The sequence below is a fragment of the Elephas maximus genome, chromosome 3 (genome assembly GCF_024166365.1).
Source record: "Elephas maximus indicus isolate mEleMax1 chromosome 3, mEleMax1 primary haplotype, whole genome shotgun sequence".
Lineage (NCBI taxonomy): Eukaryota > Metazoa > Chordata > Mammalia > Proboscidea > Elephantidae > Elephas > Elephas maximus.
The window spans coordinates 23549740-23621828 of record NC_064821.1 but is presented as its reverse complement, the minus strand read 5'-3'; the positions used below and the strand labels follow the sequence as shown (position 1 = coordinate 23621828).

General features: G+C 39.5%; 4 protein-coding genes and 1 pseudogene across 4 annotated transcripts in view; 1 reads left to right on the top strand and 4 right to left on the bottom strand.

Annotated features, from left to right (window-relative positions):
* Positions 1-921, top strand: part of LOC126074081 (olfactory receptor 18-like) — a 3395-nt gene extending 2474 nt beyond the window's left edge. Inside the window, exon 2 of the mRNA XM_049881414.1 lies at positions 910-921. Within this exon, the coding sequence (XP_049737371.1) occupies positions 910-921 (12 nt within the window). The remainder of the gene's footprint in view (positions 1-909) is intronic.
* Positions 922-16040: 15119 nt separating this feature from the next.
* LOC126071101 (olfactory receptor 18-like) lies at positions 16041-16823 on the bottom strand (the record flags this gene model as incomplete). Its single annotated transcript, XM_049875384.1, has 1 exon — positions 16041-16823. A coding segment is annotated over one exon (783 nt), but the record flags the coding sequence as incomplete, so codon positions are not given.
* Positions 16824-27190: 10367 nt separating this feature from the next.
* Positions 27191-28120, bottom strand: LOC126074073 (olfactory receptor 18-like). Its single transcript, XM_049881405.1, has one exon. The coding sequence runs from the start codon at positions 28118-28120 to the stop codon at positions 27191-27193; it is 930 nt and encodes a 309-aa protein (XP_049737362.1).
* An 8994-nt stretch (positions 28121-37114) lies between these two features.
* LOC126071100 (olfactory receptor 7E24-like) lies at positions 37115-38020 on the bottom strand (annotated as a pseudogene).
* A 26752-nt stretch (positions 38021-64772) lies between these two features.
* Positions 64773-65603, bottom strand: LOC126071099 (olfactory receptor 18-like). Its single transcript, XM_049875383.1, has one exon. It carries the CDS (start codon positions 65601-65603, stop codon positions 64773-64775), a length of 831 nt encoding a protein of 276 aa, XP_049731340.1.
* Between the last annotated feature and the right edge of the window lie 6486 nt (positions 65604-72089).

The window sequence follows — 72089 nt, the reverse complement described above, 5'->3', positions numbered from 1 at the left end:
AAAGTATGCTTAGGGAAAAAAGGTGGTTGCAAATGACATGTCCTGGTCAAGGCTGTACAGATGAGGATAGAGGTGATGGTATCATATTCCAATTACTGTGGCTCTATTGGTGCACTATGATCATTAATTCACCAAGTCATTATGAATAAATTAAATTTTATCTTATTTTTCATTAGTCTAGATTAGCAGAGGTTCATGTCTTCAGGAGAGGGGAGCCCTTGCCTTTCACTTGTAAGAGACTGATGAAGAATTTCCTGTGCTACCACGTATCCTTGTCTTTGAGCTCTTTCTGTGTTCTATTATATGGGTGTGCAATGTCCTTCAGACATTCCAAGGGAGCAATTTGGAATGCTCTGAAAACCTGCCCAATCAATAGCTGAATTTACCCTGTCTTTTATCACTGAGTTAGATCACCTACAAAATTTCCTCATGAGAAACTTTGATACTAGAGAATGGAATGCACTTGATGGAAGGTGAGGCCATACCAGTTCGTGGAAAGAGATAGCTCTTATTAAAAATTGGGAAAGTAGTTTTCTGACTCTCTGGATATGGTTAACTACAATGAGAAGTTATGAGTCCCATCTACCCTAAGAACTAGGTTGCGTATCCATTTCTGCAAACCTAGGGACGGCCAAAAGAAATCTATGTGTCCAAGGTATTATTTCTGTTTGATATCTCATTGTAATCTCTCCTCACAGGTAACATTTTCTTCTTCATCTTTAATCTTCATAACTTAGAATGAGTGATACTAGTTGATCAATGGTATGAATGGGGTAAGACTGGAAAGAAATATGGCAGAGGTTCCTAATGGCAGTTGGAAATGGATGTACATATTTTTGACATGGAAGAGGAGCCACAGATAATAGAAAGGGTGTGGGATTTGATGGCACACCTCCAACCAGACCTTGGCTTACAAACTGAACACATTTGACAATTCAGAACGTCAGAGTCCTCATCATCAAATTACAAGTAATGGTGCTATTCCTCCAAGGCCATTGTAGTGACTAAATATAGTGTTGACAAGATTGGATCAAATGATAGATTCCCATCAAATTGTAGTCCTTAGTATCACTTTAGAAAAGTTTATTTTTAGGGTACATTCCAGGAATTCAAAAAGAACTTGATATTACAAATTGTGATTTTAGCTATAATATAAAACGTCTTTCTGTTTAACTTCATCTCTATAGTTATGGTAACAAAAGCACTCATCTGAGAGAGTGGTTAAGAGGAGGTAACCAAAAGTACTGATTAGAACAGTGTTTAGTGCACAGTGGTGGATCAATAAGTGGACACTAATGTAGTCACCATATGAACAGACCAAGAGAGTAATTCAACTAATGGATTTTACAGGGAAACTGATTTTCCACATTAGCTCCTCTAACTCTTTAGGTGTGTGGACATGGAATTGTTATTTAACTCTCAAGGCCTTTGATTCTTCATTTTCTGTATTGTTTATCTTACAGCACTGTAAGGATTAAGCAGATAATGCATGTCATGCATGGTAAGAATTCAGTAAATATAGATTTCATTGTTGTCATCTACTGTAACACAGATGCCATTCAAATAAACTCGAAATCCATGTGTGCTTTACCCTGGATGCTGATGACCATTATAATTTATCTTTATTCAACAAGAACTTGAGGAGTTCAAGGGCAGAGATTGGATATCAATTATATATATAATAAAAATCTACTACATTAAGACCAGAGATTAGTCCCATCTCTAATTTTTATAATGTTGAATAAGTTATTCATTATCTTATTTTTTTTTTAAAAAGGTGAAGACAATTTGGCATCCATACACTCAGTATTTTTCTTCCTCCCTAAAATATTGTACCTTCCAGAGACTTTTAAGAACTTCTGAAGGAAGAAATCTATGGTTTGTTTTTGTTATTATGGACATTTGATGGGACCTGTTATTCATAATTTAATTGTGTATGCAAGAATAAGAGTCATAGGAATAAAGGGTAGGATTTGATAAGTTCTATAAACAACAGAGGGATAAAAACTGAGGGTAGATGGTCCTCAATCAGACCTCTAAAAAGGGAATCCAGGAATGTGGTTTGTGGTTTTTTTTTTTTTTCCTTTAAGGATACTCACCCAGAAAGAGAAGTGGGGAAAACATACACACACACACACACACACACACACACACACACACACAGATCTCACTGTTTGCCATAAGAACACAACTTTCTCTTGTTTTCATACACCTGTCCTCTATACTCAGCTTTGGCAATGACTCTAGAATCTGATCCTCTCTTTCTGATATGGTTACTATTAAAATTTTGTCACTGTCCAGGGAAGCTAAAATATCTCAGCGCTTATCCTCTACCTCTCCAATCCACCTCTACACATCTGCCATTTGGTGTCCCCAAAATTACCCCAGCCATTTACCCACACATAGGTAAATAGCATTCTTTGGCCCATATTCAATTTCATTGGGTATATGTTCATATTTTCTTCATATCAGATAATGACAAGTCAATCTCAAGTTCTTCAGAACAGAACATCTATACCCGTAAAAGGTGCAACACACCATCAATCCACTTTATCTACTAGGGAAAGGAACTAGATAAGACCAAAGCACATTGGGGTTGTGAACACAAAGAAACCTAAGGAAAATTACATTCTGGAGTGAAGTGAGCCCTCTGTAGTTAAGCAGATATCACATGCTGTGACTGGCCTAATGGAAGGACTCTGCTGGTGTTAACCAGAGGAGCTTCTGACTGCAAGGACAGAAGTAGCAATGTGGTGTTTGCAGAAATTCTACTATGTGCCTGTATTTCTTCAGGGAATGTTATCTGAGTGCAAACATTCCCCAACAACCCCCACCTCCTGTATTCACACTCTTGTGGATAACCATCTTCTTGAGTGTGTGCTAGACTAAGTTAATTGCTTCCATCAAGTATAATTTGGAAAACTATTGGCATACCACTTCCAACAACGGGGTGTGAAAAAATTCTGGCTTTCATCTTGCCAGCTCTATGCTGCTGTCTTAGCAGTTCACTGTGATAAAAGCCAGATTCCATGTTGCCAGCTGCATGATGGAGAGGCCCACGTGGTCAGAAGCTAAGGGAGGCCTCTGATCAACATCCTGTGAGGACCCAATCCTGCCAGCTGACACCTGAGTGACATGGGAATCAGATCCTCATCCAGTCAAGCCTTGAGATGACTGCAGCGCAGGCCAACATTTTGAATGCAGCCTCCTTGAGGTCCATAAAGGTATTTCGGTGAAGCATCAAGTTACAAAATATTGCTGTTGTTGTTGTTGTTGTTAGGTGCCATCGAGTCAGTCCTGACTCAGCAACACTATGTAAAAGAGAATGAAACATCACCCAGTCCTGCACCATCCTCACAATCCTTGTTATGTTTAAGCCCATTGTGGCAGCCACTCTGTCAATCCATCTCATTGAGGGTCTTCCTCTTGTTCACTGACCTTCTACTTTACCAAGCATGACATCCTTCTCTAGGGACTGATCCCTCCTGACAAGATGTCCAAAGTATGTGAGATGTAGTCTTACCATCCTGGCTTCTAAGGAGCATTCTGGTTGTACTTTTTCCAAGACAGATTTGTTTGTTCTTTTGGCAGCCCATGGTATATTCAATATTCTTCATCCACATAATTTAAAGACATCAATTCTTCTTCGGTCTTCCTTATTCATCGTCCAGCTTTCACATGCATAGGAGGCAATTAAAACACCATGTCTTGGAACAGGCGCACCTTAGTCTTCAAGGTGACGTCTTTGTTTTTCAACACTTTATAGAGGTCTTTTGCAACTGATTTGCCCAAGGCAATGTGTCATCAATCTTCCCCTGGTCTAGGAGCTTCTCAGGCACAGGAACCCTGAGTCCAAAGGATGCGCTTTGCTCTTGGTGCTACTTTTTTGGTGGTTAGCAGTCCTCATGTCTCTCCGCTTGCTACTCTCTTTTATATCTCAAAAGAGATTGCCTTAAGACACAACCAAATCTTGTAGATTGAGTCCTGCTTCATTAAAATAACTACCATTAATCCCATCTCATTAACATCATAGAGGTAAGATTTATAACACATAAGAAAATCACATCAGATGACAAAACGGGAGACAATAACACTACACTGAGAATCATGGACTACCCAAGTTGACACACATTTTTGGAGGAAAATCTTCCATCCTTAACACCCATATATCAGAAGATACAAAAAGTTCAAAGGCAAAGAAACATTGTAACACAACAAGTCTTCATCAGGCTGTTAAAAGGGACAGGCAGGAAAACTCCTTTGGTGAAGATATAAAGCTTTGCTAATCTGGACTAATGAAAAATAAGATAAAATTCAATTTATTCATAATGACTTGGTGAATTAATGACCCTAGAGCACCAACAGAGCCACAGAAGTTGGAAATATATCACCACCGTAATCCTCACTTGTACAAACTTTGACCAAGATATGTCATTTACAACCACTTCTTTTCTTGAGCATGCTTTTTAATGTGCCAATTATAGACACTTCACAAATACTTTTATTCCCCTAATAGAATTTATCTGTCAGTGTTCAAAAAAGAAAAGTGAAAACATCATGAAGAGCATTTAATACAGGAAATGGTTAAAATAGATACGTTGTTGTTCTTCTTAGGTGCTGCTGAGTTAGTTGCAACCCACAGAGATCCTATGCACAACAGAAGGAAACATTGCCCAGTCCTGCACCATCCTCAGAATCATTGCTATGCTCAAATCCATCGTTGAAGCCACTGTGCCAATCCATCTTCTTGTGGGTCTTCCTCTTTTTTCCTGACCCTCTTCTTTACCAAGCATGATGTCCTTCTTCAGTGACTGATCCCTCCTAATAACACCTGCAAAGTATGTGAGCCGTGGTATTGTCATCCTTGCTTCTAAGGAGCATTCTGGTTGTACTTCTTCCAAGACAGGTTTGTTCCTTCTTTTGGCAGCCCATGGTATATTCAATATTCTGCACCATAACCACAATTCAAAGGCGTCAAGTCATTTTCAGTCTTCCTTATTCATCCTCCATGTTTCACATGCATATGAGACCTTTGAAAACACCATGGCTCGGGTCAGGTGCACCTTTGTCTTCAAGGTGACATCTTTGTTTTTCAACACTCCAAAGAGGTTCTTGCAGCAGATTTGCCCAATGCAATGCATCCTTTGATTTCTTGACTGGTGCTTCCATGGGTGTTGATCATGGATCCAAGTAAAATGGAATCCTTGACAACTTCAATCTTTTCTCCATTTATCTTGAGATTGCTTATTGGTTCACTTGTGAGGATTTCTGTTTTCTTTACGTGGAGGCATAATCCATATTGAAGGCTGTGGTCTTTGATCTTCATCAGTATGTTCTTCAAGTCCTCTTCACTTTCAGCAAGGTTGTATCATCTACATAACACAGGTTGTTAATGATTCTTCCTCCAATCCTGGAGTCCTGTTCTTCTTCATATAATTCAGTTTCTTGGGTTATTTTCTCAGCATGCAGATTGAATAAGTATGGCGAAGGGATACAGCCCTGAGGCACACCTTTCCTGACATTAAATCTCACAGTGTTCCCTTGTTCTGTTCAAATGACTACCCTCTACATTCAGCTTTGGCAATGACTAGAATCTGATCCCTTCTTTCCACTAAGCTTAAAATTAAATTTTTCCACTGTCCAAAGGTGTTAAAAACTCTCAACACTTATCCTCTCCCTCTCCAATCCACCCCTACACGGCTGCCATTTGTTTTCTCCAAAATTACACTTAGCCATTTATCCACACATAGGTACATAGCACCCTTTTGTCCATATTCAATTTCACTGAGTATATATCCAAGTATTCTTTAGATCATGTAATGACAAGCCAATCTCTGCATTCTTCAAAACTCAGAAGCCTTACTCAGGTGGCCATATAGATAACAAGTAAATGGTGCAACACACCATCATTCCATTTTTTCTACTAGGGGAAGAAAAAAAATGCTAGGTAAGCCAAAAGCACATTTTATTAAAGGTTTCAAGAGTTCTGAGCACAAAGAAATGTAAGGAATATTACATTCTGGAGTGAAGTGAGCCCTTTCTAGTTAAGCAGAAATCAGAAGCTGCTGGAAATATTTATTGATTTTGGGCACAGAATGGCTGCTGCATGACTTGATGCCAGTGGAGGACCTCTGCTGACATAAGATAAAACAAGGAGGCTTATCACGGTTGCATGGCCGGGAGCAGCATGGTGTTGTGTGCAGAACTGGCCAATGTAGAGGTAGATCTGCCCATATTCCAGTTCTTTCACAGGGAATTTTTTTTTTTTTTTTTTTTAGAAGATGGGTTTTAACAGGTTGGATACTTTGCTGGGTTTAGAGTCCAACCACCTGATAGAAGGCAAGGTCTATGTGGTGGATAGCATTTAAGACTCTCCTAATGACACACAGCTCCTAGTTTTCATGCCCTGGTGCAGTTCTTCCTAGTTTTCATGCCCTGGTGCAGTTTTCATGCTCTGTGTGGGCAGGACTTAGTGACTCACTTCAAAGAATAAAATATGGCAAAAGTAAAGAGATGTCACTGTAGTCTGTGCTGTAGACAAGATATACATAGAAGTAGACAGAAAGCTCCTTGGTTACACCCTGTAACACTCTTACAAACACCAGATTTACTTGGTTGATTACCATCAGGAATAAGTACATCAGCTAGATCACTACTACAAGAGATAGTAATATTCTTAGTCTGCATCCTGATAGTATTAGGCATAATAAAATTTATCTTCTATTGTCTTACTCACCTAAAAGGCAAAAGAAGGCTTTGGGCTGAAATGCTGAAGTATATTGAGTCTGCCCATTTTGGCAATGTGATTGATGAGCACATTGCTCTTACTTAAGATCCTGGTGAAGAACTAGATGGTATACAAAGGAAAATCAGCATGATGAGTTTAAAGAGCTTGCCATGGCTGCCATCTAGAAGTTCAACTAAGTCCAGGTATTCATCTCCGATGTGTTACCTCCAATCTCCAATCAAAAGGAGGAAATGATTGAGGAAATAATATTGGAGCCATTATTCCAGTCGTAAAATGTGACCCAGCTAGAGGTGAACTCACAAGGACTCATAAGGACACATCAACTGGGACATGAGGTATAAAGACAGGGGCCAACCACAGATTAGACCATCAATTACTCGTATGCAAGTTCAAGTTGAAACTGAAGCAAATTGGAACAAGTCCACAAGAACCAAAGTACAGCCTTGAATATATCTCAGCTGAATTTAGAGAGCCTCTCAAGAATAGATTTGACACATGGAAAACTAATGTTTGAAGACCAAATGAGTTATGGAATGACATCAAGGACATTACACATGAAGAATAGCAAGAGATCATTAAAAAGAGAGAGAGAGAAAAAAAGACCTAAATGGATGTCAGAAGAGACTCTGAAACTTGCTTTTGAACTTCGAGTAGCTAAAGCAAAAGGAAAATATGATGAAGTAAAAGAGATGAACAGATTTCAAAGGGTGGCTCAAGAAGACAAAGTAAAGTATTATGCTGACATGTGCAAAGACCTGGAGATAGAAAACCAAAAGGGAAGAACACACTCAGCATTTCTCAAGCTAAAAGAATTGAAGAAAAAATTCAGGCCTCAAGTTGCAATACTGAAGGGTTCTACGGGGAAAATATTAAACGATGCAGGAAGCATCAAAAGAGATGAAAGGAATACACAGAGTCACTATACCAAAAAGAATTAGTTGATGTTCAACCATTTCAGGAGGTGACATATGATCAGGAACTGATGGTACTGAAGGAAGAAGTCCAAGCTGCACTGAAGGCATTGGCAAAAAACAATACTCTGGCAATTGACGGAATAGCAACTGAAATGATTCAACAAATGGATGCAGTGCTGGAAGTGATAACTCATCTACGCCAAGAGATTTGGAAGACAGCTAGCTACACGACCAACCCACTGGAAGGGATCCATATTTATGACTATTCCCAAGAAAGGTGATCCAACCAAATGTGGAAATCATGGAGCCATATCATTAATATCACATTCAAGCAAAATTTTGCTGAAGATCATTCAAAAGCAGCAGCAGCAGTACATTGACAGGGAACTGTCAGAAACTCAAGCGAGATTTAGAAGAGGACTTGGAACCAGGGATATCATTGCTGATGTCAGATGGACCCTGGATCAAAGCGGAGAATACCAGAAAAACGTTTACCTGTTTTATGGACTAGGCTAAGGCATTCAACTCTGTGGATCATAACAAACTATGGATAACATTGTGAATAATGGGAATTCCAGAACACTTAACTGTGCCCATGAGGAACCTGTACCTAGAGCAAGAGGAAGTAGTTCAAACAGAACAAGCGGATATCGCATGGCTTAAAATCAGGAAAGTTGTGCACCAGGGTTGTATCCTCTCACCATACCTATTAAATCTGTATGCTAAGCAAATAATTTGAGAAACTGGAATATATGAAGAGGAACAGGACATCAGGATTGGAGAAAGACTTCATTAACAACCTGCATTATGCACCTGACACAACTTGCTGACAGTGAAGAGGACTTGAAGCACTTACTGATGACTATCACAGACCACAGCCTTATTATGGATTATGACTCAATGTAAAGAAAACGAAAATCCTTGCAACTGGAACAATAAGCAACATCACAATAAACAGAGAAAAGATTGAGGTTGTTAAGGATTTCATTTCACTTGGATCCACAATCAACTCTCATGAAAGTAGCAAGCAGAAAATTGTAAGACCCATTGCACTGGACAAATCAGCTACAAAAGACCTCTTTAAAGTGTTGAAAAGCAAACACGTTACCTTGAGGACTAAGGTGCTCCTGACCCAAGCCATGGTGTTTTCAATCTCCTCATATGCATGCAAAAGCTGGACAATCAATAAGGAAGACCAGAGAAGAATTGATGCCTTTGCATTTTGGTGTCGGTGAAGAATATTGGATATGTAATGGAGTGCCAAAAGAATGAACAAATCCATCTTGGAAGAAGTAAAACCAGAATGGTCCTTAAAGCAAGAATAGCGAGACTAAATCTCACATACTTTGGATGTTATCAGAACGGATCAGTCCCTGGAGAAGGACATCATGCTTTGTAAAGCAGAGGGCCAGCGAAAAAGAGGAAGACCCTCAATGAGGTGGATTGACACAGTGGCTGCAACAATGAGCTCAAAATGACAACAATTTTGAGTATGGTGCAGGAATGGGCAGTGTTTCCTTCTGTTATACATGGGGTCACTATGAGTTGGAACCAACTCCATGGCACCTAATAACAACAAAAGCAACCACCATCCTTGGCTTTGGTGGACATCAAGTTTTGATAAATGTGTGCTTTCTAAATGCACAAAACCATAGCATCATTGAGCCCAAACATGGCATTAATGTAAAATAAGTCAATGAGTAAACAATAATCTTTAAGAAATGCTGCTTTTCTATTATGCATTTTATAAAATTTATTTGTATCAATGTTAAACCATCTCGGAGAAATAAGGCACTGAGTCCACTTTATTTTGTTTCCATTCTGTATTGCCTTCAGAAAGTGTGTTAAATATATTTATCATTCTAAATATTTGTAAAGCCTTGTTTTCTTATCAAATCAACCTTTTTACTTACAGTTGAGGCATTTAGGATCAGGGAGGCACCAAAGCCATATGTGAAACTCAGCTATCTTGTGCCTACTTAAGAGTTTTTCAAGCCAATTCTTCCTGGTAGGGAGATTGCAATTCTCCTCATTTCAGATCCCTGGTGGCAATTCAGGTCTTCGTTTTTCTTGGAACATAGCAATATGATTTACTTTGTGAAAAAAGAGAATCATATGGAAAACACATGGGTAGTTTGCACATTTATAAAAATGTGAATCTTAATTGACCTTAACTTTTCAGGTAGTTGTAAGAAATTAAATAAAATAATATATAAAGTGCTTAGACCCATGGTTCTCAATGCTAGTTGATCATTTTAATTACCTATGGATCTTTCAAAATATGCTAATGAACTGGCCACAGCCAAGAACCAATTAAATCATATTCTCTGCATGTGAATTCCCTGGTCATCCCAAAGGGCAGCCAGGATTGACAAACATTATTTTAGAATATTGCCAGGTACTTAGTAAGCACTCCAATAATGTTACCTGTTATTTTTATCATTAATACCCACTCCTTATATTGTATTAAATTCTATATTAAAAATAGAAACATTGAATAATGTTTGCTTTAGAGTCCAAATTTTGTTGGCACTTGAAATATTACCCATAAAAACCTGAATATCCTAGGTACCCCTGCATAATTCCATTTTAGCATAGTTGTTTGGCAAAGGCAAGTACTGTCACACATTTGGTGGGTACATTTCCACTCAAATTTTCCATAATATTACCATTGACTTAAGTATCCATAAACATTTTTTTTGAAAATGTGCCTAAATACTGTCATACCACACACATTGTCTCCCAAGAGTCCCCAAATACTGCACCATTGAGTTTTAAGTGTTCCTGTGAAGTACACACATCTTTTTCAAACACTTTAAATGATGCATGGTATTATCTGAGAGAGGGACATCATTCTACTTGCCCATCTCTTACTGTGAGAATCCTATGAAAATTCTTGTGCCATTCTTCACATCACACATGTGAGAATTTCTATTTAATGTGTGCTTGGAGCATAGTTATTTGAAGTATAAAAATCAATGCATATCTAAATTTACTATCAATTTTCAAAATTTAGTTATGTAAAAGAAAAATAAGACAATCAACTACAGATTCTTTTTGTCAAGGCATAGAATCACAAATATTCATGAAGTTAGTCTACAAATGTCATTTCATGATAGTTCCAAATGAAAATATCATCCTGTATACCCATTGCCATAGAGTTGATTCCGACTCATAGCAACCCTATAGGACAGGGTAGAACTGCCCCATAGAGTTTACAAGGAGCACTTGGTGGATTTGTGCTCCCAAACTTTTGGTTAGCAGCTATAGCACTTAACCACTGTGCCACCAGGGTTTCCATCATCCTGTATAGAGAATAATATTCCCACATCTCAGAATTCAGTATGCAGTAAAATGCATTACTATTTTCAGAAAACCATACAATCTACAAAATTTGAACTATAAACTGTAAACAATTTAGCCCATTCCCTTAATGTATAAACCAAAGTAACCAAGTTGTAAGAACAATCATTCATTCAGCCTCCTTTCGTTCATCTGGAACCAAAGCAGGTTTGAAAAGAAATACAATCATTCTGCTCTGGTTAAGGGAATAGAAGACTGCAATGCAGATTAGAAGACCACGATCTGAGTCCAAATATTCCAGACATTACATTTGGAGTGCACGTATATCTCTCAACCTCTCTGAGCTGGATGTGGGGAGAATAACACCCATCCCTAGGATAGGTGTGGCCACTAACAAAGGTTTGGAAGTTAATACATATTTGGTCATTGTTTATTTAATCAGAATTTGAGTCATTATAAAAGTCGCATGTTTATTGATGAAATGCAATGCCACAGAATATTTAATGTCCTTTGATTATACAATAATGGTAGATGCCTGTCATCTTCCAGGAAAATTGACCATAGAATGCTTTGAAATCTTAAAAAATGTTCAAGGTCCACACTATAACTTATTTCCCCCTTCTCTTTCTTCTTCTCCCCCCCCCCCATTTTTATGAAAATCTCCACAATTTTTTAAAAATAATTAAATATGTACATCTATTAAATGAACAATAATAGGCCCCATAGAAAGTCCATGATGTAGATGCATTCATGTCCTATTTTATCTTGTCTCTAGTCTTATGGGACAACCTGGGAGGGATGAAAGTTCAGTGTGTGAACTCCATACAGCCTACCTTCTGTTCAGCTTTGTTGTTGACATTATTGTAGCCTACTCTGTGCCAAGAATGGGATAGGCTTTGGAGATCCTAAATGAATGAAACTCAGTTGTTTCCTTCCATGTGTTCAATATTTCTATAAAAATGAAAATAAACTGCTATATTAGGTATTCAGGAAACCCTGACGACATAGTGGTTAAGTGCTACAGGTGCCAACAAAAAGGGCAGCAGTTCAAATCCACCAGGTGCTCCTTGAGAACTCTATGGGGCAGTTCTACTCTGTGCTATAGGGTCTCTATGAGTTGGAATCGACTTGATGGCAACGCGTTTGGTTTTTTTTATTAGGGATTCAGGGAAAACCAAACCTTCAGATACAAGATATTTCAGTCGAATAGTATGAATCTGAGCCTAATAATAAAAATAATAAAAATGTTTAAAGATTCCCTGCCTCCTGAAAGTGAAAAGAATAGGCAAGCTCCCCCTGAGAAAGGGAATTCATTTTCTCTTCTTCCTCATCCATTAACAGGTCCTCGGAGAGTGTGATAACAAGGACTCTTTTGGCTAATTATGAGCTCTGGGCATTGAGTTCTCAAGGCCATAGGCTCAAGTCTGTAATCTAAACTTTATTTTAGTATTACTACGTGAATCCATCATATATCAAATCATAAAGGTAGTATTCATTATCTATTTAATAATTATTCACTGAAGTTGTACCAAGTAGATATCAACTCAGATGACAATGTAGGGGCCCAGGGATACTAAGAACCTGCTCCATGGTACACATTTCATAATTAGAACAGACAGAATTCAAAACTAAGTTGTCAGTATCTGAGGTACATGCACTAAGTTTCACTCTGTTGCCCTACACTCCAGGAAGTTTTAAGCAAAATTCCAGAGATTTTAATCAAAGACATACCTAAGGTATACCTTTTAGCTGATTCCAGTTTCCTAACTACAAATACAATCTAAGACTCTGAGATATGCCTCCCTTTGAGACTGAGAGGGGTTAAATGCAAAAAATGGAATTGGATAGCTAAGACAAAATCCAGGAGCAAGGGCAAGAAAGAGGCCTTCCCAGAATTATCATCTGCCAACTCTTTCTGTGATCCCCTCCTATGATCTCAGATATCCTTCCTATAGTCGATACAGCAAGGGGCACCCTCTGGAAGAGCACAAAGAATAGTTTACAGTGACCAGAGAAATGGCAGACAGGTCAACTGGGGAGAATATGGTCAGGTGCCCTGTGTCTGGAGTCAGACTGTGCAGGTTCAGGCCTGGCTACACCCCTTCCTAGCCCAAGACCTGGTACAAGTTCCATAAAAAGGCTGTGCTCCTGCCCTCATTTGTAAAATATCAATAAAGTATGCTGCCCTTTGTGGAAGCTGGTGGCACAGGTGCAAGAAATAAGTTATGTGGAACTTTTAGGTCAAAGCCTGACACAATGAAGCCCTCAGTAAAGGCTCCTGATAATGTAGTAGCATGACCATCCTCACCATTATTATCACCGCCCTTACTATCATTTTGGAGTCCTTGGATGGGACAAATGGTTGACACTTTCAGTCGCTAACTTAAAGGTTGGACGTTCAATGTCGTGCCGAGGTACCTTGGAAGAAAGGCCTGGTGGTGTACTTTCAAAATATCAGCAATTGAAAACCCCATGGAGCACAGTTCTGCTCTGAGACACATGGGTCACCATGAGTCAGAATCAACCCGATGGCAACTGGGGGTGGTGGTGCTGTTATTTGTAGAACTTATCAAAATCCACCCATTATTTTATGGTTTTTAATCTTGCATATATTTTTAAATTGAAAAACATTGATGAGGTTAAATATTTGTAATAATAAAAACCAATTAACCATACATTTATTCTCACAGGAGTTAATAGAAATCTATATAGAAGGGCTAGTAGACCAGCCAATACTGGATGTATTGATATCAAAATGTCTTCACTTTTTCTTGCAAATCAGTGAATAACTTATTCAAAATTGAATAAAGTGTAGAGATAACGAATCTATGCCCTAACTAAGGTAGCTTTTGAGTATAGAGACCAATGATCTTCAGCCCTGCCCTAAAACTGCTCAAGGTCTCGCTGTGCAGAGGTGAAATTATAAGGTCGTCTGTCAGGCATCCAGCTTAAAGCACACTTTGAGTATCAAAGTTCCTCATCAGTGAAGGTGACTGGAGATTCAGCTTAGTGGTAAAAGGGAGAATAATTGAAACTAGTTACTGTGCAGGTTTTCAGAGCCCACATTGCTGCATCAGGAGCTCTGTGTGGCATCTGTAAAAGAAAGGTGAATATCCGTGTAGTGATAATCAGAAGGAGCCCAGAGATGCATTCACCAAGACAGAAGACAATGAAGCATGGTTACAAAGTGAAATTCCAGGGAGGCTACAACTAGAGAGATAAAAGAGCTCCCTTTGCTGAGGACACGAACTTTTGCTATCTTAAACTAAAAAAAAAAAAAACCAAACCCGTGCCGTCGAGTCGATTGCAACTCATACCGACCCTATAGGACAAAGTGGAACTACCCCACAGAGTTTCCAAAGAGGGCCTGGCAGATTCGAACTGCCGGCCCTTTGGTTAGCAGCCATAGCACTTAACCACTACACCACCAGGGTTTGCTATCTTAGAGTAATGAAAAACAGAAAGTTTAATTTTGTCATAAGGACTTGGGTGACTTAATGATTCTCAGGTACCATGAGAGTCACAAAACAACTGGAAATATGATGTCCACCTCCAACTTCAATTGTACGCCCTTTTCCAAGTCATATCATTTACAACCAACCTTTTTCCTGCAAACATTTGTAAGCTCCCAGTTGCAGACACATGACAATATATCTTTATTCTCCACATGATGATTTATCACTCAGGGTTCAATCAAGAAGAAAGAAACACTAGTTCTTTGTAATGAAGATGATTTAATATAGGTAATTACCTAAGTAGGTATTGAAAGACCGACAGGCATAAAAGAAGAAAAGTGGTAACAGAGAGAAAATACATGCAGGAAGCAGCAACCACACCAAAGGACAAGGAGAACAGTGAAAAGGTTGGGCTTATAGTGGGGGAGGAGGTGGTGATCTTTATTGGCAACTACTGGAGGAACCTGACAGGAAAGCCAGATGGAAAATCAGAGCCATGATGTGAGGGTTTCCACACTGGCATCACAAAGTATAGTATAGAAAGGCGAGTTTGGAGCAGAGACAAAAGAGCTAAATAACCAGCACATATGATCATCTCTACGGTATAGGGTCACTATGAGTTGAAACTGACTCAACAGCACCTAACAACAACAGCATGAAGAAATGTTAAGAGGAATACTGAGAAAAGCCATATTGCCTTTTGCTACTGTAGGTTCTCTCATATCTTCTCCCTTGTGAATGCTGATGACTTTAAGATCTTCAACATCTTCGCATATTAGTCATTTTGAAATAATGGTTTCACTGAGATCAATGGTCTTCAACCTTGGCTGCCTACTAGTACCTACCGGTGTGCTCCAAAAAAACATCCAACTTACCCCACACTCTAAATAAATCAGATTCTCTGGTGTTGGAACTCTGGTATGAGTGTTGTTTTTGTTCTCCAAACATTTTATTGTGTTTTAGGTGAAAGTGTACACAGTAAATTTGGTTTCTATTTAAAAATTTTTATACAACTTGTCCATGACATTGGTTGCTTTTTTCGCACGTCAACATTCTCATTATTTCCATTATTTTTGTTCTGTTTCCATTGATCTATCTTCCCTTCATTGTTTTCAGTTAAATAGTGACAAATTTGACCTCATATAGTTAATTATTTAAGGGATCAGGCATGAGCATTTTTAATTGTTCACAAGATGATTCCAATATGAGCCATGATTGAGGGCCAATAACAAGCATCATCGCACCTGAATTGTATAAATAAATAAGATAGATATAAAAGTGTAGACATAGTTATGAACCATGGAAAGGATGGAGGATTGTATTTATTTGAAGAGACTTGTGCCTTTCCCAGGCATAGATGGTAAATATGGAAAGCTCTACAGATGTTATAGGAGTCAGTTGGGCAGGTATTATGATGTATGACACATTGCAAAACATTGCTCAGTTCCCCAAAAATGTGCCAAATAAACGATATAATATTCTGTTATGAAACATCAAGAGGAATGAAATCCATGGGAGCTACACAACTTATGTGACCAAAAGAGCATGTATTGCAGCACTATGTCTTTGGTTTTCCCCCCAAAACTAACATACACACCAATAAAAAAAAGCCACAGGTCTTTAAAATATTCTCCTGAGGAGTCTCTGCAGGGCTCTCTTAATGTCTGTATTCCTCAGGCTGTAGATGAAGGGGTTCAGCATGGGGGTGACAACAGTGAACATCACTGAGGCCACTGCAACCTTCCTGAGAGAAGGTGAGACAGCTGAGCTCAGGTATACTCCAATACCTGTTCCATAAAATAAACAAACGACCGACAGGTGAGAGCCACAAGTGACAAAAGCTTTTGCTTTACCACTCGATGATGGGATTCTCAGAATGGAGGAAAAAATTCGAATGTAAGAGAAAAGGATCCCTGAGATTGGAACACGACCAAAGATGGCACCAACCAAATACGTTAATATGGTATTGGTGGAGGTGTTAGAACATGCAAGGTTGAAAAGTTGAGGAGGGTCACAGAAGAAACTAGGGATTTCCACATCTATGCAGAAGGTAAGTTGAGACACCATAATGCAGTGTAGCTGGGAGAGAAAAAAGCTGATGAAAATTGACACCAGGACCAGCAAGCCACATAGATGGGAGTTGATGATGACTGGGTAGTACAGGGGATGACAGATGGCCACAAACCGGTCATAGGCTATCACCATCAGGAGTAGACTGTCCAGACATGCAAAAAGATATAAAAAAGACAACTGAATCAGGCAGCCTAGATAAGAGATGTCTCTTTGATGTGTATAAGTATTCACAAACACCTTTGGGACTGTGGTGGAGGTAAAGCCAATGTCAGCTAAGGACAGATTGGAGAGGAAGAAGTACATGGGGGTGTGGAGGTGGGCGGTCGGAGATCACCGCGACCATAATAAGTAGGTTCCCAGCCATTGTGACCAGGTACATGGACAGGAACATTCCAAAGAGGATAGGCTGCAGTTCCGGATCCTCTGAGAGGCCCAGCAGGAGAAATTCAGAGACACCTGTAAGATTCTGTGGTCCCATGTAGCAGAGACACCTTTTGGGAAAGGAAAAGGATTGGTAAAAGGAAACAGGTAAAAGGGTACCTGGCTCTGTGTTTCTGTTTTTAATTCAGGTAATTCACAAGTAAAGGGCTGACACTTAAGGACCATACACCATATTCAGTTAACATTTCTCAGTTGTGGCAAACCCATTCTTCCTAGAACTCTTTCTCATTTGTTTCCCTGCTATTCATCCTTTTGTATCCATACCCACTTTAGAGATATTCAACTGACAAATGCTAGAGAAGCAGGAACATCTAGAGACACCAAATCCATACAGGCAGGGAAATATCATCCCATCCTAATGAAGGAAGCATATGGAATAAGAAATATCTTTTTCCATTTAAGAATAAAATCAGTCTAATTAAAGGATGGAAATACTGGTGGTGTAGTGGTTAAGAGCTACCACTGCTAACCAAAAATGTCGGCAGTTCAAATCCACCAGGGGCTCCTTGGAAACTTATGGGGCAGTTCTACTTTGTCCTATAGGGTCACTGTGAGTCGGACTCTATAGCAACTTATTTGGGTTTTTTTGTTTTGTTTTGTTTTTTAATTAACGGACACTAAAATGTATTTCATCAAAATTCAACACAATAAATTCCTTTGGCCTTCTTTAAGCTTTCAAAATGCACTGTGTTTAAATATTTTTTATTGACATGGAAAATGTATTAAGCATTTCCCCTCCACCCCACCCCCCAACAAATCCTTTGATTGAATTATTTATAAACACCGTATAAGAGCTACACAATGAAAAGTCTGCCTTCATTTGTTTGGATGTTCAACTACTGACAGCTCTTAAGCCTAACCCTCCCTGCCTTCTGCCCAAATCTGAGCAAGCTGATAAGACAGTCCAGGTGCTGTCTCTCTTGGCACTGAAAATAGGTTCAAATGGGGCAAGCCCCTGCCGAAGTGCTAGAACCCTCAGACCAGATCCACCTCCTAATCACACACGCGCAAAAACAATTTCTTGCCAGGAACTTTCTTTGCTCTCTTAAGCCACAACTGAAACCATTTTCGGAGCCTCCCACGGTGTCCCTAGACGGTCTTTTTTAGTAGTAAGCCTTTTCATCCACTCTTAGTGTGCGTGAGCTCATCAGCCTCAACATTTGGGCCAAATTCTGGGTGGGTGAGAGTCCATCCTGACTCCCTAGAGTGCTGAGTCTCATTCATCTCTGCTGAGCCTCATTCATCTCTCTAGTCCTACTGGACACCTCTGGAAGGAAGGAAAGCAGAGGCAGGAAAGCACCCACTATGTGGGCAAGAAATTGACAACACTTTGCTCCTGTGAACTAAAAAAAGATAATATTTAACAAAAATTTCTTGTTTCGTTACCTACACTTTGCCAGGTGTGTGTACGCCTTGATGTTAGATGCCGTTGAGTCGGTCCCAACTCATAGTGACCTTACATACAAATGAACAAAGCACTGCCCAGTCCTGTGACATCCTCATTAATTATTGCTATGGTTGTGCCCAGTGTTGCAGCCACTGTGTCAATCCATCCTATTGGGGGTTTTTGTAGGCTCTAGGGAAGCAGAAATGAATGAGACTCTGTCATTTCCCTGCAATCACCACACCTAAATGACCCACGTAGAGAAATAGCAGGTTGTGTTAACAGGTTAGAATATTGACTAGGTGCCCTGTGAATGGAGTCTCACTGCCCAGATTCAAACCTGGATTCACTCCATTCTACACCAAACTTGACTAAAATATGTAAAATAACTGTGCTCCATTTCTCACCTACAAAATAATAATAATCTATGCACTTGTATCTTGGGGGTAAATTTTGCAGATGAAATTTAAAAAGCTATAAAACACATAACTCAGAGCCTGGCACCAGGGAACCCTCAATACTGTTTGGCAATGTTATAGTTACTGTCCTCCTCCTCATCATCCTCAATTTCATGATAATTTAGAAGTGCTTAGAGGACAGTTTAAAACAAAACAAAACATTGCAGATGTGTTGATTCCAACTCATAGCAACCCTATAGAACAGAGTAAACTGTCCCATAGAGTTTCCAAGGAGCCACTGGTGGATTCAAACCGCCAGCCTTGCAGTTAGCAGCTGAGCTCTTAACCACTGACTGTTTAGAGGGATTAATTTCCTGTTCTGGTGGGAACAAAGTTCTATAGAAGCTAGAAATAGTGGTGCAGGACAGCAGAACTCTGAAGGGGAGTCCTCAGATCCCCAACACTACAAAAGACATAAACTTCATAAAATTTTAGTTGAAATTTTCCATTTTGGTTCCACTTCTTGCTGTCCCAACTGTGTTGTTGGTCCTGATGATGAGGAAAAAATGCTCTTGACAGTCCCTCCTGCGTTCTTGTCTCCCTCAGCACTCACTGGGTTGCATGGTGTCTCTGATGGGTCATGGTGAAAGAGTGTGGATCCACTGCCCCCCTCCTGCCTGGTTAGAGATGAAGCCTGCGGCTCCTTCATCAGGAATGACAGGAAGACAGACTCAGGCATGGGCTTCCTGAGGTGAACAATGACAATGGGAGGAAGAGACACACGTATGTAGTCTGCTGGACTGGGACAGAGACTCTGAAGGGCTAGAGACACAGGCTAATAATTTGTGATAGCATGGCTTTGAGCGTGCAACTCACAAAGCTCAAAATTAGCCTAATTGATCTATGTTATCCTAATCTCTAAGGCTTGTTAAATTAGCAGATGAGGGAGGAGAAAAATGAAAGTCCTAGAGCAGTCTGGGCATTCCTAATCTCAGGAGGAAAAACACAGGTATTCTCACTTCGGACTTAAAAATTGCAGGGGTCATAATATGAAATTCAGGCACTTTTTTCTAGTTGAAAGAATCAATGAGTCACTTTGATATCAGCAAATGCAATTAATTGATCAGGAAATTTAGGGAGAATTACAATTTCTATACCAAGAATCTGATACTATTTCCATATCTCTTTTAAAAACAAAATTTTTTTTTTTTGTTTTAAATTTGTGTCTCTAAGGAGAATTTTTCTAAGGAGAATATTCTACTTTCCTTTTTACAGCCTTTTCTTATGGTTTGGGATTTTGTGCATTGAAGTTTTTTTTTTTTTTGTAAATTTGAATGACAGTACTAGTTCTCATTTTTCTCTTTAGTTGATATATGTTGTTATATTAGAAAACAAGTTTTTTGCATACCTGTTTGGTTACTTCATGCTTTGAAATCTTCAGGATTTTACTAGTTTACAATCAAGGTGTTCCCCAGGGGACTTCAGTCATCTCAAGGCTCGACTGGGAGAGGATCTACTTCCGAGGTAATTCACATGGCTATGGCAGGATTCAGTTCATCACAAGCTATTGACGAGAAGTCTTCCTAAATTCCTGGCCACATAGACCTCTTCAGGGGGCAGTTCTCAACATGGCAATTGGCTTTCAACCAAGCATATCAGCAAGCAATCAATAGAATTCTAGGAAGATGAAAGCCAGAGTCCTTTTGCACTATTCTTTTAAGTGTGCCACAGGTCTGCACCATACTGTGCGGAGGATGTTATTCCATGGATTAAACAATAGGAAGCATGGATCATTGTGGCAATTGTAGGTACTTCCCACCACACCATATTTATGTCTATTCCCAAGAAAGGTGATCCAACTGAATGTGGAATTATAGAACAATATCATTAATATCACACGCAAGCAAAATTTTGCTGAAGATCATTCAAAAACTGCTGCGGCAGTATATCGGCAGGGAACTGTCAGAAATTTAGGCCCGTTTCAGAAGAGGACATGGAACCAGGGATATCATTGCTGATGTCAGATGGATCTGGCTGAAAGCAGAGACTACCAGAAGGATCTTTACCTGTGTTTTATTGACTATGCAAAGGCATTCAACTGTGTGGATCATAACAAATTTTGAATAACATTGAGAAGAATGGGAATTCCAGAACACTTAATTGTGCTCATGAGAAACCTTTACATAGATCAGGAGGCAGTTGTTCGGACAGAACAAGGGGATACTGATTGGTTTAAAGTCAGGAAATGTGTGTGTCAGGATTGTATTCTTTCACCATACCTATTCAATCTGTACGCTGAACAAATAATCCAAGAAGCTGGACTATATGAAGAAGAATGGGGCATTAGGATTGGAGGAAGACTCCTTAACAACCTGAGGTATGCAGATGACACAACCCTGCTTGCTGAAAGCGAAGAGGACTTGAAGCACTTACTGATGAACACCAGAGAGCACAGCCTTCAGTATGGATTATACCTCAACATAAAGAAAACAAAAATCCTCACAACTGGACCAATGAGCAACATCATGATAAACAGAGAAAGATTGAAGTTATCAAGGATTTCATTTCACTTGCATCCACAATCAACAGCCATGGAAGCAGCAGTCAAGAAATCAAAAGACACATTGCGTTGGGTAAATGTGCCGCAAAGAACCTCTTTAAAGTGTTGAAAAGCAAATATGTCACCTTGAAGACCAAGGTGCGCCTGACCCAAGCCATGGTATTTTCAGTCACATCATATGCATGTGAAAGCTGGACAGTGAATAAGGAAGACTGAAGAAGAATTGACATCTTTAAATTGTGGTTTTGGCAAAGAATATTGAATACACATGGACTGCCAAAAGAACGAACAAGTCTGTCTTGGAAGAAGCACAACTAGAATGCTCCTTAGAGGCAAGGATGGCGATATTGCATCTTATATACTTTGGACATGTTATCAGGAGGGATCAGTCGCTGGAGAAGGACATCATGCTTGGCAGAGTACAAGGTCAGCGGAAAAGAGGAAGACCCTCAACAAGGTAGATTGACACAGTGGCTGCAACAATGAGCTCAAGCATAACAACAATTGTGGGGGTGGCTCAGGCCTGGACAGTGTTTCATTCTGCTGTGCATAGGGTCACTATGAGTCGGAATCGACCTTAGGGCACCTAACAAAGCCCACCACACAGGTCTTGCCCTTTATAAGGATGTTAGGCTCTATGTCTAGCATAGTCACACACCATCTTTTTATCCCATCATATGTCATCTTCTCGACAAAACTCGGCTAGGGAAAAACTGGAAGACGGGCACATCTATCTCTGCCTTGGATACTTCTGCAGATTCTACCATGCTGTTCCTTGACATGCAGCAGAAGAAGGCTCCTGGTTTCCATCGCACCAGCAGAAAACTTCCATAAGCATCATGCCAAATTGGACCCATTTTGTGCCCCAATTCAAAAAAATATTCCCAGTGGCTTCTGATATCTATTTATCTGGAAAGGGCTCCCACCACGCATTTGTCAGTTTATCATACTGTGGTGGCTTGCATGTTTCTATGATGCTGGGAGATATCCCATCAATATTTGAAATATTAGTAGGGTAACACATGGTGCACAGGTTTCAGCAAAGCTTCCTGATTAAGACAGACAAGGAGGAGCCCTCATTCTGAGTGGTTTAGAGCTTGGCTGATTACTAAAAAGGCTGGCAGTTTAAATCCACCAGCTGCTCCTGGGAAACCCTATGGGGCAGTTTTACTCTAGTTGGAATCGATAGCAAAGGGTTTTTTTTTTTTTTGGTTTTAGGAAGTTTGAGACAACAGCCAAAATAAAGGACTCAAACATACCAATGATGATGAAGATGGTGCAGGACCAGGCAATGTTTCAATCTTTTATACATAAGTACACTACGATTGGAGCTGACTAGATGGCAACAAAAAACAGCAACAAAAAAGGTTCACTTCACTTCAGAATAAAATTTTCTTTAGATTCTTTGTGTTCAGAACTCTTGAAGTCTTTAATAAAAAATCCTTTTGCTTTATTTAGTGTTTTTTGTGTTTGTTTTTGTTGTTATTGTTTTTCCTATTAGATAAAGTGGAGTTTATAAGACTAATGATCCATTGCACATTTTACATCCTACCATTGTGACCTTCCTGGCTCAGAGATCTCTTTGCTGGGGAAATAGAGATTGGTATGTTAGTAACTGATATGAGGAAAACTTGGACATATATTATCAAGTGGATATGTAGAAATGGATGTTACTTACCTGTGTGTAGATACACAGCAGAGAGTTATTTTTGGATACCAAATGACCAATGGCAGGTGTATAGGAGAAAGAGAGGCTGGGTATTTAGATCTTTTAAATGCTTGGACAGTAGCAAAAATTTAATATTAAACTAAAGTCATTTCATAGTGGGTAGAGGGTATTAGAGAAAGTGAGAGAAAACGTCCATGAGATGGACTGGTATGGTGGCTGCAACATTGGGCTCCAAACATACCAAACACACCGAATATTGTAAGGACAGTGCACGACCAGGCAATATTTTGTCCTGTTGTACCTAAAGTTGCTACAAATTGGAGCCAACTCAAAGGCAGCTAACAAAAATGAAGAAGGTATCATATTCTGAAGCCACTTCCAAAGATGAGTGTAGAGCACAGGAGTATGAAAACCAAGAGAGTTGTGTTCTTAGGGTAAAAAGTGAGATTTGCTTTGTGCTTTTCCCAATTTCCTCTCACATGGTAGAACTGCCCTGTAGAGTTTCCAAAGAGTGCCTGGTGGATTCTAAATGCTGACCTTTTTGGTTAGCAACCATAGCTCTTAAGCACTATGCAACCAGGGTTTCCTCTCACATGGTGACTATCCTTGAAAGACACAGAAAGACTATCATCTTCCTGCATCCTGTTTAAATGTACTATTGAGGAAAGTCTATCCTCAATTTTTTACCCCTCTTTTATTTATAAAATGTATCAAAACCTACCCTTTTATTCAATGATTCTTACACTTCCTCATACAATTAAATGAAATAATAGAGCCCATCAAACACCCATGATAATAAAAACAAAGGAACTACACATTTCTTCCTTCAGGGGTTCTTAAAGATCTCTATGGAAGGTACAGTGCTCCAAGGAGGAATGAAAATACTGGATGTATTTTCAAAATGTCTTCACATTTTCTTATAAGATAGTGAATATTTTATTAAATGCAACACAAAGTAGAGATGGGACTAATCTCTGGCCTCATTGTGCTATACTTTGAGTATGTAGATAAATGATATCCAGTCTCTGCCCTTGAACTGTTCCAGGTTTTATTGTGTAAAGAAAAATTATAATGCCCCGTCAGGTACCCAGAATAATCCATACTTAGAGTTGAAACAATTTATTTGAATGACAGTACAGTAGATGAGAGCTGAATGATATCTATATTTACTAGCAATGCATATGCATTATCTGATTAATCCTTACAGAGCTTTAAGCTAAGTATCACTAAAAATGAAGACTACAACACCATGAGACTTTAATAACAATAACAAGTCCCAGTCCACAAAGCTAATAGAGTTAGAGGAGCTAATGTTAAAAATCAAATATTTTCCCTGCAAAATCCATTAGTTGAAAAATTATACTGGCCTATTTATATGGTGACTATATTAGTGTTCACTTATTGATCTATTATATGTACTAAACACTGTTCTAATCTGTGTTACATTTAATTATGTCCTCTTAATCACTATCTCAAATGAGTGCTTTTGTTGGCACAACTATAGAGAGGAAGAAGTTACACAGAAAGATGTTCTCCATCATGCCTGAAGTCACTGTTTGTAATATGAAGGTCTTTTTGAATTCTTGGAATGCACACTGAAAACGAACTTCTTTAAAGTGATATTAAGGGCTACCACATAATGGGAAATTGCCACTTGATTCAACCTTGACAACATTCTATTTAGTCATTACAATGACCTTGAAAGATTAGCACTATTAATCCCAATTTGATGATGAGGACGCTGAGGCTCAATGAGGTGCACTGAGTTCCCAAAGGTGTCCAGTTTATAAGCCAAGAACTGGTTGGAAGTGTGTCATCAAATCCCACACCCTTTCTGTTACCTGTGGTTCCTCTTCCATATCAAAGATAAGTATACCACTTTATGATAGCCATTAGGAAACTCTGATATATTTCTTCCAGTCTTTCCCCCATTCATACCATTACTCAACTAGTAGCACTCATTTTAGGCCTTGAAGTTTAAAGAGGAAAAAGAAAATGTTACCTTTCAGGAGAGTCTATCATGAGACATCACAAGGAAAAAATACCTTGAATGTATCAATTTTTTTGCCATGCCTAGGTTTACAGAACTGGATGTGCAACCTGGTTTTGGATACATGGGACCCGTAAAGTCTCATTGCAGTTAACCATAACCAGAGAATCAGAACACTACTTTCATGATTTTTAATGAGAGCTGTATCTTTCCACAAGCTGGTCTGGCCTCATCCTCTGTCCAGTGAAGTCCATTTTCCTTTATCAAAGTTTCTAGTCAGGAAAATTGGTAGGGGATTTAACTCAGTGGTAAAAGGCATAGTAAATTAAGTTATTTATTGGGTAGATATTTAGAGAGCCCGGAATTGCTTCCTCAGAGATTATGTCAATATCTCTAAAGGAGAAAAGCATACTCATGTAGTGTAACAAAAAAGGAACCCAAAGGCAATGAAACATGATAACACGGCAAAGTCTTAACGAAGCTGTTACAAGTGAAAGGCAAGAGCTCCTCTTTAGTGGAGACATGACCCTTTGTAATCCTAGGCAATGGAAAATAAAATAAAATTTGATTTTTTCATAATGATTTGGTGAAGTAATGATCATGGAGCTCCAATAGATCCACGGCATTTGGATTTGTGATACCACCACCTTAATCCTTGTTTGTACTACCTTGACCAAGACATATCATTTACAACCACCTTTTTTTCCTGAGCATGCTTTGTGATGTTCCAATTTTAGACACTTCATAAATAGTTTATTCCTCAAATATAATTTATCAGTTGGGATTCAATAAAGAAAAGTGAAAGCACCATGAAAACCATTTCATACAGGAAACTGGTAAAATACAAGGACTGAAATGCAAAAAAAAGAGCAATGTGGCAATGCACAGATCATAACTGCAGAAAGAAGACTACTATACCAAGGTCTAAGGAAACAGGTACAAGGAAGATGTCTAGCTTATTAGGGTATGGTGACATTTACCGATCATTATGGGAAGACCTAACAATAAAGCCAGATGGGAAATCTGAACAGTGGTTTAAAAATTCTCTCCTCTCCTGCCCGAGCATCACAAAGTATAGGAGAGTGAATCTGGATAAGGGAAGCAATAGCTTATCAACAAGCACACATGACCAACTTCATGGTGTGCAAGGCAGAGGCAATGGTGCTTCATTGGTAGAATTCTCCCCTTCCATGTGGAAGACCAGGTTTCATTCCCAACCAATGTACCTCATGTCCAACCACCACCTGTCAGTAGAGACTCATGTGCTGCTAAAATGTTGAACAGTTTTCAGCAGAGATTCCAGACTAAGATAGACTAGTAAGAAACACCTGGAAATCTTCTTACAAAAATCTGTTAATGAAAACCCCATGGTTCACTATGTTCTCATCCACAATTGAACATGGGGATGGTGCAAGACTGGGCACCATTTTCTTCCATTGTGCATGGGGTCACTATGTGTCAGTGAGGCAACTCAAGAGCTGCTAACAACAACATGATGCAGACGGAGAAGATATGAGAAGAAATATCATCAAGAATGCTGAGAAAAAATCACTTTCCTGTTGCTAGGGTAAGTACTTTCATATCTTGCCCCTTGCAAGCTCTGATCACTGTCAGATCTCCAGCATCTGCTCAGGAGGAGTAAAAGACCCACAACAAAATAGTCTTTGAAGGAAAAGTCAAAAAAATGAGTAGTTCTCACCTTGCTGCACATTAAAACCACCTGTGGTGCTTTGAAAATCTTATGCTTAAGCCACATACTGGTCCAATTAAATCAGAATCTGTAGTGGTGGGACCAAGGCATCGATATTTTTTAAGCTTCCAGAGGATTTCATTATGAACTCAAGGTTTCGCACCAGTGACACGCATTCTCACACACAACCTGCATATACAGTTCTGTTAGATCCAAAAGTAGTCTGGTCAATACTTATGAATTATGGTAAAGAATGAAGATTTTAAGCACATAAAAATAGATTTGTGCATTTTACCAGGAAGCCTGGGTGACATATTAGAAGCTACAGAAGGTTCTATGGCTATAATGGGATTTGGTTATGCAGACTGACATACCCCAGAATACTACCACTATCCGATTAAACACATGAAAAAGGAAGCAATCTTCCGATACAAATTCTTAAGATTAAAACCAATGAGAGCTACAAAAATTATGTAACCAAAGAGGCAAGATTTCTGGTTGTAGATGTTTGGTTTTGCTGTCTTTTCCAACTCACTCACTCAAAAAGATGGCACAAGGATTAACATTAGGTAGTTCTGCTGAGGATCCTCTGCAGGGCTCTCTTGATGTCCCTGTTCCTCAGGCTGTAGATGAAGGGGTTTAGCATGGGCGTGACCACAGTGTACATCACTGAGGCCACAGCACCCTTCTTGTCAGAAGATGAGACAGCTGTACTGAGGTACACTCCAAGGCTTGTTCCATAAAATAAACAAACGACTGACAGGTGAGAGCCACAGGTGGAAAAGGCTTTATACTTCCCACCTGAAGATGAGACTCTTAGAATAGAGGAAACAATTCTAGTGTAAGAGAAAAGGATCCCTGTGATTGGAACACCACCAAAGATGGCACCAATACAATAAAGTAGTATGATATTTGTGGAGGTGTCTGAACAGGCAAGGTTAATGAGTCGAGGAGGGTCACAGAAGAAATGAGGGATTTCCACATCTGTGCAGAAGTTAAGTTGTGACACCATTGAAACTTGTAGTTGGGACTGCAAAAGGCTGATGAAAAAAGACACCAAAACTAGCAAGCCACAGAGACGGGGGTTCATGATGATTGTGTAGTGCAGGGGATGACAGATAGCCATGAACCGGTCATAAGCCATTGTGGTGAGGAGCACATTGTCCAAACATCCAAAGAGATAAAAAAAGGACACCTGTGTCAGGCAGCCCTCATACATGATGGATTTGCTCTGAGTCTTGATGTTCACTAACATCTTTGGGACTGTGGTGGAAATGAAACCGATGTCAGCTAAGGACAGGTTAGAGAGGAAGAAGTACATGGGGGTGTGGAGATGGGAGTCAGAGGTGACTGCCAGGAAAATGAGCAGGTTCCCAGTCACAGTGATCAGGTACATGGACAGGAACAGCCCAAAGAGGAGGGGCTGCCATTCCGGATCCTCAGAGAGGCCCAGGAGGAGGAATTCTGAGACACCTGTTAGATTCTGTGGCTTCATGCACCTGAGACAGCTTTTGGAAAAAGAAAAGAGAACTGTTAAAAGGAAACAAATAAGAAGCACCCAGCACTGTGTTTGTATTTTGAATTCAAGAAACTCACAGGTAATGTCGACAAATTCATAACTGTTCACAGTTAAGGACCTAATACCCCAGTACCTTCAGCTATATTGCTCGGTTGTAACAAACCCAAGCCCTGTACTACTCAGAACTCTTTCCTCACTGTTTTCTGTGCTATTCACCAGTTTCTGTACACAATCACTTAAGCTACTGTGGGGTACAGAATGTTTGAATGGCAAGGATATTTTAAGACAATAAATTTATAACCACAGATAAGTGGTAACTATGATGAATGGTAAGACAGTACACGGAAACCCTGGTGGCGTAGTGGTCAAGAGCTATGGCTGCTAACCAAAAGGTCACGAGTTTGAATCCACCAGGTGCTCCTTGGAAACTCTATGGGGCAGTTCTACTCCGTATTATAGGGTCACTATGAGTCAAAATCGACTCGACTGCAATGGGTTTCAAGATAGTACACAAGACGGGGAAAGCCAGCACAATTTGACCAAATCAAGATCATGGAAGCTCCACAGACACATCCAAACTCCCTGAGGGATGAAATTACTGGGCTGAGGGATGTGGACCATGGTCTTAGGGAACATCTAGATTAATTGGCATAACATAGTTTATAAACAAAATGTTCTACATCTCCTTTGGTGAGTAGCATCTGGGATTTTAAAAGGTTGCAAGTGGCCATCTAAGAAACTCTACTGGTCTCACCCTATCTGGCACAAGAGAGAATGAATAAAACTGAAGACACAAGGGAAAGATTAGTCCAAAAGACAAATGGACCACAAGTATCACAGCTTCCACCAGACTGAATCCAGCAAAACCAGATGGTGCCAGGCTACAACCACTGACTGCCCTGACATGGATCGCAGTAGAGGGGCCCAGACAGAGCTGGAGAAAACGTAGAACAAAATTCTTACTCAAAAAAAAAAAAAAAAAAAAAACACCAGACTTACTGGTTTGACAGAGACTGGAAAAAACCCCAAGAGTATGGTCCCTAGACTCCCTTTTAACTCAGTACTGAAGTCACTCCTGATGTTAACCCTTCAGCCAAAGATTAGACAGGTCTGTAAAACAAAATGACACTGAATGGGGAACACAAGATCAAGAAGAGGAGAGTGTTAACATGTCGTTGGGGTGGCAACCAATGTCACAAAACAATATGTGTATTAATTGTTTGATGAGAAACTAATTTGCTCTGTAGAAACCCTGGTGGTGTAGTGGTTAAGTGCTACAGCTGCTAACCAAGATGTCAGCACTTTGAATCCACCAGGTGCTACTTGGAAACTCTATGAGGCAGTTCCACTCTGTCCTATAAGAGTCGCTATGAGTTGGAATCGACTTGACGGCAGTGCGTTTGAATTTGCTCTGTAAACCCTCATCTAAAATACAATTAAAAAAAAAAATCAAAGGATGCGAAAAAAAAAAAAAAGACAAGTTCTTAGACAGAGCAAAATACCAAAATACCAGCTCCCTCTATGAGGAAAACACATGGAATAAGAATTATCCTTCTTTAAAGAAAAAAATCATTTCAATTAAAGGACACTCTGAAACATACTCTTGAACACTGAGCTGCTAAAGCAAAAGGAAGAAATGATGAAGTAAAAGAACTGAACGGATGATTTCAAACAGTAGTTAGAGAAGACACAGTTAAATATTATAATGACATGTGCAAAGAGCTGGAGATAGAAAACCAAAAGGGAAGAACATACTCAGTGTCTCTCAACCTGAAAGAACTGAAGAAAAAAAATTCAAACTTTGAATTACAATAGTCAAGCATTCAATGGGGAAAATATTAAATGACTTAGGAACCATCAAAAGAAGATGGAAGGAATACACAGAGTCATTAAAATTGATGAATGTCCAAATTTACTGTTAATTGCCAACACTGTAAACATTTAGTTTACCAATACAAAGTCAGACATAACTACATGCATTTATTTCAAGGTATGGAATCGAATATCCATGAAAGTTGTCTGGTAATGGTCACTCCATAATAGATCTACATCAAAGTCACCATCTGCGTACAGAATTATAGTCCCAACGCTCAGATTTCCTAACTATGCAGTAAGTAAAAGGCCTAATCCCATATATTTCATACACTAAATTAGGAAAAAAACTAGGAGTGCATGTAAATCTCTCAACCTCTCTTACCTGGAAATAGGATGCCTATGGCAGCTAACCAAGGTGAGGCACTTAGCAATTACTTGTACATGGCTTTTTAATCAGAATTTGAATCAATGTGAGAATAGTGGGTTTATTGTGGAAATACAATCCCAGTTTTATCTGATTATATCGGAACAATAGAAGCCTAATATATCCCAGGAAATTCAAGCATAGAATGTACTGAAATCTTAACATGTGCCTAAGTTCACACAGTAAGATTTACTTTCCCTTTCTCTTTCTCCATTTTTCCCTTTTAGTTTTCAGTTTTATGAAAATTTCCACAATTTTTGAAAACAATTGAGTGTTGTACACTCTATTAAATAGATCCCATAGAAAGTCCATGATATAGATGTATTCATGCCCTATTTTATCTTGTCTCTAGTCCTATGTGACATCCTCAGAGGGATGAAAGCACAGGCAGGAAAGCACTCAGTGTGGAAGCTTTACAGCCTGCACTTTGACCCTGTGAACCAGAAAAAGGAACAAAAGTGTCTATTCCATATTTAACACAGATTTGTTGTTGGCCTTGTGGTTGTAGCCTACTCTGTGCCAAGCACAGGATATTCTCTGAGGAATCTGAAATTTTTCTTCCAAGCATTCTTATATATTCTTGTATTAATCCATCACCATTAAGTTGATTTTGAAGCATAGCAACCATATAGGACAGAGCAGAATATCCCCACAGGATTTCCAAAGAATGGCTGGGAGATTCCAACTACCGACCTCTTGGTTAGCAGCCTAGCTTTCAACTACTGAGCCACTTGTGTAAGAATGAAAACAAATGGTCTTACAGGGATCCAGGCAAAGCAAAACCTTCAGATCACAGGATACTTTAATTGAATGGTATGAAGCTTCATCTAATTTATAATAATAATTATAACAGGTAAAATTAATGTGTCCTGACTATATGCATCCATCATAGCTAATCTCTAAGGCAATATCCATGATCTGTTCAATTCTTGCTGCAGTGAAGATTGTATCTCTCCATCATCTGTGGATCAACTCACGTGACAACGTGAAAACTGAGAGATACTAAGAACTTGCCCTGTAGCACACAGATCATAAGGAAAGCAGATAGTATTCATAATTAAATTGTAAGTCACTCTGTTTCCTCATATTTCAAAATATTTAAAGCAGAAGTGCAGGGGACTTAACCAAACATCTAAGTTACACCTTTAAACTCATTTCAATGTCCTGACTAGGAATGGAACCCAAGATCCTGTCTTTATGTCTCTGAGATTGAGATGGGCTAAATTACAAGAATGGAAGGGGAAGTGGACAGCTGAGATAAAACCCAGAAGCGGCAAGAGAGAGATCTGTCCTGAATTATCAGCTTCAAACTCCTGATGTGACACCATCCTGTATTCTCAACTATCTTTCTTATTATTGAGGCACAAAGAGGTACTCAGTGCTGTCCACTTTGGACTAGCAGAAACCCCCCACGAAAAAAGCAAAGTGATCGGGGGGTCTCTCCCTGGAGGACAAGGGAGGCAAAGTGGCAGGATGGGTGGGTAGGGGAGAATATGGCCAGGTACCCAGTGTCTGCTGTCACACTGCCGGGATTCAAACCTGGCTTCAACCTTTTCTGGCCCATGACTTGGCACAAGATACAAAAAATGTCTGTGCTTCTTTTCTTTTCTGTGAAATGACAATAACATGTGTAGCTCTTTTCTGGGTGTGGTTGTACAGAAAAAGGAAATTTAGGTCATATCTTGGCACTGGGCAGCCTTGAATTAATGGTCAGGATACTGTGATTACTGTCACCATCCTCATCATTATTGTTATCATCATCATCTAGAAGATCATTTTGTAAGAGGGACCCATTTCCTATCCTGGTAGGGAGGTGCCTACAGGAGCTAGAACCAATACAGAAGAAATTAAAACTCTGAGCTTTCTTGGACCTCTCTCAGAACCAGCAACAAAAATCAAAAGACTCTGAGCTGAAACTTAGCATTTCAGAGCCTCCCCATCTGACCATCCCAAGTGTGCTGAGTGTCCTAATGAGGAGGAAACAAAGCTCCCCTGCCCCTCTGTGTCCACTGTCCCCCACAACACTCACTGGATTGTGCTGGGTCTCTGTTGTGACATGACCAAGATGTTTGGGTCCACTACCCATCCCCAGCAGTAGGCCTGAGGGCTGAGACACCTTCTTCAGGACTGTCAGGAAGAGAGTCAGGCATGGACCTCCTGAGGCAGACAACCACTCTAGAGGAGAAACCCAGTTATGGAGCTCACTAGGCTGGACTGGGCAAACTGAAGGCCTGCAGGGCACAGGAGGATTACTCACAGCTCTATGGCCTTGAGAGCTCAATGCCCAGAGCACACAATTAGCCGTATTGGTTTATGCTATTCAAATCCCTGAAGGCTTGTTAATATTAATGAAACAGGAAGAGGAGAAAGTGAATGTCTGGGCCCTGACATTCTAAGGAGGTAAAAAAAAAAAAGTAGCTCACCTTTATTCTTCACCTCTAACTTTCAAGTTGTATGGATCTTAACGTAAAAATCAGACATTCTTTTTTTCAATTTTTTTAAAAATTGAAAAAGTGGTTAAAGCACTCAGCTGCTAAGTGATAGGTTGACAATTGGAACCCACTTAACCCCTCCACAGAAGAAAGACCAGGCCATGTCCTCCCATAAAGATTATAGCCTAGAAAACCCCATGGGGCAGTTCTACTGTCATATGGCTTTGCTGTGAGTTGAAATTGTCTTGACAGTACCTAACAACAATAGATCTTCTATACCAAGAATCTGATACTACTTCCATCTTCTGAATTAATATTTACGTCATGAAGGAGAACTTCCTATTTTCCCTTCTGTAGCCCTTGCATGTGGCTTGAAATTTTATGGATTCACAATATATATTTTTGCTGATTTGAATGACAGCACCAGTTCTAATATTTCTGTGTAGTTAATGTATGTTGGTACTTCAGGAAACTATTTTATTTATACTATAAAGAGTATTTTGGCATACTCTTTGGCAACTTAATCCTTCCCCTAAATATGTCTGTGGGCCTCACAGAAGGCTGCATTCAAAATATTGGCCTGGGCTACAGTCCTCTTCAGGTTTGACTGGAAAAGGGTCTAATTCTAAAGTCACTGATGTGTCAGTTGGCAAGACTTGTTCCTCCCAGATTATTGGCTAGAGGCCTCCCTTAACTTCTGACCCCAGGGGCAACTCCATCATGCAGCTGGCAACATGGAAGCTGGCTTTCATCACAGTGAGATGGCCAGAGAGCAGGAGAGGGCTGACAACGAAAGCCAGATTCTTTTCACATCCCCATGTTTGAAGTGATATTCAAATAGTTTTCCAAATTCTATGTGATAGAAGCAATTACTTGAGTCCAGCACACAATCAAGGGGATGGTTATCTACAAGAGCATGAGTACAGGAGTTGGCGATCACTGGGAGAATCTTAGCAACTACACACTACACAGCCCTTGCTCTCTATAAGGACGGTTAGCTCTAAGCACAACAAGACTCTAGAGAGGTCCCTCTGCTTTCCAACATAGTGCCAATCCACCGCACCACTGGCCTCTCAGCAAACACTTCCTGGACAGAACAGGTACATGGTAAAATTCCTACAAACCCCATCATGCTGCTGCTGGCCTTGCAGTCAGAAGCTTTTCTGGTTTTTCTAACACCAGCAGAGCCCTTCCATTGATACTAGGCCTGTTGTAGCCATTCCATGCACAACTTCAACAAAAATCCCCAGGAGCTTCTTATTTCTGTTTTACTAGGGAGGGTTCACTTCACTCTAAAAAATGTATTTTATTTAGATCTTTGTCTCTGGAACTCTTGAAGTCTTAATAAAATGTGCCTTTGGCTTCTCTGTTTTCTCTAGTGAATAAAGTGAGAGTGATGGTTAAGATTGTGTGTCAACTTTACTGGACCATGATTCTCAGTATTTTGACAGCTGTGTGATGTGGTCACTTCCCTGTGAGATTTGATTTGTGATCACCCCCATGATGGGAGCTGCTATGAGTAACCAGTCTGTTGAATGGGGGTTTCCTTGGGTGTGTGACCTGCATTGGGTGTGGGCAGACCATTCTGGCAGGGCTCAGGGGGGTTTGCTAATTCTGGATCCTGCAGCTGCCTCCTGTTTCTGTGACCTTCAGTTCTTGGGACTTGAGCTTGCAGCTTACCTGTGGTCTTGCCTGCCAACCTCGGGATTCATCAATCTTCTCAGCCTATAAGAACCCTGCTACCTGACACCAGCCCCTGTGGCTACAGGAATCAGGAAAATCCTCGATCTTGACCCATGGACTTGGGACGTTACAGGCTCTACAACCTTGTGAGCCATTTCCTTGATATAAATCTCTCTCTCTCTCCTCTCTCTCTCTCTATATATTATAAGCTTTACTGGTTTTGCTTCTCTAGAGAAGCCTTCCCCTGGAGCTAACACCCTGAATTTGGACTTGTAGTCTACTAGACTGTGAGAGAATAAATTTCTGTTTGTTAAAGCCATCCACTTGTGGTGTTTCTGTTATAGCAGCACTAGATGACCAGACAGTGGGGAAACATATATCCCCTTGAATGTGCATAATAAAAAAAGCAAACCATACATTTCTTCTGTCATAAGCTTATGGAGATCTCTGTAGAAAGCCTGGTGGTTCAGGGAGGAATGAAAATGCTGGATGCATGGGTAACAAAATGCCTTTACATTTTCTGGTAAGAAAGTAAATAATTTATTCAACATTATACAAAATGGACATGTGCCACATATCTGCCCACACTGTGCTAGATTTGAGTAGAGATTAATGATATTCAGTCCCTCTCCTTAAACTGTTCAAGGCCTCATTGTGCAAACCTTAATTCCAAGGTCATCCATCATGTGTCCAAATTAAAGCACACTTTGAGGATCAAAGCCCCTGTCAGTGAAGATGGTGGGCATTTAGCCTAGGGGTAAAAGCAATGAAACCAAAGCAGTTATTGGACCTGATTTTAGAGAGCCCAGAGAACAAAAGGTGGCATCTTAAAAGGAACATTGATATCCACATAATGAAGGACAAGAGGAGCCCCAAGGCAGACCCATCATGACAGAAAAGAGGGGAGCATGTTCACAAAGTGAAATCCCAAGAAGGCTGTAACTAGTGTAAGGTAAGAGTTCCCTTTGCTGAGGATATGGCCCTTTACTATTCTAGAGTAATGAAAAGAAGATGAAGTTAAATTTATTTCTAATAACTTGGGTGACTTAAAAATCTCCAGGCACCATTAAAGCCACTCAGAAACTAGAAATAAAAAAACCCACTACCTTAAGCTTAATTGTACACCCTTGACCAAGACATATCTATAAATACTTTTTCCTGAACACATTTTGCCTTCTTCCAATTACAGAGACCTCACAACATGCCTTTATTTATGGCATTATCATTTTTCAGCTGGGGTTCGATCAAGAAGAGAGCAACAACAGTAGTGATTTTGATGAAGGTAATTTAATATAGAAAATTGGTTAAACACTATTGTAGGATAGAAAGACATAACAGGAAAAATGTGGTAGCACAGAAATAGTACCTCATTAGCAACCATTCCAAGGCCTAACGAGGAAAAAAGATTGGATTTATTAGGGCATGGTGTGCTTTGTTTTCCACTATTGTAAGAACCTCACAGAAAAGCCAGATGGAAATTAGAGCAGTGATGCCACAATTTTTCTCTTTTACCCCTTCCCTACCCCCTGGCATTATACGGAAAAGTATAAAAGGGTGAGTTTAGTATAGAGAGATAAGAATTTCATGTCCAGCACGTATGACCAGCCCTATAATGTGTAGGGAGAAGACATATGAAGAAATATTACTAAAACTAATGAAAAAAAAATCACATTGCCTGTTGCTAGGGTAAGTTCTTTCATATCTTCCCCCTTGTGAACTCTTATCACTTCAAGATCTTCAGCATTTCAAGTGAGGAATAAAAGCCCCAAGTCACACCAGGCATCTTTGAGGGAAAGGTTTGACAAAGATCAATAATTCTTAAACTTGGCTGCACTTCAGAAGCACCTGGGGTGCTTTTGAAGAGGTCATGGTGGCACAGTGCTTAAAGAGATCGACTGCTAACAAAAAGATTAGCTGCTGGAAACCACCAGTGGCTCCATGGGAGAAAGATGTGGCAGTCTGCTTCGGTAGAGATTTACAGCCTTGAAAGCCCTATGGGGTCACTAGGAGTCAGAATCGATTTGACAGCAGTGGCTTTGGTTGGTTTGGGGTACTTTTAACACTCTTCATGCTCATGCCACACACCAGCCCAATTAAATCAGAATCTCTGGTGGTGGGACCCAAGTGTTGGGAGTTTTAAGCTCACCAGGTGATTCCAGTATGAAGCTAACATTGAAGACGAGTGAGTGACACACATCCTCTCACATACCCTGCATAAATAAATCAGATCTAAGCAAGAGTTTTGTGGACCGTAAACCTGGACTATGGAAAGGGTTGAGAAATGAATGTGTAAAAAAAGAGATTTGTGCATTTCTCTAGGCTGTTTGGGTCATAGATAACAAACACAGAAGTTTCCACAGGTTTTAGAGAATTCAATCAAGCAATAGTTATGGCATAATTGGGATCCCAGAACACTACAACAGTCCTGCACAAGGGGGACCAAAATAAGCAATATGGAGATATGGCATATCAAGAGGAATGTAAACATGAAAGCTACAAGAATTGTGTGACCAAAATGTAGGATTTCCTGTTTGAGATGTTTGCTAACTTGTGTTTTCAATACACACACCAAAAAGAATGGAGCAGATCTTGAAATCAAGTTTTTCTGCTGAGACTTCACAGAGCCCTATTGATGTCCCTGTTCCTTAGGCTGTAAATGAAGGGATTCAACATGGGGACAACCACTGTGTACATCACTGAGGCCACTGCAGTGTTTCTGGGAGAAGATGAGATAGCTGAACTGAGGTATGCTCCAAGATCAGTTCCAAAAAATAGGCAAACAACTGACAGGTGAGAACCACAGGTGAAAAAGCCTTTATACCTCCCATCTGATGATGGGACTCTCAGAATCAAGAATATAATTCGAGATTAAGAGAAAAGAGTCCCTAAGACTGGAATACCACCAAAGACGGCACCAATAAAATATACTAGTATGTTTTCGGTGGAGGTGGCAGAACAGAGAAGGTTGAGAACTTGAGGAGGGTCACAAAAGAAATAAGGCATTTCACTTCCATGTAGAATGTGAGTTGTGACACCATCAAGCAGTGTAGCTGGGAGTCCAAAAGGCTGAGGAAAAAAGACACCAAAACCAGGAAACCACAGAGGTGAGGGACCATGATGACAAGGTAGCGAGGTGGGTGACAGATGGCCACAAACCAGTAATAGACCAACACAGTCAGGAAGAGAATCTCCAAACAGGCAAAAAGAAAAAAAAAAAAAAAAAAAAGGGCACTGTGTCAGGCAGCCCCAACGGGTGATGGATTTGCTCTGTGTCTGGATGTTCACTAGCATAGTGGGGACTGTGGTAGAAATAAAACCGATGTCGGCCAAGGCCAGGTTTGAGAGGAAGAAGTACATGGGGTTGTGAGGGCGGGGGTCAGAGTTGACAGCCAGGATAATGAGCAGGTTCTTGAGTACAGTGACCAAATACATGGTCAGAAACAGCTCAAAGAGGAGGGGCTGCAGTTCTAGACCCTCAGAGTGGCCCAGGAGGAGGAATTCTATTAGATTCTGTTGCTCCATGTAGATGAGACAGCTTTGGGGGAAGAAAAAAGCATTGTAAAAAGAAAATAAGTAAACAGACACTCAGCATTGTGTGCATATTTTTAATTCAAGAAATTCACAAGTGTTTACACTTGAGGACCTAATACCCCAGGACCTTAGGCCATATTCCTCAGAAGTAGCAAAACCAACTTCTTTGCTTCTCAGGTCTCTTTTGTCCTGTGCTTCTGTGCTATTCAACTGTTTCTATACAAACCCATGTTAGAGATACTGGGTTGAAGAATGTTAGGATAGTGAGGACATCTTAATATCACAAATTCTTATGGGGGTAAAGTATCAGCCCATCTCTATGAGGAAAACATATGCAATAAGAAATATCCTGTCTTTAAGAAAAAGAGAATAGTATGACAAGCATCTTGGTAGTTTGTACACCTGTTAGAATATAATTCTTAATTGAAGCTCACTTTTAGAGTTGTTACAAGAATTTAAATAATACATATGAAGTGCTTAGAGCAGTGGTTCTCAATGCTAATTGGTCGTTATAATTATCTATGGATCTTTTAAAATGTACTGACGAGCTTACCACAGCCTTAAGGAAAAAAAAAAAAAAAACTAATTGCTGTTGAGTTGATTCCAACTCATAGCAACCCTATAGGACAGAGTAGAACCTCCCCACAGGGTTTCCAAAGAGTGGCTGGTTGATTCGAACTGCCAACCTTCTGGTTAGCAGCTGAGCTCTTAACCACGGGAACTCTAGGGCTCCTTCTCACAACCATGAACCAATTAAATCAGACTCTGTATGTGAGTCCCTTGGTCAACCTGAAGTATAGCCAGGGTTGAGAACCATTGCTTTAGATCATTGCCAGGCTCTTAGTATATATGCCAGTATTGTTACTATTGTTATCATTAATACTCCCCATATTAAAAACATACACATTTAATAATACTTGCTGTACAAATCACACTTTAGAGGTTTAAAATATTACCAATCAAACTTGAATTTTCCTGCTCTCCCTGTGTGACCTCATTCCTCTGCACAGCTGTTCCCAAAAAGCCACCCCTGTCATGAATTTGGTGGGGGCACTTTTGTTATGTGTGCTTTCTTTATGCTCTCAAATCACAACTGCTTCTATAACATTCTTTATGGACACATAGGTGTAAGTCACTAAAAAATTCCCATAATTTTTAATTAATTAACTTGGCCTTGACATATTTAGTAAACATGAATATAAATATGTCAGACAAGAATTCCCTAATAGGTAATAAAACCTAATATAAATTAACAAAACATAAGTATGTCATACAATTCTTTAACTGGCAATAAAACATACCAATTATAGTTGAACACGACAGCACACAGAGTATATTAATCTGTGGATTTCTGTTCATTTTTGGAAAAGATGACAGAAGTAAAAGATCTCTCTGACTCTGTCTCAAGACAGAGAAGTCTGCTGAGACACTGCTCGCCACAACAGACCTAGCATCCTAGTTACAGGGACCTCTTCTGGGTTTGACGGGTAGTCAAGTCTCCACCCCAGGACCATTCTTTAAAGGTAAATCCAGAAGTCTAAAGATTTGGACTGAATATTTAAACTAAGGTTGTAATTCTTATTCCTGATACTCTAATGCTCAATGAATGAGGGCTTCAAGACGGAGGTTCCTTCCTCAGGACTGTCAGGCAGACAGACACAGGTATGAGCCTCCTGAGGCAGATAACCACTCTAGAGGAGAGACATGGATACGGAGCTAGCTGGACTGGAACAGACAAACTGAGGGCCTGGAAGGCAAAAGGGTGTTATACACAGTTGCATGGTCTTGAGAGTTCAATGTCCAGAGCACATAATCATCCAAATTGGTCCATGTTATTCCAATCTCTGTAGGCACATTATTACTAATGAAACAAGAGGAGAAGAAAGTGAATGTCCCTGGTATCTAGGCCCTCCTATTTTAAGGAGGAAGCCTTCCTATAATCCTCACTTCTAACTTCCAAACTGTACAGATCTTAACATAAAAATCAGACTTTTTTTTTCAAATTTTCAATGAAGAAAATCAGTGTCTGATTTGATATCCCCAAATCCATTGAATTATTCATGTAAATTGGGGAGGACTTGGTCTTCTATACCACAAATCTGATACGATTTCCATTTTCTGAATTAAGATTTCTATCACTAAGGAGGACTTTTTATTTCCCACTCTATAGTTTTGTTGTGGTTTGGGATTTTATATGTAGATGATTTATATTTTTGATTATTTGCCTGACAACACCAGTTCTACTTTTTGTGGTAGGTAATGAATGTTGATACTTTAGAAAACTATTTATTTTGTCATACATACCTGGTAACATAATCTTTCACTTAAAGCTTCAGCAGGCATATGAAATACCTAGGTTAGACAATTGGGTAGAGAGCAAAGTTTGTTAGTGATTACCAGGAGTAGGTGGAATGAGGGTAAAGTGGGGACTTGCTGCTCAGGAGACACTGAGCTTCTGTTAAAGGTGATGGGAGAATTTGGAAATGGATAATAGTAATTATTGGACAACCTAATAAACATAACTCATGTCACTGATTATACACATGAACAATGGTGAAATGATAAACCATTGGTAACATATGTATTTTCCAAAATAAAAAAAAAAAAAGATAATAAGTAAGACAATAATAAGTGAAAATAAACAATCAAAAAAAAAAAAAAAAAAAGCAATACTTCCATGGTCCTCAAAAAAGGCTGCATTCAAAATGTTGGCCATGACTGCAGTCATGTAAAGGCTTGATTGGAAGAAGATCTCAGTCCTAGACCACTCACATGTCAGTTGGGAGGATTTGGTTCTTGGAGGACTGTTGACCAGAGGCCTGCCTTGGCTTCTGGCCACAAGTGCCTCTCTATCAGGCACCTGGCAACGTGGACACTGGATTTCATCAGAGTGAGCTGGGGAGACAGCAAGAGAAAACTGGAAAAATGAAAAGCAGTTTCTTTTAAACCCTTGGGTTGGAAGTGATATCCCAATAGTTTTCCAAATTCTATTTGCTGGAAGCCAGTAACTAAATCCAGCACACACTCAAGGAGATGGTTATCCACAAGAGCATGAATACAGAAGGAGGGGGGTGTTGGGAGAATCTTAGAAGCAACACACTATACAGGCTTTACTCTCAATCAGAACAGTTAACTTTAAGCACAACTAGACTCTAGAGAGGGCCCTCTGCTTTCCAGCCTAGTCACAACCCACCCCACCACCATGCTTTCAGCAAACATTCCCTTTCAGCAAACATGGTAGAATTTTCTCTGCCTTGGGTACTTTTGCAAGCCCATCATGTCACTTCTGGTTTCAGTTCAGGGTTACCAGAGCATCAGGGTGCCATAGTTTTGGGGATTTCTCCAGTCTCTGTCAAACCACAAAGTATGGCCTTTTTATGTGAATTTGTATTCTGTTCTATATTTTTCTCCTCCTCTGTCTGGAACTCTCTGTTGTGGTCCCTGACAGGGCGGTCATTAATGGTAGCCAGGCACCATCTAGTTCTTCTGGTCTGGTGGAGTCTCTGGTTCATGTAGTCCTTTAGACCTTTGGGCTAATATTTTCCTTGTGTCTTTGGTTTTCTTCATTCTCCTTTGCTCCAGGTGGGATGGGTTCAAAAGGTGAATCTTAGATGGCTGCTTGCAGGCTTTTAAGATCCCAGACGTTACTCACCAAAGTGGAATGTAGAACATTTTCCTCATAAACTAGGTTATGCCAATTGACCTAGATGTCCCCCAAGACAATGGTCCCCAGGCCCCAGCCTCAGCTACTTGGTCCCTCAAAGTGTTTGTATGTATCTAGGAAACTTCAGTGCTTTTGCTTTGGTCCATTTGTGCTGACTTCTCCTATGTTGTGTTTTGTCCTTCCTTTCACTGAAGTTGACACTTGTCTACTGTCTAGTTAGTGATTTCCTCTTCCCTTTCCTCCACTCCCCATAATCACCAAAGAATGCTTTTTTTCTGTGTGCAAACTTTTTCTTGAGTTCTTATAATAGTGGTCTCTGAGATGTTTCACAGGTTCATCATTATTCTTTATCATCGAGTAGTATTCAATTGTATTTATGTACCACAATTTGTTTATCCATTCATCTGTTGATGGACATTTAGGTTGTTTCCATCTTTTTGGTATTGTGAATAGGGCTGCAATGAACACGGTGTGCATATGTCTATTCATGTGAAGGCTCTTATTTCTTTAGGGTATTATTCTTAGGAGTGAGATTGCTGGATTGTATGGTATTTCTATTTCTAGCTTTTTAAGGAAGCACCGTATCATTTCCCAAAGTGGTTGCAACATTTTCCATTCCAAACTAGCAATGTAAAGAGTTCCAATCTCCCCACAACTTCTCCAACACTTGTTATTTTGTGTTTTTTTGGATTAGTGCCAGTATTGTCAGGGTGAGATGGTATTTCAATGTAGTTTTGATTTGCATTTTTCTAATAGCTAGTGATTGAGAGCATTTCCTTATGTGTTAGCTGCCTAAATGTCTTCTTTAGTAGGTATCGGTTCATATCCTTCATCAGTTTTTTAACTGAATTGTCTGTCTTTCTGTTGTTGAGGTGTTGCAGTATCTTGTAGATTTTAGAGATTAGACCCTTATCAGGTATGTCGTAGCCAAAAATATTTTCCCAGTCTGTAGGTTGTCTTTTTACTGCTTTGGTGAAGTCTTTTGATGAGCATAATCTTTGATTTTTAGGAGCTCCCAGTTATCTACCTTCTTCTTTAGATAACTGGGAGCTCCTAAAAATCAAACACGTATGCTCATCAAAAGACTTCACCAAAAAAGTAAAAAGATAACCTACAGACTGGGAAAAGATTTTTCTTTTCTCAAAGAATCCACAAGAAATCTACTGGAACTAATAGAAGATTTCACCAAAGTAGGAGTACACAACATAAACATACAAAAAATCAGTAGGATTCCTCTAAACCAACAAAAAGAACATCAAAAAGGAAATCACCAAATCAATACCATTTACAATAGCCCCCAAGACGATAAAGTACGTAGGAATAAATCCAACCAGGGATGAAAAAGACCTATACAAAGAAAACTACAAAACACTACTGCAAGAAACCAAAAGAAACCTACATAAGTGAAAAACATACCTTGCCCATGAATAGGAAGACTCAATATTGTGAAAATGTCAGTTCTACTCAAAGCAATTTACAGATACAATGCAATCCCAATCCAGGTCCCAACAGCATTTTTTAAGGAGATGCAGAAACAAATCAGAAACCCTGGTGTCGTAGTGGATAAGTGCTGTTGCTGCTAACCAAAATGTAGGCAGTTTGAATCCACCAAGGATTCCTTGGAACCTCTGTTAGGCAGTTATACTCTGCCCTATAGGGTGGCTATGAGTTGGAATTGACTCGACAGCCACAGTTTGTTTTTTTTGGTTTTTAGAAACAAATCACCAAATACATATGGAAAGAGAAGAGGCCCCAGATAAGTAAGGCATTACTGAAGAAGAACAAAGTGGGAAGCCTCCCACTACCTGATTTCAGAACCTATTTTACAAATAGAATTTAGAGCTCACACATAAATGTATCCATGTATGAGCAGCTGACATTTTACAAAACCCAAAATCCATTAAATGGAGAAAAGACAGCCTCTTTAACAAATGGTGTTGGCATAACTAAATATCCATCTGTAAAAACATAAAACAGGACCCATACTTCACACTATACACAAAAACTAACTAAAAATGGGTCAAAGACATAAATATAAAATCTAAAACAATAAAGATCATGAAAGGAAAAATTCTAGGAGTCTTAATATATGGTATAAATAGTACACAAAGCATAACTAAAAATGCACAAACACCAGAAGAGAAACTAGATGACCGTTGTTGTCAGGTGCCGTCGAGTTGCTCTGACTTATTGCAGCCCTGTGTACCGCAGAGCGGAACACTGCCCGCGCTCAAGATTGTTCTTCTGCTTGAGCCCATTGTTGCAGCCACTGCGTCGATCCATTTCCTTGAGGGTCTTCCGCTTTTTCGCTGACCGTCTAACAAGGATGATGTTCTTCTCCAGGGCCTGATTCCTCCTGACAACATGTCCAAAGTATGTAAGATGCAGTCTCACCGTCCTTCCTTCTAAGGAGCATTCCGGTTGTATTTCTTCCAGGACAGATTTGTTTATTCTTTTGGCACTCCATGTTAAATCCAATATTCTTTGCCAACACCACAATTCAAAGGTGTCAGTTCTTTGGTCTTCCTTATTCATTGTCCAGCTTTCATGTACATATGAGGTGACTGAAAATACCACGGCTTGGGTCAGGAACACCTTAGTCTTCAAGGTGACATTTTTGCTTTTCAGCACATTAAAGAGGTCCTTTGCAGCAAAAAAAAAAAATTTTTTTTTTTTTTTTTTGCAGATTTGCCCAATGCAATGCGTCTTTTGATTTCTTCACTGCTGCTTCCATAGGTGTTGATTGTGGATCCAAGTAAAATGAAATCCTTGACAACTTCAATCTTTTCTCGGTTTACTGTGATGTTGCTTATTGTTCCAGTTGTGAGGATTTTGGTTTTCTTTATGTTGAGATTTAACCCATACCGAAGGCTGTGCTCTTTGATCTTCATCACTAAGTGCTTCAAGTCCTCTTCACTTTCAGCAAGGTTGTGTCATCCGCATAACACAGGTTGTTAATGAGTCTTCCTCCAATCCTGATGCCCCATTCTTCTTCATGTAGTTCAGCTTCTCAGATTATTTGCTCAGCATACAGATTGAATAGGTATGGTGAAAGATACAACCCTGACACACACCTTTCCTGACTTTAAACCATGCATTATTCCCTTGTTCTGTTTCAAAAACTGCCTCTTGATCTATGTACAGGTTCCTCATGAGAACAATTTTCTGGAATTTCCATTCTTTGCAATGTTATCCATAATTTGTTATGATCCACACAGTCGAATGTCTTTGCATAGTCAATAAAACACAGGTAAATATCCTGGTATTCTCTGCTTTGAGCCAGGATTCATCTGACATCAGCAATGATATCCCTGGTTCCACATCCTCTTCTGAATGCAGCCTAAATTTCTAGCAGTTCCCTGTCAATATACTGCTGCAGCCGCTTTTGAATGATCTTCAGCAAAATTTTACTTGCATGTGATATTAATGATATTGTTAGATAATTTCCACATTTGGTGGGATCACTTTTCTTGGGAATAGGCATAAAGATGGACCTCTTTCAGTCCATTGGCCCGGTAGCTGTCTTTCAAATTTCTTGGCATACCTGAGTGAGTACTTCCAGCACTGCCTATCTTTGCTGAAATATCTCAGTTGGTATTCCCTCAATTCCTGGAGTACCACTGACTTCTGCTCAAATGGTTCCTCCTGAAATTGTTGAACGTTGACCAATTCTTTTTGGTAGAGTGATTCTGTGCATTGCTTCCTTCTTCTTTCGATGCTTCCTGAGTCATTTAATATTTTCCCCATAGAATCCCTCAATATTGCAACTCAAGGCTTGAGCGTTTTCTTCAGTTCTTTCAGCTTGAGCAACGCAGAGTATGTTCTTCCCTTTTGGTTTTCCATCTCCAGGTCTTTGTACACATCATTACGATACTTTGTCTTCTCAAGCTGCCCTTTGAAATCATCTGTTCAGCTCTTCTACTTCATCATTTCTTCCTTTTGCTTTAGCTACTCAAACTTTAAGAGCAAATTTCAGAGTCTCTTCTGACATACATTTAGGTCTTTTCTTCCTTTCCTGTCTTTTTAATGACCTCTTGCTTTCTTCATGTATGATGTTCTTGATGTCATTTCACCACTCGTCTGATCTTTGGTCATTAGTGTTCAACAGGTCAAATCTTTTCTTGAGATGGTCTCTAAATTCAGGTGGGATATACTCAATGTTGTACTTTGGTTCTTGTGGACTTGTTCTAATTTTCTTCAGTTTCAACTTGAACTTGCATATGAGCAACTGGTGGTCTGTTTGGCAGTTGGCCCCTGGCCTTGTTCTGACTGATAATATTGAGCTTTTCCATCATTTCTTCCCACAGATGTAGTTGATTTGATTCCTGTGTATTCCATCTGGTGAGGTCCATGTGTATAGTCACTGTTTATGTTGGTGAAAACAGGCATTTGAAATGAAAAAGTCATTGGTCTTGCAAAATTCTATCATGAGATCTCCAGCATTGTTTCCAAAATCAAGGCCATATGTTCCAACTACCAATCCTTCTTCGTTTCCAACTTTCAAATTCCAATCTGCACTAATTATCAATGCATCCTGATTGCATGTTCAATCAATTTCAGACTACAGAAGTTGGTAAAAATCTTCATTTTCTTCATCTTTGGCCTTAGTGGTTGGTGTGTAAATTTGAATAATTGTCATATTAACTGGTCTTCCTTGTAGACATATGGATATTATCGTATCACTGACATCATTGTACTTCAGGATAGCTCTTGAAATGTTATTTTTGATGATAAATGCAATACCATTCCACTTCAAGTTGTCATTTCCAGCGTAGTAGACTGTATGATTGTCTGATTCAAAATGGCCATACCAGTCCATTTCAGCTCACTAATACCTAGGATATCAATGTTTACATGTTTCATTTCATTTTTGACGATTTCCAATTTTCCTAGACTCATACTTATGTACATTCCACGTTTTGATTGTTAAAGGTTGTTTGCAGCTGTTTCTTCTCATTTTGAGTTGTGCCGCATCAGCAAATGAAGGTCTCAAAAGCTTGACTTCATCAAGGTCTTTAAGGTCAACTCTACTTTGAGGAGGCAGCTCTTCCCCAGTCATATTTTGAGGGCCTTCCTAATTGAAGGGCTCGCCTTCCAGCATTACATCAATGTTCCACTGCTATTCACAAAGTTTTCACTGGCTATATCCTTTCAGAAGTAGACAGCTGGGTCCTCCTTCCTAGTCTTTCTTAGTCTGGAAGCTCAGCTGGGACCTGTCTACCATGGGTGACCCTGCTGCTATTTGAATACTGGTGGCGTAGCTTCCAGCATCACAGCAACACACAAGCCCCCACAGTATGACAAACTGACAGACACATGGGGAATATAAGATCATATTACCTGCAATTAGGGATAGTTTTACCTCTTCCTTACCAATTTGGATGCATTTATTTCTTTTTCTTGCCTTATCACTCTACCTATGACCTTCAGCACAATGTCCAATAAAAGTGGTTATAAAGGGTTTCCTTGTCTAATTCCTGTTCTCAGGGGGAATGCTTTCAGTCTCTGTTCATTTAGAATGATGTTGGCTGTTAGTTTCATATAAATATCCTTCATTATGTCAGGGAATTTTCCTTCTATTCCTTTTTTGCTGAGAATTTTTATCAGGAATGTTTGTAGGACTTTGTCAAATGCCTTTTCTTCATTGATTGATAAGATCATGTGGTTCTTTTGTTTTATGTGGTGGATTACATTGATTGATTTTCTAATGTTGAGCCATCCCTGCTATCTTGGTATGATTCCCACTTGGTCATGATGTATTATTATTATTTTTTTTATGCAGTTGAATTTTACTGAGGATTTTTGCATCACTGTTCATGAAGGGTATTGGTCTGTAGTTTCCTCTTTTTGTCGTGTCTTTTTCTGGTTTTGGTATCAGGGTTATACTACCTTCATAGAATGAATTTGGGAGTATTCCTTCCTTTTCTATGCTCTGAAATAGCTTGAGTAGCATTGGTGTTACCTCTTCTCTGGAAGTTTGGTGGAATTCTCCAATGTAGTCGTCCAAGCCAGGGCTTTTATTGTTGGGAGTTTTTTTATTATTATTATTACCCCTTAAATCTCTTGTTATGGGTTTGTTTAGTTTTTCTACCTCAGTTTGTGTTAGTTTAGATAGGTAGTGTGTTTCTAGGTATTGTCCATTTCCTCTTGTCAAATTTGTTGGAGTACAACTTTTCATAGTATACTGTTATGATCCTTTTTATTTCAGTTGGGTCTGTTGTGATATCACCTACAGGTTATTTGCTTCCTCTGCTGTTTTTGCCAGTTTTGCCTATGGTTTGTCGATTTTGTTGATCTTTTCAAATAACCAACTTTTGGTCTTGTTGATTCTTTCTCTTGTTTTTCTATTCTCTATTTCATTTATTTCTGCTTTAATCTTTATTATTTCCTTTCTTCTGGTGCCTAAAGGCCTCCTTTTGTTGCTCCCTTTCTATTTGTTCACATTGTAGAGTTAATTTTTCTTTTTTTTTTTTTTTTTGGCCTTTTCTTCTTTTTGATGTGTGCATTTATTGCTATAAATTGATCACTGAGTGCTGCTTTTGCTGTATCCCAAAGGTTTTGGTAAGATGTGTTTTCATCCTCTTTGATTCTATGAAATTCTTGATTCCATCCTTGATTTTGTCTATAACCCAGTTGTTTTTAAGCAAAGTGTTGTACAGTTTTCATGTATTTGATTTTTTTTTTCCTTGCTGTTTCTATAACTGATTTCTACTTTTATGGCATTACGATCAGAGTAGATGCTTTGTATTATTTCAGTGTTTTAGATTAGGTTAAGGCTGGCTTTGTGTCCTAAAATGTGGTTTATTCTGGAGACTATTCTACGTGAGATTGAAAAGGGTGTATGCTTTGCCACTGTTGGGTGGAGTGTTCTGTATATGTCTATGAGGTCATGTTTGTGGATTGTGACATTCAGATCTTCCAAATCTTTATTTAGTTGCTTTCCAAATGTTCTATCCTTCACCAAAAGTAGTGTGTTGAAGTCTCCTACTATTATTGTGGAGCTATTTCTTTTTTCAATGCTATTAGAGTTTGTTTTATGTATTTTGGACCTCTGCCATTGGGTGTGTTTATATTTATTATGATTATATTCTCCTGCTGTATTGACCCTTTAATCATTATATAGTTTCCTTCTCTATCCTTTATGGTGGATTTTGCTTAAAAATTCTGCTCTTTTTTTGTTGTTTTTTGCTTGACATTTTTTTTTCTTCCCCATCCTTTGAGTTTGTTTATGTCTTTGTATCTAAGGCATGTCTCTTGTAGACAGCATATAGACAGATCATTTTTTTTTTTTAATTCATTCTGCCAGTCTCTGTCTTTTTACTGATGCATTGTGGAATCTTTATGTTTTTCTTCTGTTTTATTTTGATCAGTAAGTTTGTTAGCTTCCTTGGTCGTTACCTTGAAATTTACCTTTATTTTCTAAGTTTAAACCAGTCTTTTATTTCTTGATACTGCCTTAACTTCCTCTCCATATGGAAGTTCTGTGACTACACTGTTTATTACCTCTTTTTTGTTTTGACATTGTCATTATTTACATATTGATGTCTGTCATGTGTCAACTTGGTTAGGCCATGATTCCCAGTGTTTTGTGGTTGTCCTCCATTTTGTGGTTGTAATTTTACATTAAAGAGGACTAGGGTGGGATTGTAACAGCCTTACCCAAGTCACACCCCTGATCCAATGTAAAGGGAGTTTCCCTTGGGTGTGGCTTGCACCACCTTTTATCTCTCAAGAGATAAAAAGGAAAGGAAAATGAGCAGAGAGGGATGACCTCATACTACCAAGAAAGCAGTTCTGAGAGCAGAGCTTGTCCTTTGGATCAGGGTTCCTGCATGGAGAATCTCCTAGTCCAGAGGAAGTTGATGACAAGGACCTTCCTCCAGAGCCAACAGAGAGAGACAACGCCTTCCCCTGGAGCTGACACCCTGAATTTGGATTCCCAGCCTACTAAAATACTGTGAGAAAATAAATTTTTCTTTGTTAAAGCCATCCACTTGTGGTATTTCTGTTATAGCAGCATTAGATGACTAAGACAACATTTCTGGTTCCCTCTTATCAGTCACTTAGTTTTGATTTGTTTTTGTGAATTCCCTATCTGGGTTGATAGCTAGTTGACCCGTTTTATGTCCTAGTGTTGGATTGTTGTCTGATGTTGTTGGTTCTCTAAGTGGAGGAATCTCTTTAACATTTCTTGTAATTTTGGTCTGGTTTTTACAAATTCCCGTAATTTCTGTTTATCTGGAAATGACCTCATTTTGTCACTGTATTTGAGAGACAAGTTTGCTGGATATATAATCTTCAGCTGATTTTTTTTTTTTCCCCTTCAAGAGTTTATACATGTTAGCCCATTGCTTTCTTGCCTGAATGGTTTCTGCTGAGTAGTCAGAACTTAGTCTTATTGGTCCTTCTCTGTAGGTGACTTTTCATTTATCCCTAGCCACTCTCAAGATTCTTTTTTTTGTCTTTGATTTTGGCAAGTTTGATTATGATATGTCTTGGCGATTTTCTTTTGGAGTCTACCCTGTATGGGCTTCATTGAGCTTCTTGGATAGATATCTTTTCGTCTTTCAAGTTCTTAAGGAAGTTTTCTACCAGCAAATCTTCAACAATTCTCTCTGTGTTTTCTGTTACCTCCCCCTGTTCTGGTACTCCAGACACTCGTGGTTTTTTTTCTTTTGATAGTATCCCACATATTTCGGGGCTTTCTTCTTCCTTTTTTTTTTTTTTTGGTTTTCATTCTTTTTTCTGATTTTTCTTCAAATTAGTGTCAAGGGATTTATCTTCAGCCTCACTAATTCTGACTTATATTGTCTCATTTCTGCTCCTATGACCTATCGAGTTGTCTAATTCTGAAATTTTGTTGTTAATCTTTTGGATTTCTAGTTGCTGTCTCTGTATGGTTTGTAGCAGTCTGCACTTCTGTCATTTTGTTCTTGTATTGTTTTCCTGAATTCTTCTATCACTTTGTGTGTTCCTTGGCTTGGTCTGAGTTTTGCCTGAACTCCTTGCTTATGTTTTGGAGAGCTTTGTATATTAGTCTTAGAATTCTTTCTCAGGTAGCTCCATTACGTTATCTTCCTCTGGAAGGTTTTCTGGTTCTTTAATTTGGTCACTTCCTAGAGCCATCTGACCTGCTTCTTTATGTGATTTGATAGTAACTGTTGTCTCTGAGGCATTGATAAATTGTGTTCATTTATTGTATTTTTGTTTACTGTGTCCTGTACTTTTGTTTTGCTTATTTTGACACACACAAGTAGGCTGAGCATGGGAGCTACTTTGGTTGTTGGAGTCTTTGAAACTCTCACATCCTTTCTCCAGGTGGTCAGAGCAGCTAGCTACTAGGTGTGTAAGCCTAGGAGTCTATTTACTTTTTTTGTGGGGGTGTGGTTATTCAGAGCACACATGTCCAGGTCATTGGTCACCAAGAGTGCGGTGCAGTCTCTCACCTACAGGCCTACACACGCAGAGCTGCGTGGGGGTGTTCATAGCAAGCACAGGTCTCTGGATGCAGTGGGGGCTGTGTGTGGAGCAAGGTTAGGGACTTATGGCTGCCCTCAGGTGCTGGAGTGGAGGGCATCTCCCTGTCCCCTAGATAGCATAGTAACGGGGTGCTGCGGCTGGTCTTTGCGTGTGTAGGCCTGTAGGTGAGAGACTGCACCGCACCCTTGGTGACCAGTGACCTGGACACGTGTGCTCTGAATAACCACACCCCCACAAAAATAGTAAATAGACTCCTAAGCTTACACACCTAGTAGCTGCTCTGACCACCTGGAGAAAGGATGTGAGAGTTTCAAAGACTCCAACAGCCAAAGTAGCTCCCATGCTCAGCCTACTTGTATATGTCAAAATAAGCAAAACAAAAGTACAGGACACAGTAAACAAAAATACAATAAATGAATACAATTTACCATTGGCTGGAGGGATTGGGAGGCATCACTAATTCTCAGACCCCTGTCATGTACGGCTTAATGAAGTGGGTGGTACCACCAGTCCTCAGACCCCTGGTGTGGGTGGGCAAGAGACTTTCTAAGGGAGTGGAGTGGTGTCGAATGTCACAAATTTGCAGCTCCCCCCTGCCTGCCGCAGGTGAAAATGGGCTTCAGGTGTATGCCCGCTGTTTTAGGCTAATGAGGGTGTGTGGTGTTGAATCAGCCCCTAAGGGACTGGGCAAGGGTGAAGGGTACTGGAAATCCATGGACCCCATATGCCTGAGTTCCCAGCTTAGTGGGCATGGCATTGTTGAATGCCGTGGGACTGGTGTTGGAGCAAGATCATGAATGGGTTAGGGGAAGGTAATGCTTCTCCACTGTGAAGCTCTTGGGGGTGGGGGGTTGCCAGTGCATAGTAGGTTGGGAGCTTACACTTAACTTTTGCAGGTCTGGTGTCAGTTCTGTTTGGTTCTGGTGGCACATGCAGTTTCGCTGCTGCTTGGCTGCACCAGATGCATTGGGCCTTGGCTTGGGATATTGCTACATGCCTCATCCCATGTGCACTGATCAGTCTTAGCTAGCAGGGTGCCTGTTTTCCCACAATCTGTAGTTGAATTGTCTCTCCTTCCACATGGCGGCCAGTTGGATTTTTCAGCTTCATCTTTGATAATCAAGGTTCCTAGATTGTCAGAGATATTTGATTCACTTGTGTTTTTGGGTCTTTGTTGTAACAGCAACTACGTGAAGCATCTAACTATTCCACAGTCTTGTCCCATCTCTTCATTTTTTGTTTGTTTGTTACTTTTTGGCTTTTTTTAAATGTTTTTTTGTTTCTTCTCTCTCTCTTCCTTCCTTCTTTTCCTTTTTACTGCCCAGCTAGACCTGTGCACTGTCTCCACCCTTTCTCAAATGTCTGTGCTACACTGCTTGCCTAGACAGCCAAGGGCATGGCCTCCCCAGTTCCATGCCATCCCCACTGGCCTCCTCTCTCAGTGTCTTTTTCTGTTTCTTCTTTCTCACCTTTCCTTCCTTTCATTTTTCCTGCCCACCTAGCCACATCTGCTGTCCCCAGTCCTTCTTGACAGGCCATGCTGCACCACTTTGCTAGCAGACAAAGAAGAGAAAGAAGAGAGAGAAAGAGAAGCAAAATAATAATAATAATAATAATAATAATAATAATAATAATAATAATAATAATAATAATAATTCAAAGAAAAAATAAATAAAATGTCTTCACAGTGGGATTTGGCAGGTAGGGGCACATGGCCTCTCAAGGTTTGTGCCACCCCCACTGGCCGGCTCCTTCAGTACCATATTGTTTTTTATTGTTGTTTTTCTTCTCTGTTTTGTTTTTTCCTTTGTTTCTTCTCTCTCTCCCCGTTCCTTCCTTTCTCCCACACACCTACCCCTGTGTGCTGCCCCTGCCTTTTCTCAAATGGGTTTGCTAACTGTTCAGCTAGAGTGGGACTGGTACACACCTTCCCAGGTCTGCACCACTGTCACTGGCTGGCTCCCTCAGAGCCATTTTTTGTTTCTTTATTTTTTGTTTCTTCTCTCTTTCTCCCTTCCTTCTTTTCCTTTCTCCTTCCATGTAGCCCCATGTGCCACCACCCCACAACAGGCTGTAATACATGGCTTGGCTGGAGAGTTACTGGCGCATGGTGTTCCCAGGTTTACACTACTCCCACAGGCCATCTCCTCCAATGCCATATTTTTTATTTCTCTTTATCTTTCCTCTTCTCCCTTTTGCTTCTCCCTCCCACCTAGGCCCTGCACTGCCTCTGCCTCATCCTGAGGTACCTAACAACAACAACATCCTGACACTGAAGAGTAGTCACAAAAAGGAGGAACCAAAGAACAAGCATTCTAAATTAAAGTCAAATATTCTTAATCAGATAGCTTTTTTATGACAGTTATCTTCATGAATTTTTCCATCCACCCTGATAACCACTAATAAAATTTGGTCTCTATACAGTTGCTATGAATTGCAACTGATGTGATAGCAATGGGTTTTTTTTGTTGTTGTTGTTTCTTTTTGGTTTTTATACACTTGCTTATGCTACATATTCCATACAAGTGGAATCATACAATATTTGTCCTTTTGTGGCTGACTTATTTCACTCAGTGTGATGTTTTCAAGATTCATTCATGTTGTACCAATTATCAGGAATTAATTTTTCTTTATAGCTGAGTAATATCAACTGTGTGGGTTGTCTTTTAAAAGTATTTTCAGGTATAAACCTTTAGCTTTGGTGGACTTCACATTTTAATAAATATGTTTTTGTTAAATGCACAAATGTTAAATTCAAAATGACATACAGTGCATTCCCCTATTGACAATTAAACAATAATTAACTGCTAATGAACATGCCCCCATGTGTCTGTCATTTTGTCTTATCGTGTGGGTATGTGTGTTGCTGTGATGCTGGAAGCTACGCCACCAATATTCAAATAACCAACAAGGTCACCTATAGAAAACTGAGTCAACTGAGCTTCCAAACTAAGACAGGCTAGGAAAAGGACCTGCCTATCTACTTATGAAAAGAATTACCCAGTAAAAATCTTATGAATAGCAGTGGAACTTTGTCTAATACTGTGCCAGAAGATGAGCCCTTCAGGTTGGAATGTACTCAGAAGACGACTGGGGAAGAACTACCTCCTCATAGTGGAGTTGACCTTAATGACGTGGATGGAATTAAGCTTTTGGGACTTTCATTTGCTGATGTGGCATGACTCAAAATGAAAAGAAACAGCTGCAAACTTCCATTAATAATCGAAACCTAGAATGTACAAAGTATGAATCTAGGAAAATTGGAAACCATCAAAAATGAGATGGAATGCATAAAAGCTGATAGCCTAGGCATTACTAAGCTGAAATGGACTGGTACTGGCCATTTTAAATCAGACAGTCATATGGTCTACTATGCCAGGAATGACAGCTTGAAGAGGAATGGCGTTGTATTCACCATCAAAAAAGAACATTTCAAGATCTATTCTGAAGTAAATGCTGTGATAGGATAATATCCTTACACCTTCAAGAAAGACCAGTTAATACGACCATTACTCAAATTTACACACTAACCACTAAGGCCAAAGAAGAAGAAATTGAAGATATTACCAACTTCTGCTGTCTAAAAGTGATTGAACATGCAATCAGGATGCATTGATAAGCAATGGTGATTGGAATGCAAAAGTTGGAAACAAAGAAGATGGATAAGTAGTTGAAAAATATGGCCTTCGTGACAGAAACAATGCAGAGATCTCAAGATAAAATTTTGTAAGACCAGTGACTTCTTCATTGCAAATACCTTTTTTAAACAACAAAAACTGATTATACACATGAACCTCGCCTGATGGAACACACAGAAATCAAATCAATTACATCTGTGGAAAGAGACAATGGAAAGTCACAATAAATCAGCCGGAGCAAGGCCAGGGGCCAACTGCAGAACAAACCATCAATTGGTCATATGCAAGTTCAAGCTGAAGCTGAAGGAAATTAGAACAACTCCATGAGAGCCAAAGTACGACCTTGAGTATATTCCAACTGAGTTTACAGATCATCTCAAGAATAGATTTGATGCATAAAACACTAATTACCAAAGGCCAAGTGACTTGTAGAATGACATCAAGGACATCATAAATGAAGAGAGTAAGAGGTCATTAAGAAGACAGGAAATAAAGAAAAGTCCAAAATGGATGTCAGAAGAGACCCTGAAAATTGCTCTTGAATGTCAAGTAGCTAAAGCAAACAGAAGAAATGATGAAGTAAAAGAGCTGAACAGAAGATTTCGAAGGGCAGCTCCAGAAGACAAAGTATTATAATGAAATGTGCAAAGACCTAGAGATAGACAACCAAAAGGGAAGAACATGCTCTGCATTTCTCAAGCTGAAAGAAATGAAAAATTCAAGCCTCAAGTTGCAATATTGAATGCCTCTATTCAATCAGGATGCATTGATAAGTAATGGTGAATGGAATGCAAAAGTTGGAAACAAAGAAGATGGATCAATAGTTAGAAAATACGGCCTTGGTGAAAGAAACAATGCCAGAGACCTCAAGACAAAATTTTGCAAGACCAACGACTTCGTCATTGCAAATACCTTTTTTAAACAACAAAAAGAGTGATTATACACATGGACCTCACCTGATGGAACACAGAGGAATCAAATCAAATATTAAACAACATAGGAAGAATCAAAAGAAGATGGAAGGAATACACAGGGTCACTATACCAAAAAGAATTGGTCAATGTTTAACCATTTCAGGAGGTAGCACACGATCAGGAACCAATAGTACTGAAGGAAGAGGTTCAAGTTGCGCTGAAGGCATTGGCGAAAAACAAGGCTCCAGGAGTTGACAGAATACCATTTGAGATGTTTCAACAAATGGATGCAGCTCTGAAAGTGCTTGCTTATCTAGGCCAAGAAATTTGGAAGACAGCTACCTGGTCAACCAACTAGAAGAGATCTATATTTATACCTATTCCAAAGAAAGGTGATCCAACCGAATGCAGCTATCATCGAGCAATATCATTAATATCACATGTAAGTAAAATTTTGCTGAAGATCATTCAAAAGCTTCTGCAGTAGTACATCAACAGGAAACTCCCAGAAAGGCAAGCTGGGTTCAGAAAATTATGTGGAACCACAGATATCATTGCTGATGTCAGATGGATCCTGGCTGAAAGCGGAGAATACCAGAAAGATGTTTACTTGGGTTTTATTGACTATGCAAAGGCATTCAACAGTGTGGATCATAGCAAATTATGGATAACACTGTGAAAAATGGGAATTCCAGAATGCTTAATTGTACACATGATGAACCTGTACATAGATCAAGAGGTAGTTGTTGAACAGAACAAGAGGATACTGCATGATTTAAAGTCAAGAAAGTTGTGGGTCAGGGTTGTACCCTTTCACCATACTTATCTAACCTTTATGATGGCAAATAATCCAAAAAGCTCTGCATGAAGAAGAATGAGTCATCAGGATTCGGGGAAGACTCCTTAACAACTTGTGGTGTGCAGATGACACAACCTTGCTTACTGAAAGTGAAGAGAACTTGAAATACTTACTGATGAAGATCAAAGACAACAGCTTTCAGTATGGATTACATATCAACACAAAGAAAATAAAAATCCTCAAACTGGGGCAATAAACAACATCATAATAAACAGAAAAAAGATTGAAGTTGTTAAGGATTTCATTTTACTTGGATCCACAGTCAACACCCATGGAAGTAACAGTCGAGAAATCAAACGACGCATTGCATTGGGCAAATCTGCTACAAAAGATCTCTTTAAAGTATTAAAAAGTAAAGATATCACCTTGAAGTCTAAGGTGAGCCTAACCCAAGCTATGGTGTTTTCACTCGCCTCGTAAGCATGGGAAAGCTGGACAGTGAATAAGGAAGACTGAAGAAGAATCAGTACCTTTGAAATAAGGTGTGGGTGAAGAATATTGAATATACTATGAACTGTCAAAAGAATGAACAAATCTGTCTTGGAAGAAGTACAGCCAGAATGCTCCTTAGAAGTAAGGATGACAACACTTCGTCACACATACTTTGGACATATTATCAGGAGGGATCAGTCCCTGGAGAAGGACATCATGCTTGGTAAAGTAGAGGGCCAGCAAAAAAGAGGAAGGCCCTCAACAAGATGGACTGACACTCTAGCTGCAACAGTGGGCTTAAGCATAACAAAATTATGAGAATGCTGTAGGACTGGGCAGTGCTTCGTTCTGTTGTACATAGAGTTGAGATGAGTAGGAACTAACAATAACAGCAATGAATGCTCTGTTCTTATTTTTCATTTTATTTTCATTTTATGCAGGGATATTTGTATCAACCACAAACCATACAGGAAACCTCTGGTTTTTGAGGCCATTGTTTGCTTTTGTTGTCAGCTTTAGAAGAGGCTTAGTAAACGTGCTTCAATATGTTTCTAATCTTAAACATTCAAAGCATTTGTTTCTGTTCAAATCCATCCAGTATATTTACATTCCAAAATTTAGGACCAAGTGAGATCCCAGAACAGTACTAAAATCTACCTTTCTAATGCCTAGTTAACTGCTTTTCAGATTAATCCTTCCTGGTAAGGGGACTGTGATTCTCCTAAATTCATGCCCATTCTCCTTAAAAGGACATATGATACAATTTGGGAAAAGTGCAAAAAAGAAAATTACAGAGTATAGTATCGCAAACTCCTGGAAAATTTCCTCAACTGTTAAATAGGGGTAATAATTAAACCTATTTATACAGTTGTTGTAGTAAGAAATTAAATTAAAATGTATCTATATATATTAGCACACTAGTTCCCAATTCTGGTTGATCATTCTAAGTACCCAAATTAAAATATATTGATCCACTAGCCACATCCAAGAACCAGTTCAATCGGAATACCTACACATGAAGTTCTTGGCAATTCTACGATACAGCAAGTGCTGTGAATCACTGTCTGAGAATACTGGCATTCACTTAGTAAATGCTCCATTAAGTTTAGCTATTATTCACTCTACATAATGAATATGTAAATATTTAATAATATTTGCTTCAGAACTCACATTTTATAGACATGGAAAATATTACCAATAACATTTAAGTTTCCTCCTATTTCTGCATGATCCCATTCTCTAGCATATCTGTTTCCCCAAGGGCACCACTGTAACAAATTTAGTGGGGCATTTACCTGACAATGTTTCTATAATGTTAGTATTGGTTTATATATCCATAGAGAGTTTTCTTGAAAATTTATGTAAATAGTATCATACTACACATATTTCCCCCAAAATGAAATGCAAAAAAGCAACATAACACATAGCTCAGAGCCTGGCACCAGAAGTTCCCAATACAGATTGATGATATTGTAGTTATTGTCATCATCATCATCATCTTCAACTTCATGATCATTTAGGAACACTTAAGTGAGAGTTTAGAGGGATTTATTTCCAGCTGTGATGGGGGTAATGCCTATGGAAGCTAGAAATGGTGTTAGAGAAGGGCAGAAGTCTGAATAAGTATCCTCAGACATCCTCAGTGCAAAGAACATAAACTTCATGAGCCACTTAGCTGAAACTTGTTATTCTGGCCCTCCATTCTGATTATCCCAACTGTGCTGTTGGTTGTGATGATGAAGAACAATGCTCTTGACAACCCCTCCTGCATTCCTGTCTCCCTCAGCAATCACTGGGCTGCATGGTGTCTCCACTGAGTCATGACCAAGGAGTATGTATTCACTGCTTCTCCAGTGCCTGGTGGGTAATGAGGTCTGAGGCTCCTTCATCAGGACTGACATGAAGAGAGACTCAGTCATAAGCGACTTAGGAAGAGACACATGTATGTAGCCTGCTGGACTGGGATGGCGACTCTGAAGGGCTGAAGACACAAGCTAATAATGTATAGTCATATGGTTTTGAGAAAAAAATTCACTGAGCTTGATGAGCTCCATCTCTGGGGGCTTGTTCAGTTAACGGATGAGGAAAAAAAGGGTTAGGGCCCTTCCTCTTCAAAGGAGGAATCACACCTGTATTCCCATTTCTCTCTGGTAAATTGTAGGGATCTTAATATGAAGTTCAGACTCTTCTTAATAACTTGAAGAATCAGTGCATGATTTTATATCATCAATTGCAGCAAATTAATCAAGTAATTTAAGGTGAATGAAGATTTGTATACCAGAAATCTGATACTATTTCTGTATCTCACTTAAGTTTTACATCTCTAAAGAGAAAATTCTAAATGAGACAGCTTTTGGAAAGGAAAAGAGGGTTGTTAAAAAGGAAGCAAGTATACAGGCACCCAGCACGGGGTCTATATTTTGGATTCAAGTAATTCACAACTAAAGTACCAAATTCGACGACCATACATCTTCTTCAGTAATATTTCTCAGTCGTGACTAATGCATTCTTCTCAGAATTCTTTCATCATTGGTTTCTGTGCTATGCATTTGTTTTGATACACACCCACTTTAGTGATACTGGGCCTAAGAATGTTAGAATAATAAGCACATTTTAAGATAATGAATTCATAAAGGCAGTAAAATATCTTTATGAAGGAAACATACAGAATATTTAAGATCCTTCCGTCTTCAAGAAAAAAGAAGAACATTCGAATTAGAGGACAATATGAAACAGTCAGGGAGGGCTTTGATAGTTGAGTAGTAGAATTCTCACTTGCCATGTGGGAGATATGGGTAAAATGCTCAGCCAGTGCACCTCATGTGCAGCCACCACCCACCTGTAAGTGGAGGCTTGAGTGTTGCTATGATGCTGAATAAATTTCACTGAAGCTTCCAGACTAAGAGAGAGGGGGAAGAAAAGCCTGGCAATCTTCTTCTGAAAATCAGCCAATGAAAATCGTATGGATCACAAAAGCCAAGTAATTTAGGCCCAGAGGTTTTAATCAAAGGTATATAGAAGCTATAACTTTTAATTGATCCCAGTTACCTGACTAGACTTGGAATTTAAGACTCTGAGTAAAGTCTCTTTTGAGATTGACAGGATAAAATTACTAGAATGCATAAGGAAGTGAATAGCTGAGACAAAACCCAGGTAAATAGGGGCAAGAGAGAGGTCTGCCCAGAATTATTATCTGCCAACTCTTTTTGTGGTACTCACCTGTGATCTCAGCTATCCTTCCAGTAGTTGAAGCAAAAAGGGACACTCGGTGGAAGAGCACATGAATAGTCTGCACTGACCAGGGAAGGGAAATGGCAGCGTGGGTGGGCAAGAAAGAATATTGGCTCAGTGCCCTGTATCTGGGGTCAGACTCTCCAGATTCAAAACTGGCTTCATCCCTTTCTATTCCATGACCGGGTATAGTTACATAAAAAGGCTCTGCTCCTGTCCTCACCTGTAAAATGACAGTAATGTGCATGATGGCACCGATGCAAGAAAACAAGTTACATGAATGGAGCTTTTTACTCAGAAAAAAGAACTCCGAAGCCCTCAATAAAGCTTCCTGTTAATGTAGTTACATCATCATTCTCACCGTTATCCTCACCTTATCATTAACACCCCTCTTATGATTATTTTGGAGTCCTTGGGTGGTGCAAACAATTCACGTGCCTGACTGGTTAAAAAAAAAAAAAAGGTTGTAAGTTCAAGTCCACCCAGAGGTGCCATGGAAGAAAGGCCTGGTGATCTACTTCTGAAAAACCATCCATTGAAAACGCTATGGATCACAGTTCTACTCAGACTCACGGGGTCATCACGAGCTGGAATCGACTCAATGGCAACTGGTGGTAGTGTTATCTGTACAACTTACCAAAATCCACCCATTATTCTAGGACACTTAATATCACCTCTTCTATTAAACTGAAAAATGTTGATGACATTGAATGTCCATAATAATAGAAAAAAACAAAGCATAGGTTTATTCTCTCAGGAGTTACTAGAGATCTATATAGAAGGCCTGATACTTCATATATCGATTTCAAAATGTCTTCACTTCTTCTTCAGTCAGTGAACAATTTATTCGACATTAAACAAAGCGCAGATGTACCAAATCTAAGGTATATTTTGAGTATATAGACCATTAATATTCAGTACCTGCCTTTAAACTGCATAAGGACTCCTTTCATAAGGATAAGATTGTAAGACCTTTTGACAAGCATTTAGGTTAAATCATAAATTGGGCATCAAATTTCCTCATTAGAGAAATTGCTTGCAGATTAAGCTTAGGGGTAAAATGCAGAGTAATATAAAACTACTTACTGCACACATTTTCAGAGCCCACACTGCTGCATCAGGAACCTGTTGTGGCACCTGTAAAACACCTGTAAAGGAAAGATAAATGACTATAGGAGCCCCAAGACATTCATCACAACAGGAGACAGGGAAGTAGTATTACAAAGTGGATTCTCAATGAGGCTATTACTAAAGAATGAGCCTCCTTTTGCTTAAGATATGACTCTTTGCTGTCCTAGAATAAAGAAAAGAAAGATAAATTTGAATTTATTCATAATAATGATCCTTAGGTACCACTAGAGTCACACAGCAACTGGAAATATACAACTTAAACCCCAGTTGTATATTCTTGACAAAGGCATATGATTCACAACCACCCTTATTCAGACGCACTTTTGTAATCTTCCCACTGCAGAAAGAAGGTTTCAAAGAGCAGCTCAAGAAGAGAAAGTAAAGTATTATAATGAAATGTACAAAGACCTGGAGTTAGAAAACCAAAAGGGAAGAACATGCTCAGCATTTCTCAAGCAGTAAGAAATAAAGAAAATAATCACTGCCCAGAGCAGAGTGCGTTCTTTGGACCCAGGGTTCCCGTGCAAAGAAGTTCCTAGTCCAGGGAAAGACTGATAAGAAGGATCTTCCTCCGGAACCGACAGAGAGAGAAAGCCTTCCCCTGGAGCTGACACCCTGAATTTGGACTTCTAGCCTACTAGACTGTGAGAAAAGAAGTTTCTCTTTGTTAAAGCCATACACTTGTGATATTTCTATTATAGCAGCACTAGATGACTAAGACAGAAGTCAAAGCTATACTGAAGGCACTGGCAGAAAACAAGCTCCAGGAATTGAAGGAATTCCAATGGAGACGGTTGCAAGGCTGGAATCACACATTTGTCTATACCAAGAAATTTGATAGAGAGCTACCTGGTTAACTGACTGGAAGATATCCCTTTCATGCCCATTCCAAAAAAGGTGATCCAACAGAATGTGAAATTTATTGAACAATATCGTTAACATCACACACACAAGTAAAATATTGCTAAAGATATTTCAAAAGCAGTTGCAGCAATATATCGACAAGGAACCTCAAGAAAATCAAGCGGATTAAGAAGAGGACATGTAACGAGGTATAGCATTGCTGATGTCAGATGGATCTTGAATGAGAACAGAGAATACTAGAAAGATATTTACCTGTATTTTATTGACTATGCAAAGGCTTTTGACTGTGTGGATCATAACGAATTATAGATAACATTTCAAAGAGTGGGAATTCCAGAACAATTAATTGTGCTCATTCAGAACCTCTACATAGAACAAGAGGCAGTCGTTAGAACAGAGTAAGGGGATATTGTGTAGTTTAATACCAAGAAAGGTGTGCAACAGGGTTGTATCCTTTCACCATACCTATTCAATCTGTATGCTGAGCAAATGACCCAAGAAGCTGGACTATATGAGAAAGAATGAGGCATTAGGATTGGTGGAAGACTCATTAACAACCTATAATATGCAGATGACACAGCCTTGCTATCTGAAAGTAAAGAAGACTTGAAGCACACTCATGAAGATCAAAGACTATAGCCTTCAGTTTGGATTACATCTCAATATAAAGAAAACAAAAATCCTCACAGTTGGACCAATAAGCAACATCAAGATAATGAAGAAAATATTGAAGTTGTCAAGTACGACATTTTACTTGAATCTGCACCTATGGAAGCAGTAGTCAAGAAATCAAACAACATATTTCATTGGGCAAATCTGCTGCAAAAGTCCTCTTTAAAGTGTAGAAAAGCAAAGATGTCACTTTAAGGACTAATATGTGCCTGATCCAAGCCATTTTATTTGTAATTGCCTCATATACATGCAAAAGCTGGGCAAAAAATAAGGAAGACAAAACAAGAATTGATACATTTGCATTATGATGTTAGTTAGCAAAGAATATTGAATATACCATCGACTGCTGAAAGAGTGATCAAATCTGTCTTGGAAGAAGTACAGCCAGAATGCTCACTAGAAGCTAGGATGGTGAGACTTCATCTTATGTGTTTTGGACATGTTATCAGGAGGGACAGGTCTTTGGAGAAGGACATCATGCTTGGTAGAGGGTCAGTGAAAAAGAGAAAGATCATTGACAAATGAATTGACACAGTGGCTGCAACAATGGGCTTAAACATAGCAAAGATAGTGAGGATTGTGTAGGACTGGGCAGTGTTTTGTTCTGCTGTGCATAGGGTCACTATGAGTTGGAGCTGACTCCACAACACCTAAGAACAACAACAACAAAAATTGCAGACACGTGATGACATACTTTTACTCTCCATGTTACAATCTATCAGTCAGGGCTCAATCAAGAAAAAAGAAAACACACTAGTAATTTTAATGAAAATCATTTAATATAGGTAATTAGGTGTTGAAAGACTGAAAGGCATAAAAGAAAAAACGGGGTAACACTGAGCTAGCGCCTACAGGAAGTAGTAACCATGCTGAAAGATAAGAAGTATAGTGAAAAGGTTGGCTTTTGGGGGCTGGTGATCTTTATGAACAACTATTGGAAGAACATTGCAAGAGAGTCAGATGGAAAACTAGAGCAGGGATTGGACATTTCTACTTTGGCATCATAAAGTATAGCATAGAAAGGTGAGTTTGGAGCAGAGTGACAAGGGTTTAATATCCACCACATATGGTGGATATTCTCCCACCCTCTGTGGTAGGGTGGGAGAATATACTTGAAGAAATGTTACCGTTGACATTAAAAAAACACCACATTGCCTGAAGTTCTTTCGTATCTTCCCCCTTGTGAGCTCTGATTGCTTTAAGGTATTCAGCATCTGCTCATGAGGAATAAAGGATCCAAGGCATATTAGTCATTCTCCAACAACAGTCTCACTTAGATAAGTAGTCTCTGACCTTGGCTGCCCACTGGTACCTCCTGGAGCGCTTTGAAAAATCTGGCTCTCCACACACCTGTCTAAATAAATCAGAATCTCTGGTAGTGCAATTCAGGCATGAATATCTTTAAAGCTCACGGGATGATTCCAATATGAACCCAAGTTTGAGGTCCAATAACAAGCATCAATACACCTAGACCACATAAGTAGATAAGATGAACAATGATGTTGTACAGACAATAAGCATGACATGTGGAAAGGGCAGTGGATTGTATTTTTTATTTTTAAAAAGTTGTGCAATTCATTGGGATGCCTGCGTCATAGGTAATAAATACAGAAGGCTCCATGTGTGTTATAGGACTCAATTGGATATTTATTATGTTGTACCACAGATTCCAGAACATCCCCTAATTCCCCCAGAAATACGCCAACTAAGAAATATTGTGATATGAAACATCAAGAGGAATGAAAACAATGATATGTACAAAAATTATGTGACAAAAGGAGAATACTTTCTAGTTCCACACGTTTGTTTTCTGCCTATTCTAATCCATAGACCAAAAATGATGGCACAGCTATTGACATTATGCTGGTTGGCTGAGGAGCCTCTGCAGGGCCCTCTTGATATCCCTGTTCCTCAGGCTGTAGATGAAGGGGTTCAACATGGGGGTGACCAGGCAGTACATCACTGAGGCTGCTGCACCACTCCTGAGAGAAGGTGAGACAGCTGAACTCAGGTACACTCCAGTACCTGTTCCATAAAATAAGCAAATGACTGACAGGTGAGAACCACAGGTAGAGAAAGCTTTATACTTCCCACCTGATGATGGGACTCTCAGAATGGAAGAAACAATTCTAGTATAAGAGAAAAAGATCACTGAGACTGGAATGCCTGCAAAGATGGCACCAATAATGTACACAAGCATGTTTTTGGTGGTGGTGTCAGAACAGGCAAGGTTGATGAGTTGAGAAGGGTCACAGAAGAAATGAAGAATTTCCACTTCTGTGCAGAAGGTGAATTGTGACACCATCAAGCAGTGTAGCTGAGAGTGCAAAAGGCTGAAAAAAAAAGACACCAAAACCAGCAAGTCACAGAGGTGGGGGTTCATGATGACTGGGTAGTGAAGGGGATGACAGATGGTTACAAACCGATCATAGGCCATCACCATAAGAAGTAGATTGTCCATACATCCAAAAAAACTAAACAAAGACAACTGAATCAGGCAGTTAACAGAGGAGATGATTGTGTGGTGTGTATGGATATCCATAAGCATCTTTGGAATTGTGGCAGAGGTGAAACCAATGTCAACCAAGGATAGGATGGAGAGGAAGAAGTACATGGAGGTGTGAAGGTGGGGGTCAGAGTTCACAGCCAGGATAATGAGAAGGTTCCCAAGCACAGAGACCAGGTACATGGACAGAAATATTCCAAAGAGGAGGGGCTGCAGTTCTGGATCCTGTAAGAGGCCCAGCAGGAGGAATTCAGAAACACTCGTTAGATTCTGTGGGTCCACATTGCAGAGACACCTTTGGGAAAGTACAAAAAGAGTGGTAAAAGGAAACAAGAATACAGACACCTAATTGTGTGTCTATATTTTGAATTCAGGAATTTCACAAGTAAAGCATTCACACATAATGCCATACACCCCTTTCAGCAGCACTTCTCAATTGTCGCAAAACTATTCTTCCTAGAACTCTTTCCTCATTGGTTTCAGTGCTATTCACCCTTCTCTATACAAACCCACTTTAGAGACACTCAACTGAAGAATGTTAGAAGATCAAAGACATTTACAGAAAACAAATTCATAAAGTCAGTAAAATAATTAACTCTAGAAGAAAGACAAGACTCCAACAGACACATAACGAGAGAACAGATCAAAGCAATATCAAAAGCCTCCCAATACAGAAAAGTCCAGGACCAGAGGGCATCACTGGACAATTCTACGAAACATTTATAGAACAAATGATGACAATCTTTCTTCAGCATTTCCAAAAAATAGAAGAGGAGAGAACTCTCCCTAATTCATTCTATGAGGCTAGCACCATCCTGGTACCAAAACTAGATAAAGACCCCATGAGAAAAGAAAACTACAGATCAATATCTCTGATAAATATGGAAACAAATATCCCCAATAAAATACTAGCAAACTGAGTCCATAAGCACATTAAAAGGGTTATATACCATGATCAAGTGGAATTTATCCCAGGAATGCAAGATGATTTCAACATTAGAAAGTCAGTCAATGGAATATGCCACACCAATAGAACAAAGGCAAACCAAAAAAACCAAACCAAACCCAGTGCCATCGAGTCAATTCCGACCCTATAGGACAGAGTAGAACTGCCCCACAGAGTTTCCAAGGAGCCCCTGGCGGATTCGAATTGCTGACCCTTTGGTTAACAGCTGCAGCACTTAACCACTATACCACCAGGGTTTCCAGAACAAAGGCAAAGAATCACATAATCATCTCATTCAAGGTAGAAAAGGATTTTGACAAAATCCAACACCTGCTCTCGCCATTGCTGTTCGATATTGTAACAGAAGTTCTAACTGGAGCAATTAGGCAAGAAAAAGAAATGAAAGGCATCTGTTTTTGTACCTAGCTTTCCTATTTATAGCATAGAGGCAGTCCACCAGTTAGAAACAAGATCTGTTCCTGTGTGTCTTTAAGCTGAATTTGTAGGTAAGCTGGAACAGATGCATACAGTTCTTATTTCGTTTTACTTTAGTGCAAGAAAAGGCTCCAAGCCTGTCCCACAATCTAAAAGCTGCACACGCAGCAAGTGAAGGTGATCATGATGAAGAATTTGTTGTGACTAGTGGCTGGTTCAATCATTTCAAAGTGAGAACAAATTTAAATACCGTTAAAGGGCAATTACAAGTTGTCTATAGGTTGCATGTTCACAACTGAGGGACTTTCTGTACCCCAAAGATCCACAATAAATGAATTCAGCAAAGTGGCAGAATATGAGGTCAACACAGAAAAATCAGTTAAGTTTTTACACACCAGGAGCCAACAATCTGAAAGGAAACAATTCTATTTCAACAGCACCTAAAAGAATAAAATGCCTAGGAATAAATTTAACTATAAAGGTAATGTTAGATGGATGCTGGCTGAAAGCAGAGAATACCAGAAGGATGTTTACCTGTGTTTTATTGACTATGCAAAGCATTCGACTGTGTGGATCATAACAAATTATGGATAACATTGGAAGAATGGGAATTCCAGAACACTTAATTGTGTGCAGGAGGAGCCTGTACATAGATCAGAGGCAGTTGTTCAGAGAGAACAAGAGGATACTGCATGATTTAAAGTCAGGAAAGGTGTGCCTCAGGGTTGTATTCTTTCACCATACCTGCTCAATCTGTATGCCGAGCAAATAATTCGAGAAGCTGGACTATATGAAGAAGAATGGGACATCAGGATTGGAAGAAGACTCATTAACAACCTGGTTATGCAGGTGACACAAACTTGCTTGCTGAAAGTGAAGAGGACTTGAAGCACTTACTAATGAAGATCAAAGACCCCAGTCTTCAGTATGAATAACATCTCAACATAAAGAAAACAAAAATCCTCACAACCGGTCCAATAAGCCACAGCATGATAAATGGAGAAAAGACTGAAATTGTCAAGGATTTCATTTTACTTGGATCCACAATCAACAGCCACGGAAGCAGCAGTCAAGAAATCACAGAACGCATTGCATTGGGCAATTCTGCTGCAAAAGACCTCTTTAAAGCGATGAAAAGCAAAGACATCACCTTGAAGACTAAGGTGTGCCTGACTCAAGCCATGGTGTTTTCGATCGCATATCATGTATGTGAAAGCTGGACAATGGATAAGGAAGACCAAAGAATTGATGCCTTTGAATTGTGGCTTTGGCAAAGAACATACCATGGACTCCTAAAAGAACGACTAAATCTGTCTTGGAAGAAATACAACCAGAATGCCCCCTTAGAAGCAAGGATGGCAAGTCTGCATCTTACATACTTTTGGACGCGTTGTCAGGAGTGATCAACCCCTGGAGAAGGACATCATGCTTGGTAAAGTACAGGGTTGGCAGAAAAGAGGAAGGCCCTCAATGAGGTGGATTGACACAGTGGCTGCAACAATGGGCTCAAGCATAACAACAATTGTGAGGATGGTGCAGGACCGGGCAGTGTTTCATTCTGTTGTGTATAGAGCCACTATGAGTCAGAACTGACTCGACAGCACCTAACAACAATAACAACATAAAGGTGAAAGACTTGTATACTGAAAAGGATAAATACTACTGAAAGAAGTTAAAGATCATCCACATAAATGGAAGGACATACCATGCTCATGGATCAGAAGGCTTAACATTGTCAAGATGCCAATACTACCTAAAGCAATCTGTAGATTCAATGCAATGCCTAAAAAAATTCTAACACCTATTTTGTAGAAATGGAAAAGCCAATCCTCAAATTTATATAGCCCAAGCAATAGTGAAAAAGAAGAACAGAGTAGGATGACTCACACTTCCTAGTCTCAAAACCTATTTTAAAGTTACAGTAATCAAAACAATCTGGTGCTGATATAATGACAGACATATAGATCAATGGAATAGAATGCAGAGCCGAGATATAAGCACACATATCTATGTTGATTAATCTTTGAGAAGGTTACTAAATCATGAAATTGGAAAGGAATATTCCCTTTAGTAAATAGTGCTGGGACCACTGGATTTCCACATGCAAAAGAATGTTAGACCCATATCTCATACCATATGTGAAAACTAACTCAAAATGGATCAAAGGCCTAAAAATTTGACTCAACATCATAAAATTCTCAGATAAAATCATAGGGATAATTCTTCAGGATCTAGTCTGCAACAACAGATTCTTAGATATGACTCAAAGCCACAAGTAACAAAACACAAATAGATAAATGAGATCTTGTGAAAATTAAAAACTTCTGTATGTCAAAGGACTTTATCAACAAAGTGAAGAGATAACCTATAGACTGGAAGAAAATTTTGGGGAATCAGATATCAGATAAGGGCTTAATAGATAGAATATATAAAGAGCTCCTACAATTTAACAAGAAAAAGACAAACAACCCAATAGAAAAATAGGTAAAGCCTTGGATGTAAAAATGGCTAACAAGCACATGAAAAGTTGCCTAACTTCATTAGCCATTATTATTTTTGTTCTTATGTTCATCAACTGTATTTCAACTCATAGCAACCCCACATAACAGGGTAGAACTGTCCCATAGCGTGTTCTAGGAGGAGATTGTCATGTCTTTCTATCTTGGAGCATCTAGGTGGGTTTGAACTGCCAACCTTTTTGTTAGCAGCTGAGCACCTAACCACTGCATCACCAGAGCTCGTTTCGCTGGGCATTATCAACAAACCCATTGCCATCCAGATGATTCCAACAAATAGCGGCCCTATAACACAGAGTAGAATTGCCCCATAGGGTTTCCAAGGAGTGGTTGGTCGACTTGAACTACCAATCTTTTGGTTAGAAGGAAGCCTGAACTCTTAAACACTGCACCACCCTGTTGTTCTGGTTGTTAGGTGCCTTTGAGTCAGTTCTAACTCATAGTGGCCCCATGCACAACAGAACTAAACAACGGCCAAGTCCGCGCCATCCTCACAATTGTTACTATGCTTCAGCCCATTCTTGCAGCCACTGTGTCATTCCATCTCATTGAGGGTCTTTCTCTTTTTCACTGACCCTCTACTTTACTAAGCATGATGTCCTTCTCCAGGGACTGATCCCTCATGATCACATGTCCAAAGTATGTGAGACATAGTCTCGTCATCCTTGCTTCTAAGGAACATTCTGGTTGTACTTCTTCCAAGACAAATTTGTTCACTCTTTTGGCAGTCCATGGTATAGTCAATATTCTTTGCCAACAATACAATTCAAAGGCATCAATTCTTTTTCAGTCTTCCTTATTCATTGTTCAGCTCTCCCATGCATGTGAGGCAATAGAAAACACCATGGCTTGGGTCATGCATACCTTAGTCCTCAAGGTGACATCTTTCCTTTTCAATACTTTAAAGAGGTCTTTTGCAGCAGACTTGCCCAATGCAATGCATATTTTGATTTTTTGACTGCTGTTTCCATGGGTGTTGCTTGTGGACTCAAGTAAAATGAAATCCTTGACAATCTCAATCTTTTCTCCGTTTACCGTGATGTTATTATTGGTCCAGTTGTGAAGATTTTTGTTTTCTTTATGTCGAGGTGTAATCCATACTGAAGGCTGAAGTCTTTGCTTTTCATCAGTAAATGCTTCAAATCCTCCTGCTTTCAGCAAGCAAGGTTATGGCACCTGCATGCTCCAGGTTGTTAATAAGTCTTCCTCCAATCCTGTGGCTGTGTTCTTCTATATTTCATCTAGTGTTTCCGATTATTTGTTCAGCAAATAATTGACTAAATTTGGTGTAAGAGTACAACCTTGATGCACATCTTTCCTGATTTTAAACCACGCAGTATCACCTTTTCTGTTCAAACGACTGCCTCTTGGTCTATTTGCAGGTTCCATATGAGCGCAATTACATCCACACAGTCGAATGCCTTCACATAGTCAACAAAACACAAGTAAACATCTTTCTGGTAATCTCTGCTTTCAGCCACCGTCCATTTGACATCAGCAATGATATGCCTTGTTCCATGTCCTCTTCTGAATCTGGCTTAAATATCTGGCAGTTTCCTGTTGATGTACTGCTCCAACTGCCTTTAAATTATCTGCAGCAAAATTTTACTTGCATGTCCACCAGGCGCTCATTGGAAACTCTATGAGGCAGTTCTACTCTGTTCTATAGGGTCGCTGTGAGTCGGAATTGACTCAACGGCACTGGATTGGAGGTTAATAATATTACTGGATAATTTTTGCCTTCTGCTGGGTCACCTTTCTTTGGAGTGGGTACAAATATGGATCTCTTCCAGTCGGTTGGCCAGGTAGCTGTCTTCCAAATTTCTTGGCATAGGCAAGTTAGCATCTCCAGTGCTGCCATTTGTTGAAACATCTCAACTGGTATTCCATCAATTCCTGGGGCCATATTTGTCCCCAGTGCCTTCAGGGAAGCTTGGACCTCTTCCTTCAATTCTGTCTTAGTCGTCTAGTGGTGATATAACGGAAATACCACAAGTGGATGGCTTTAACAAAGAGAAATTTATTTGCTCACAGTCTAGTAGGCTGGAAGTCCAAATTCAGGGTGTCAGCTCCAAGGGAAGCTCTGGAGGAAGGTCCTTGTCCTCAATCTTCCCCCGGCTGAGGAGCTTCTCAGGCACAGGGACCCTGGGTCCAAAGGATGCACTCTGCTCCTGGTACTGCTTTCTTGGTGGTATGAGGACCCCAACTGTATGCTTGCTTCCCTTTGCTTTTATCTTTTGAGAGATAAAAAGGCGGTGCAGACCACACCCTAGGGAAACTCCATTTACATTGGATCAGGGATGTGACCTGGTAAGGGTGTTACAATCCCACTCTAATCCTTTTAACATAAAATTACAATCACGAAATGGAGGAACACCACAGAATACTGTGAATCATGGCCTAACCAAGTTGATACACACATTTATGGGGAGACATAATTCAATCCACGACAAATACTCTTGGTTCTTGGTCACATGCTATCTCCTGAAATGGTTGAAAAATAACTAATTATTTTTAGTAAAGTGGCTCTGTGAATTCCTTTCAACTTCTTTTGATGTTTTGTGTCTCCTTCAATGTTTGCCCTTAGAATCCTTCACTATTGCAACTCGAGGCTTGATTTTTTTCTTCAGTTCATTCAGCTTGAGAAAAGCTAAGCATGTTCTGCCCTTCAGAAAATAATAAATGTTGGTGACTCCATTGCTGGGAGGAGGGGATGCAGAATGGTACTCCTGCTGTAGAAAATGGTTTGGTGGTTCCTCAAAAATTTAAATG

What these genes read in the sequence shown, in the direction of transcription:
- LOC126071099 (XM_049875383.1), bottom strand. Translation starts at nt 65,603, where the DNA reads ATGTACCTGGTCTCTGTGCTTGGGAACCTTCTCATTATCCTGGCTGTG.
- LOC126074073 (XM_049881405.1), bottom strand. Translation starts at nt 28,120, where the DNA reads ATGAAGCCACAGAATCTAACAGGTGTCTCAGAATTCCTCCTCCTGGGC.